At 37.0% G+C, this 72,089-nt stretch overlaps 4 protein-coding genes and 1 long non-coding RNA gene across 10 annotated transcripts; 2 read left to right on the forward strand and 3 right to left on the reverse strand.

Moving 5' to 3' along the window:
- Positions 1–13,858: 13,858 nt before the first annotated feature.
- On the reverse strand, positions 13,859–15,589 carry LOC116168920 (serine/threonine-protein kinase RIO1). The gene has a single exon (XM_031484934.1). It carries the CDS (start codon positions 15,503–15,505, stop codon positions 13,916–13,918), a length of 1,590 nt encoding a protein of 529 aa, XP_031340794.1. The 5' UTR covers positions 15,506–15,589; the 3' UTR covers positions 13,859–13,915.
- A 3,172-nt stretch (positions 15,590–18,761) lies between these two features.
- On the forward strand, positions 18,762–20,948 carry LOC116168921. Of its 2 annotated transcripts, XM_031484936.1 has the most exons (4): positions 18,762–18,903; positions 18,950–19,003; positions 19,107–20,288; positions 20,403–20,948. In XM_031484936.1, the coding sequence occupies exons 2-4, from the start codon at positions 18,992–18,994 to the stop codon at positions 20,514–20,516; spliced, it is 1,308 nt and encodes a 435-aa protein (XP_031340796.1). In that variant the 5' UTR covers positions 18,762–18,903; positions 18,950–18,991; the 3' UTR covers positions 20,517–20,948. The 2 variants fall into 2 exon arrangements, with proteins under 2 accessions (XP_031340796.1, XP_031340795.1); XM_031484935.1 differs by having other exon boundaries at positions 19,107–20,948.
- Positions 20,949–21,827: 879 nt separating this feature from the next.
- On the reverse strand, positions 21,828–26,393 carry LOC116169559 (protein SMG9). The gene is made up of 7 exons (XM_031485675.1): positions 26,254–26,393; positions 25,987–26,200; positions 25,558–25,940; positions 25,291–25,502; positions 22,569–22,713; positions 22,178–22,325; positions 21,828–22,126 (listed from the first exon to the last, which is right to left on the reverse strand). The coding sequence occupies exons 1-7, from the start codon at positions 26,305–26,307 to the stop codon at positions 21,939–21,941; spliced, it is 1,344 nt and encodes a 447-aa protein (XP_031341535.1). The 5' UTR covers positions 26,308–26,393; the 3' UTR covers positions 21,828–21,938.
- Positions 26,394–35,036: 8,643 nt separating this feature from the next.
- On the reverse strand, positions 35,037–36,080 carry LOC116168818. Of its 2 annotated transcripts, none has more exons than XR_004144851.1 (3): positions 35,929–36,080; positions 35,596–35,709; positions 35,037–35,548 (listed from the first exon to the last, which is right to left on the reverse strand). It is a non-coding gene; the product is annotated as an uncharacterized LOC116168818 (long non-coding RNA). The 2 variants fall into 2 exon arrangements; XR_004144850.1 differs by having other exon boundaries at positions 35,596–35,786.
- A 771-nt stretch (positions 36,081–36,851) lies between these two features.
- LOC116168817 (inositol-tetrakisphosphate 1-kinase-like) lies at positions 36,852–41,973 on the forward strand. Of its 4 annotated transcripts, none has more exons than XM_031484805.1 (4): positions 36,852–36,875; positions 37,230–37,346; positions 37,398–37,496; positions 40,937–41,973. In XM_031484805.1, exons 1-4 carry the CDS (start codon positions 36,867–36,869, stop codon positions 41,717–41,719), a joined length of 1,008 nt encoding a protein of 335 aa, XP_031340665.1. In that variant the 5' UTR covers positions 36,852–36,866; the 3' UTR covers positions 41,720–41,973. The 4 variants fall into 4 exon arrangements, with proteins under 4 accessions (XP_031340665.1, XP_031340666.1, XP_031340668.1 ...); XM_031484806.1 differs by lacking the exon at positions 36,852–36,875 and adding an exon at positions 37,045–37,175; XM_031484808.1 differs by lacking the exon at positions 36,852–36,875 and adding an exon at positions 37,057–37,192 and having other exon boundaries at positions 37,251–37,346.
- Positions 41,974–72,089: the final 30,116 nt, after the last annotated feature.

Raw genomic sequence — 72,089 nt, forward strand, 5'->3', positions numbered from 1 at the left:
GAGATACCTTAAAACATGCACAGAGGTCAAATGAGTCACAAAAAATGACCTTGGACTTGGCGCATGCCCATAAAGGTAGGACGAAGTGGTCCTATACCGGCCTCGCTTATCTACTCATCTTCTATTTAGGATTCGTGGAATGGAACCAAAAACTTTTGACGTTAAACCCTGGCCCGTAGCGAAGAGATCCCAAGGAATGCTCGAGGAATTCAAAACCGAGTTAAATCGAAACGTATTAATTGCACACAAAGTTGTTTTACAGCAGAAGGGTAACGATACCGTCGCTTAATTGAATAAGTCCTCCTTACAATAAATTGTAGTTGGTTTTTAATTCGCATCGAATTTCTTTGCGATCGTTCGTATTGCGCAATATTGTTCTTTTAAAAACTCACGAACCAACTTTGATAATATCCAATGAATTTGTTTCGTGTTAGGTACCTTAAAACTTTTTGTTATTGCTGACAATGACAGTTTCTCGTTGCAAACGCGAAAGTTCTCACTTTAATCAAAATGGTCACGGGTTCCACACATGAATTTTCCCAATGGCAAAACCGTTTAAGCGCCATTTGACCTTGAGATCTGTCCATGCGCCAAATTCAAGGTCATTCTATTCGGGTTCTATTGATTTTTTAAAAATAGGTCTGTTAAAAGAACCTGATTCTTTTAAACGGACCTATTTGTACTGAACAGAACTGTTTCGGTTTAACTGACCTGTTTCCGTCGACAACCGAACCGGATCGAAGGACCTGAAACTTGGGCCATGCGCACATCTCAAGGCGAAGGTACGCTGAACTCGGCCTTGCTTATCTGCTAAGATGGTCCAGTTTTAAACAAGGTTAAACTGCTCAAGGGGTAGATTTAGGGGGCGTATAAATAAGGTAAAGTGTACATTTTTGTATTTGAATTCAATACAGACTGCGTCCTTCTAGAAACTTGACGATTGACGTTTAAAACCTTAAAGTAGTTAGAGCGCCTAGGTTAAAGTAACAAGAAGTTGGTGAAAATTTGGTCACTTATTCTCTGAGAGACGCACTTTCTAATGGCCAAAAGAAAAAAGTGTTCCTATGTGCCGTTTCTGAGATATTTGACAGTAAAGACAGGGTATTTTAACATGGGCTCTTATGGACAGACTCAGTTTTTCTGAGCTAGCGAAGGCTTTTGTATCAAGACTTAAATGAGATGGGTCTCATTAGAAGCGAAATTTTGTGACGAATCTGAATATGCACGGAAAAGTACATGTTCATGATGAAATAAGGAAGATATTTACCGCCGAAGCGGCGTCTGCTCTGACGCGGCGGCACGCTATGCAGCACGCGTTTAAATCTGATGACTTTTCCACTAGGTCTAGTATATAGCTGAGCTAGGACAATCTTTTCCTTCTTCTGCTGAGCACTTTTCTGCACAAAAGGCATGGTGTCTTTCAGAAAGAACACCAAAACCAGCGATATTTATAAAGGCCTGCACACGTCTTGTTGACACACTGATCGGATCGAGATCAAGATAGCGGCTGGGGATCTCTGGCGCCAACATCGAAAAACCAAATCCACTACACCGACTTCACGTAAAACGCCAAATTATTTAGTTTCCCGGCTTTTACATACGTCTCGCATACGTTTTGATTAAAAAGAAATATATTCGTTTAGGATTTACCGCTTACACTGTGAATATTTAGTCGCGGTGTGTCGTCAACATTTAGTGTGCAAAGGTTTGAAACAGGGTCGAAAAGTAGGGAGACTATAGTAGTCAAGTTGACTACTGTATATGCCTTTTTAAAAATCATGTAAGACGTTTGCATTGTGCTGAGGTACAAAATACCACTCATACCGTATTTCTAATTATGTTTCCTTCATAACAACATTTTTTTGGGGACGTTTACCGTAAGTAATAGGTAGGTCGAGTACATCACTTGACTTCAGCCGAACGCGCTCTAACTACTTTAAATAGAAACATTCTTGAAAAACCTTCTCCAACCATTTTGTAACTGTGTGAAACGTTTAAAAGGAATTTTCAGTTGCTAATATTTATGTATGAAGTCGGTTAGATGAAGGTAAAAATATTCTCTATTTTAATCAGGGCCGGACTGGTTTGTAAATTCCTACCGGGAAATACTTTTAAAAGGGCCCTCCCCTAAGGGAAATCGTGTAAGAGGCAACTGTTACTATGCAGTTAGCTAGCAAACGAAACAATACGGATGCACATAACTGATAAAATAAAAACATTGGTTATTTCAAGGTAACATGTACATATTTTATTACACAAGTTTCTATTAAAACTAATTGTACGGTTGGTACTTTTCTTATTTCAAAATTATTTAGAAAAATCAAATGGGGGCTAAGTGAACCCCCAGTCCTCCAAGAATTGAACTTTTGTATGTTGAGACGACGGTAATGCGCGCTTAGATTGTGTTTAATTGCACTTTTGTGTCCTTTTGGTTTGAGAGATATTTGTTGGGGCTCAGTGAACTCTTAACCAATCGTAGGGGAGCCCAATAGGGTATTTTGGAATTTACTGAATCGGGTCAAATTAAAGTAAAGTGGGTTGACTACGTGTTGAAAAGTGTACATTTTGTAAACTGATCATTTAAGCGTGAGGTGGGGGGAGTGTGAAGGTCACAAACAAAAAAACCGTTACCTCTACGTCCTCGAGTGCGTTGGAATTTTTTTTGTTTCGAAGGAAATTATTCAAGAATAACAGGGGTAATATAATCTGCCTATTTCCAAACGCGAAAGTGAAACAAAACGTCTATAAAGTTTAGTGTGTTCAGCAGTTGAAGCATGTCAGTTGACTGATATCATAGGCGGCCGTGTCATAAATTAGGGTGCGTTTATGTTTGATCCGCGATAAGTGATAAGACCGTCGATACTAGCAAAGGGAATAAAAGTGTGTATATTAGCGCATGCGCACATCTGATTTTTACAATATGCGATATGCTTGTCTTTACTACAAGAATCTTTGGTTAGAGAAGAAAGATGGCATTGCGCAGTCTGCGCATATTATTTGTCAAGATTTTTCTTGGTCGAGGTGCCAGAAGTATAAGATACCGAACGCAAAAATAACGAACCAAATATTTTGAAATCTGGAAGAGTGTTAAGGCCGGCGAACGACGGACGGATATAGTGGCCATAATAGCGTCTTCCCCAAAAATTGTATAAGTTTTGAGTATGCACAGAGGTGCTAAGCGTTCACTTAGCCGTCATTTAATTTTTCTAAATATCTCCGAAACAGAGGGGCAGAGATTGTGAGAGTGGAAGCACAATAGAAGTGCGTATTATGCAGTGCCGTCGTCCCAGTGTGAAGGAGTTTAATTTTTATTTTTTAGGCAGAGTTTACATATATTAGTGTATTATCCTGCAAGGATTATTTATAGGTAAAGGTCCTAACCTAACAATATTTTATCGTGCCATAAAATTATTCGGAAGTTTACGTTTATCACAAAAGAAACATTGATAAATTCTTGTTTTGAAAAGTAGAGGAATGCTTTAAATCTCACCGTAAAACCTTTTCAAAATAATATCCGGATTAGCGGGTAATCCGTGTAACCAATGTCCAGTTAATCGAGTTTCTATTCTTTTATCTGTATTGTTACAGTCAATTGCCGTAAGTACTTTTTCGTACTTTTAAAAAAACAACTGAAATATATTTTTTTTTTACAAAATTCTTCTTTATTCTTCAACATAGTCTCCTTCTAGAGCGACACACCGTTCCCAATACTTCTCCAACATTTCTTCATCTCGTAGTCATATCTTTCTCATTGGGGCTTCTTTGGAGCTCTGAAAAAGTGAATCACATTTTAAACCAAAGGATTTTATTGATAAAATAGCGTACCCACTGTAGCAAAACTGACAATATAGTAATCGTACACCATGGCGTTTATATATGTGTAGTGAAAAGCCAAGTAAGTAGGTACTTTATTTTGGCATTCTATTTTGCGTGACTAATCGCGAAATGGTTTGCGAACACACAACAAATCAATACATTTTCGGATACTGTTTGAAAGACATTTGTCGTCATGGAAAGAAGTCGCCGGTTTCCAAGATACCCAATGCGGTTTTGTTGATATCAATTACGCACTTGACACATAAAATCCTTCCTATGTCAAGAATTTAATAACGATGTTAAATTAATGCACGATTTTCGAAAAAAATTGGGACGAAGAAAATTATACAGTAAATATTGTGGATAATGGCATACCATTTCAGCGCTAACCAGGTATAATTTCATTTTACTGTGTCTTGTGTTGATTGATTGGGACGCTTCGAGGTAAGCATTTTAATTGTATTTAGATTCGTAGTTCTGCACGTGTTAGAAATGCCCTATTTTAAGGTGTGAAGTACATATCTATTGACTTTTGGTAAATATTTACGTTCTATTTGTAAAAAATGAATTGTGTGTTGATCTATTATTGAGGAAATGGAATAAATAGCACGCCACCGCTATACTCAACTTCGAGTATTGATTAGAGAAGAGAAGATTCATTGTATTTTTCTTAGATTTGAAAGGTTCTACTATTGTAGAATTGATGCCTACTCTGTCTGCTGACTAGATGGATTCATATTGCGACTTACAACTTGCAGTTACATACGTACCATTGAATATCCAACTCTATTCAATGATACGTACCAACGCCCGTGGCGCAGTGACTTACATGCGCGGGTGCCATCTGGTATCTAGCGGTTTTCCATCCTGTTGCTCTTACTACATCTGAGTAAGGTGTTTCATCGTAGAATTATAATGCTAGCATTAGGTTGTAAACAATCCCTACATTTTCGTTTATTGGGTGAAGAGACTGAAAAGCCAGTAAATGACCGTTTTGGCGTGTAATTTTTCGCCCCTCGACGGATTTGCTTGAAAATTTGGATTTAGGTTCCTCTTACCCTGTGCTTCAAAGATGAACTTGATGAACAAGATGAGCCCAGGGTTGCTTTTACTTGGGGGGTGTATTCGAGTTATCTGCGAATGAAAATGTTCATTTTTCAACAAAAAAACCACGTTTTCAGACGGTTTTTCGCAAATAACTCTAAAAATAAGTATTGTATCGAAAAAAGTATTCTTAGCAAAAATATAGCTTATTAAAAAACAAACAAAATGGTCTTTATATGAAGTCTGTAGACCCAGTAGAAGCAAAGTTGTAGCTTATGAAAAGTAGGTTCTCATTCGTCAAATTCCAAATCGAGTACTTCAACGTGAAATAACCAAAAAAAGAAACACTTTTCGGGGAAAACTTATGAATACTTTTTCAAAGTGTTTGAAAAAACCGTTCTATTTGTTTTTAAGAAAAGTTTCTAGTATCAAAACTAAGTGAGTTACGCTCAAAATAAATTTCTTTTTTTTTGGTAAAAAAAATCAAGGAAATCACCCTCTAATTAGCACCCCAATTGTAATTAAGCGTTACTGCTTTACAGTTTACTTTATGTATGTATTGTTTGCATTATTATAGTGCTTATTTTGAAAAAATGTAGTTTCGAAGTACAAAAAATTTTGAAATTTTGAAAAATTGCCTTTTTTTCAAAATAACTTCAAAAGTATTAGTGATACAAAAAATTTACAATAATAAAAAAAATGTAGTTTTTGCTTTTCTGAACATTTTGCTTTTTTTTTGTTTTTCTGTAAAATAAAAATTGATTAAGATATGGCTGTTCAAAGTTTGCACACACTCGTCATTAGTGACTCATTCGAGCCCTTTCAACTACAACCCTTTCAAAAATAAGGGTTTAAAAAAAATTAATTTGAATAATCATATAGCTTTTTAAAAAACCTACAAAATATTTTTTTAAAGCACTTCGTAGCTTAAAAATTAACCGATTTATGAGTAGAAAACCAATCACATATTTAATACATCAAAATAATAATAAATCAAAATGTTTGAATTTACAATGATATGATTAATAGGGGTAGTTTCCACCCCTAAAAAATAAACAGCAACCAACGGCACAAGTCCAATTTTGAAGTGGAGGGTAAGAATAACCTAAATCCAAATTTCCATGCAAATCAGTGGAGTCAAAGTATTCTATGACATTGTTTTAATTTAGTTTAATGTCGAATTTTTTGTCGCCTATGGTTTAGTTACTATGTACGCTGCCTCCCGATCTACAAGTGTATCCTATGTAAAAAAATCCGCTGAATCGGAAAATCATTTTCCCCCTGCCCGGAAACTCCCGGAACATATTGTTATTACCAAAAAACGAAGAAAAATTGAGAAAATGTCGTGTTTTTTTTGCATTTGACTTCGAATATCTCGTTAACTATTGCTCTGAGGGAAAGAATGAATAGAAATGAACTTGTTTAGAATAAAATTTTCTATAAGATATAGTTGGTCCGGAAAGCACATTTTCAATTGTTATTGTTTTTTATGGAAAAATGTGAAAAATGAATCTCTAAAATTAACAGTTTGCAATTAGCAAGTAAAATTCATCCGATCTTTTTGAAAATCCGTATTTAGTAACTTCTTTTGATAACAAAACAATATGACAAACCCGATCGCCGTAGGTTTCGTAGTAATTGATTAATTAAATAAACAAGTAAAAAAAGTAATGCTTTGTCTTTCAAACTGGAGGACTACAAGAGCGTTCCCAATTTTTTTATACATAGTTTAACCCTAAAACAATCTTTTCCAATAATTGTCCCGATGGTTCTTGCAAATCGACGGACTGTAGAATTTTTTTTCGGAATTCTTAGTACTACGTACGCTCGAGATTGACGAATATTATGATAACGGAAACGTAGCGCAAAGAATGTAAAAACCTCGGAACAGTACGACGCAAGTGACTTTGCGCAGGTGTCGATCGGTACGCGAAATAGCAGAGTGCGACATCAACGAAAAAAGAGGTTTAACAAGTCCTATAATACGATCAGGCCCAATTGTGAATCTAAACCATTCGGGGACACAAACAGATACAAGAAAACTTCATCAAAATCCGCCCAGTCCTTTAGAAGGAGTCACAGACACACGTACAGAACAGTTTTACATATATAGAAAGAAGATAACGAACGAAAAAGCAATATCGCACCATTTTTCACTCCCGTTTATAAAGTGCAAGAGTAAAATATGTTCAGAACCGAGAACGAAACTATTTTTAAGCCATTATCGCGGTACCTTTGCGCCTTTTCAGTTTACAGTTTGAAAGAAAACGTGGGTGCAGAGTCAAGTTTGTGCAATAATATTTTTTCTATTTACATTTTCCCTACGGCTCTATCCAGCTCCTCTATTTGCATTTCGCGATTTCGGTATTGCCATACTCTACGCTTTATCGACTGGAGCATAGCCGTAAGTTTGTTCTCTAATTCTTCTCGCCCTTTCTTGTAACGGATGTTACAAATTTATCTCTTCCCTTACTTCCTCTGGTTAATTAAATTGGGGGTGGTTTTATTGTGCAAAGATATTGATATGCCTGGGCTGCTCGTCGGTTAAGAACCCTCTTAGGGCCTCATGCATGAATAACGGTCAAGGGATAAATAATAACTCAATAATCTTTATTCACTTTGAATTGGTTCTTTTTCTTAAAATATCGCCTTTTTTTGTAAGAGAACACATATTAATAAATGGGACTGAAGCGAAACGATCCTGTAAAGTAAATGGTTAACCCACATTCATTCGTAAAAATCATACTTCGTATTGGTAGGAAACTTGAAATCCGGCCTATTGAGGGCCCAGAACAATAGACAATAAATAAATAAAATAAATAAACGATTCGCTTGGAAAGGGACGGTTCGACTGCAAGACAATTAACGCAGATTCGGCGTCTAAGGTTGCCCGAACACGAATTCACTTATATGTATACCCCTTCTCTTAGTATTTACTGTAATTAAGTTCCGCCTATCTTACTACGACAAAGCGTTTATAGATCCTGCGCACATCTTTTACCAGCTTTTGTCAATTTGACTTTGATACTGAATGGACGAAGTAACACAAATCGTTATATTGCATGGAAAGCCTTGTTCATGTGGTCGGTTCGCTGCTCTATCCACTAACTTATTACCTTTAATTCCTGTGTGTGCAGGGATCCACATAAGAGATACTTTAGCGTTCTTATGTGTACTAAGGAATTTTGGATTGAGATGGTGATAGATGTTCTAATATTTGCGTTATCTGTCTATGGCTCATTGAGTTTGTTAATATTAGATTTATTTTAAGGCCATTCTTGTCACACCAATTGTCCACACTTTTTTGACATCTGTATGTGTGTTTATGATGTCGGAAAACACTGATGGAAATCCTTTTTATTCTGTAACGTAATTATGACCCCATAAATCAATTTTTATCTTTTTTTTGTATGAAATTCTATAGCAGCACGAACTCTTCAACATGCACATTTGATTTTACGTAAAGTTGAGGTAGTTGTTTTGTGACATTAGGTACCTACTTTAAAATGATGTCTTCATGATTTGAAGTAAATAAAGCAGCAAAACCGATTAAAATTAAACTAAAGTTAACAGGCAGGAACTTGCAAAAGTAGATAAGAAAATTAACTTCGGTGAAATAAAGTAATTTTCCCAAAGTAAATAATAAGAAAATCGCATGATCGCTCTGTCATAATCATACATTATAAAATGAATGTGCTGAACAAGGGTGGAGGATTAAATCGATTATATCCATATCAAAGTTGACTGTCTCTGAAAACTGGCATTAGTTGCTGTTAAAGACCAAAAGGAGTTATACAATACCACAAACCCACCGCTGTTTGTCAACTGCATTTTAATCAATCAACGTTTTGACTTTTAATAACTGTGAACCGTACAAGGAAGACATACGTAATGATGCGCTTTCAAAAGAGCCGGGATTGTTAAGTTTTATTCAAATTATTGTTATCGTCCAGTACTTTGAATTTCTAATTCGGAGGGTACGTATTTTTAATATTTCTCTTTCACACATTGACATGACACATCATCCAAATTTCATGCCGTAACAACTGCTACGAAATTTCTAAAAAATAACACGAGCGATTACTAAAAAGTTAAATCACTTATACGAAGAGAACACTTAACAAGGGATGGTACATAAGGACACCTGTTTCGCAAGGGGATGCGACTACAAATCATAGCGAGATAATCCCTTAAACGCCACTAGACACTTTTAACAATGCCGAGATGTCACATGGACAATTAGTAACAACCCCTAACTATGCATATACGCAACATACGCGACTCGTCATTAATTACCTACCGTCTCGAGCTCCTTTATTCAACAAACTTGCCAATAAACTAATATCGCGAAAACTATTTTTAGATTTCAGAAATCAATCGAAATTGATTATCTACTTCCGTTGCAGTATCTATTCAATTTCGTGCAAAGCTCCGATATATCTATAAGGGCAAAACTTTTTTTTATATAAAAAGGCAAACGGGCATGCATGCAATAAAACTGCAATTTCCTCTTAATTTCGTTTTCGGCTATCGCTAACTAAATCGTTAAACCCTTAATGCACGTAATGACACCCTTACACAATTGAATTTGCTACGCATTATTTTCATCCCCTATAAACACCCTTAAAAAAGTAGGTACGTGTAATCTCTTGTTTGTTATGTAGGAGTAAAACGGGCGGGTGACTTGGTGAAGGGTGTGCAATGTAAAATATGAGCGACATGACAGATTTGCAATATGTGTTTACGTTTTTTAATCTCGATATTTATTATTATTATTGTTTTACTAGTGCTTAGATTTCGTTTGTAACAAAGGACATTTTTAATGATGTGTGCACAGGTCTAGGCGGCAAATTTGCATTTAAAGGTGCCTACAAAGGCCTCAGCGTTTGCGCTTTTTTGCGAAACGGTTTACGTTGATAACAGAAAATTATCCCAAAAATGCATGAATTGGAAGCGTAGCATATTTGAGAATTTACAGACTTTTCTGGGGACTTAACAAATCTCGCCAAGAAATTTAAAAATCTATACCAGGAAATGTATACTTCTTTGTGGGAATTTGCAAACCTTTTTGAGAACTTACACATTTTTCTAGAAATTTACAGGTCATTGTATGAATTTGCAGATTTTTTCCATTTTTCCATAAATTATTTTGAAGTTCAATGTTGAGATAAACTAAGGTACATTCCGGCGACGTATAATAATCTCGACTCATTGTACATGAAGATTTTGTCTGGAACACTGAATATATCTTCAAAATGTTTGTAAAAAAGCTTTTTATGGTATCCTCAATGATAAAATATCTATCGAACAAATTTCCTAGAAAATCAAAAATTTGTCTGATATAGGTATTCTCTCACGATTAGGGCGTTGTGCGCAGATGCACCATCATGTTGAAACCAACAGTTTCCAACTTTTGTTTGTTTGGGTGTGCCGTACATACATCGTTGTATTCATAATAATATATAAAATGCTACTCAACCCAGTAGGTATGTACTTTTTTTACGAACTCATATAAAAAACTAAAGTTGATGATTTCTCCGAAACGAAATGTTGTATTGAAAATCTCTCAACGGTGTATTGTAGAGCTCAAAAAGTGGCAATAATATTACATTATAGTAGGTAATATTTTTTGTGTCTGTTCAAATAACAGAAAAAAATAAAAAGGAAATCGGCAAATTTCGGATTTTCTGGCGGAAATGATGGGAATTTTCAGATTTTCTTGAAAGCATTATAACAAATCTTTAATTGCGCATCTTTTTTTTTAATTTGACCATCGTCGTATCTTCTATGGTTTCCGAGATCCTCATAATAGACGTCCTTATTTTGGACACAGTTCAATAATAATGGCGATATCCTTTGCTCGTTCAAAATCGAAATTCTGATTGGTCCAACAAGCTGACCCAAATGAATGAGACAAGCAGTCGATATAAACAAGGTCTCGTATAATGAATGACTCCTTTGATTTACAGAAATTAATTACGATCACTTAAAAATTAGGTGATTAGACCGTAAATGTCAATATCATCATAGAAATATTATTGACGCACAATCTACCGTTTCAGACGGGCGAAGAATGCCACATAAAATTTTTGATAAGCCCATACGCCTCAAAATATTACGATGAATTGCAATAATTCCGCGCATTTAATTTTGCGCGGTTGTCCGTATTCGCAACAATATCCGCGATTTCGCAATTAAACTTTATTTACGATCACACAATCCACTATCGTTCTTATTTAACGCAATAGTTTCTAAACGATCAATTATCCCTTGTAAATGAGGGTCGCCAAAAAACTTTAAATCGCAATTTTACGCGTTTAAATTACATGCTCTTAAACTTCGCTACAATACACGCACGAAGTTTCTCCGCAAATAATACACGATCTCACCAATATATAAATTTACCCTTCGCTAAATTACAGGTGGTTAACTTAACCCTGTCTCACTAGGTTTACACAACCAATCAGATCGCTCCGTAAATCACCTCAACGTAGTTGTTTCTCACTGATGTAAATTCCACACGACGCAGCAATTACTGCCAAATAAAGAAAATCATCCTGTAATCCGAACCAGAAACGCAATGTCCCACGACTCACCGGCGCGTTAAATTTTCAAACGCGTTTAAGTAGTCAGGACCATATTTCAGGACACCTCCCCCACGGAACACATCCAAAAAATTTAGGAAATCCTATCTAGAACAATAACGAGAAATAAATCATAATCGGTAAAAATAGTCAAGACATTGTCATTCTACCCTTCACTCTCTAGTTTAGTCGCCTATATATAGGAGAATAGGATCCACAGTGCCCTTTGCGGTAGGTGATATCAGTCGCTTTCAGATTGAGGCAAGAACAACGCGATTAATTTTACATTACATATCTAAAGCTGAAACCCCCAAAGATCTACTTCTACGATATTCCGTTACAAAGATCTCGATCGATTTATAAAAAGCGCCAGAGCGAACGAATGATCGTCCGATCGACAATTAGTGAAACTATAATCTCCCTTTTGAAGATAAAAAAATCTGGTGGAAAAATCGTTATGTTTTTACAATTTTAAACCAATATCACCACATTTTGTCATCATTTTGAGTTCATTTGCAACTATTTTTATACAACAATTTTATTTAGAATGAAATTAAAAATTATAATTTCACTAGAGTACTATAAAAGCAAAAGAGCAGATTTATTCCCACCTACAGCACATCTGTATGTGATCTATGTGATGTAGCACATTAATACCTTTCAGACTAAGTAATGCAGGAATAACTTGATAGTACGAATCTTTTGCTGAAAACTCTAAGGTTCTACAATGTTCCGTTGCAGAGATACAGGTCTATATACAAAGTGAGTTTTTTCCGATGTAGTATATGGGGATCTCGTAAACTTAAATGAGCAAGCAATTGTAGAATTTTATGTAGATTAAGATTTCCTTTCAAAGTTTCTTCTAACTGTACAAGTAACGAAGTTATGGTCAAAAAACCGAAAAAGTTCATTTCCGAAAATGCGCTATAGCGTTAATTTATTTTCAAAGATATCAAAAAATAATGTTCAGAAACCCGTAGTAATTTTTTCTCAGCTTTCTGCTAGTGCTAAAGGAAAATTTTTATCACTTGTGAGTTTCGAGTAAATCACAACTTTTTTATTTCTTATGGACGCCATATTGGATTTTTATCTTACTTTAAAAAAAACGGCTTAGCCACAAGCGTATACGGGGTTGAGTATTACAAAATATACAGGGTGGTCTTATTAGAGCACAGGTTTCTTCAAAATATTGTTATACAAAATTTTGGGCTAATGGTTCCTGGAGACGGGACTGACTAGTATTTGCGTGTGAAAGCTTGGAGGAGACAGGAAGTCGCGACTAAGGCGGAATTAAGTACGATGACTCATGATGTTAATTGGTAATTCATATTTTCTGATGACCCAAACTTCCCACGCAACAACATTAAGTTAAAAGTTGTTCTTCACTTTCTTAAGGCTGGACAGTACACCTCTTCCGTTGCCCGAAAACGCTTGATTTCTTTCCACGATTTCTGAGTGAAGATGAAGAAGGGGTCGAATATTCCTGTCAAAGGTGAATGCTTTAGCTAGACAATAACGCCGGGGTTTACTAAAATGTTTTAAAATAATCTTTTTTTTTAAGGGTAACGTCGAGGACTGTTAGGGTGCCATATTTTGGAAAAGAAAAAAGGAAATAAATTTTCCCGCCATTATTGCCTAGGTATTAAGTTTACAAACTTATCTCAATTTTGGAAATTGTTCCAGCTTCATTTATAGATAAGTTATCTTGGAAAAACAACTTAAAAGTTTTTCTCAAAAGCACGAAAAGATAGCTTTCGCCGTGCCGCTTGGTTTATACAGATAGAAAATGTGCATTATAAATATAATAAATTGGTCTAAGTTTATATTTCTATCATCGAACACGATACATTGAATTTATAACAATTCAATGCACGATATTATAAATAATCAACTTTGGGGATTGACAATAGGCAACTTTACACACTCCGTTCTGCATGTACTGTCCAGCCTCAAGGCGGTTCTAAACAGAAAGTCGGCAACACATCATACACCCATAAGGACATGTCAAATTATTTCTCAGAAAAAAAATTATTTGAAATGGTGAGGAAACGGACAAAACGTTTTGTTGTATACATATATCTGAATGTTACAATAGAACGATTTTTTTAATGAATCGTGTGAATGGATATTATTTTTTCCAGGAATTCGTATTTCCATTATAACCACTGGCTGAGTCTTAAATAATCTTCTATTATAACACAGCTCCTTCAGTGTAGAAGAGTTTAAACCGCTGACAACCTCATGACCTCAATGGCAGGTGCAGGGATACATTCTCATGTCTATGGTACCTGTGTGTATTTTGGGCAATTTGTAATGTGTGTTGCATATAGTAAGGCGCAAATTAAAATTTTATAGCTACTTAGAAGCGCCTTAAAACCTGTAATCTAAAGCTGCACATACATAAAACAATACCATTCCCTAGGGAAAATGTAACAAAAGCATTTATTTTTCATAAACAGAAATACAATAACTTATTTCTTTTTCCCTAATCTTTCTTTCCTTTTTTTCACATGCTTCTTAATCTTCTGTTTTCTTTTCTCGGATTGTACCTCTTTAACCGCCTTTTTCCTAAGCTTCTTTTCATCTACCGTTTCATGTTTGGGTCGTGACGAATCGACAAACTTACTACTTTCATCTTCTGAGTCTTCCTCTGTACCAGCAGAATTCGAACTCTCCTCCTCACTTCCCTCGTCTTCATTGACATCATCTAAAATTTCGGGTTTTTGTACGGTCCCACTTAAATCGCCTTTTAAACCGACCAAAGTTTTGTACACCAAATCGTTGGCCATACCGGACTTCGCCTGCGTGATGTCTCTTTCAAAATCGATTACTTCCGTTAACCGTTTTGGTATGTAAGCGTTTTTAAATACTTCCTCGTCGATCTTTTCTTCTGATGTGATTTCTGGTCTTAAAGCTGCGTTTTCCGATAATTTATCGAGGCACTCTTCGATATTGTCGTCTGTTACTGTGGGGTCGGTGATAAAGTCAAATAACTCCTTGATACCCATCGTTGCAACTTCCTTTTTCCGGAAGAATTCTGTGACGTTAGTGCAATCCTTACGTAAGAAGTCCAATGCGCGAGGGTGGTCATGCTCTACTGATTGAGAAACATCAATAATGAAAGTCTCTCCGTTTTTGTACAACATATTAAATTCGGACAAGTCGGCGTGTACCAATTTACATTTGTTATACATTTTCCACATTAAAAGGACAACTTCTCTGTACACTTTGCGAGCCTTTGACGTGTTTAGCTCTACATCTTTAAGTTTGGGAGCCGGCCACCCATTTTCCCCAATAAATCCCATTAAAAGTACATGAGAACGTAGTAAAATTGGTTCGGGTACTTTTAAACCATTATTAAACATTCTTGTCAAGTTCCTCATTTCTTTTTCAGCCCAAGTGCGTACCATCTTTCTGGGATTGTGCCGACAGTAACCATTTCGGAAGCGAAATTCACCACTCACATACTTATCGCGATCTTTAAACACTAATATCGAAGTTTTATAGATCTTAATGGCGCAATCGATCCCATTTTTTAAAGTCGCATGGTAGACATTCGCTTCTTTTCCTGTTGATATACAGCCGTTAATTTCAGTTATCATATTCCTGCTGAGCAATTTGAATAGGATCATTCGAGTGCGCGGATCCATGACTTGTTCGGCGGTGGCGCGATCATGCTTGTCCTTTAATCGAATTCGTTCGTTTTCGTTTTGGCGCTGCTTTTCGATTAGCCGGTTCGCGGCGTGGTTGGGCAAAGCGGGTCCTTCGTACTTCTCGACATTGATCTTGTTCGTGAATTTACGAAGCAGATTGTTGGTAGGTTGGTAACTTTCGATTTTACTCGATGCCGATTGAGAATTCTGGCTGATGTGGCGTGTCGCATTTGTGGGCCCATAATTTTCATCTTCGAAGTAGTCATCGTAGTAGTCCTCTGAATCTTCACTATATAATTCATCTTCATTTCCAAGAGCTACTTCATTTAAAGTTAAATTATCTACGTTCAAATCCTCAACATCGCAGTAAAGCTCGTCTTCAGTCAATATTATGCCAGTCTCTACCATTTTCACAAATGCAAAGAGAACAATTAAAAATTACTCACAAAACTACATGTGATATTTTTAGGTTATGTATCATACAAAATCAAATAAACTACTACGCGTCATCCGCACTACTGCAAATTACCATTTTAATATACAGGGTCTTCGAATAACTCGATTCTTTTTTGCATTGAGACTATTTACTAATACCAATTTGGTGCACTTACTTACGATTCCACTACTAACACGGCGATCGATAATTTGAAAAAGCTAATATTACGCATACTCGGGCCACAGCGCTTTTATAGATATTTTTATTTAACTGTTGCGAAATATAGTTTTTTTTACAAAAAGGCAGGAGTCTAAATTTACGACTATGATTTTTAAGAAGAGTATTTATTAATAAAAAAAAGGAGTAATGTAGGTATACTGTGCACTTATTTATTAATTCTCCCGTCACCACACAAGTCGCACCCTTCCCCAAACCGCGGTAATTGGTAAAATACACTTTATTGTTCTCAGATGCAAAAACATGGCAATTATTCTCGATTCAAAACTGAGGAAACTCACTTAAAAGACTTAAAACCCACCACAACCTTTAAATTCATTAAACCTATCTCATATAAATTTATACTTTTTTTTGTGTATGGCATATTCACGTTTTCGGCTTAGCTGCAAGTTGAGCTAAAAAAATTGTTCGTCCGAAAAAATGCCTTACTGCATTTGTGCTAACCATGCTAACCTTGTCTAGAATTTGTTCTGCCGCTGTCACTTTATTTTTAAAAACATAAAACCAGTTAAAAATTTGCACTTTTCCTAAACAGTTTCTGGCAACTTTGTCCAAACTTGCGCCAGATATGACACTAGCTATGGTATTCAGTAAAGCTTCCTTCTTGTCTTTGGGAAACCCTTGGGAGATTTGATCCTTTTTGGGAATTTTATATTCCTTCTTTGTCAAACCCCTTTTTCATCATAAGGTCCAATTCTTTTTCCAGGGAGGTTTATTCAAAACGGTTTTGAATTTAAAAGTCTCATCTATATTATGCAAAAAAAACCTGACGATGAGGTTTTCTGTATGGCACCTTTTTGCATGTCACTGGATACCTACCACCAGTTTCTGGACCCAAGTTTATGTATTTGGTTTTTTTGATAACACCCTCTCTTGCTTCTCCTGCAGGATCAATGCTTTATAAACGGCACAGTTCTCACCAATAACTTATATTGTGTCCATGTATTTTTCTCAACGTTTTCAAATTTAGCAAAGGAAATGATAATTTTTTTACCACCTGCACGACAGTAAGGGAGGTATTGCATTGGGGTGAAAAAGGTTCCCCACTTTTTTGATGGACATACACGTTTTCAGTTTTCTGTTCTTAGGCACCTGCACAGAACGATTTCCGTATTTCGTATTTTTCACACACTCTGATTCATTTATGTGTTAGAAATTCTACTGGCTACTCCGAATTAGGTTTTCCTAATTCGTAAGGTAAATACCGGGAGTAGTATGACCTTCTTCTGCAGAGGCACCTATAAATAGCATTATGCGGGCCACTCTGTAATTGGGCGCATGCCTGTTGAGGGCCCAGAACAAGAGATAAATAACATCTAGATGGCTGCTACTTTCTTGTTTTGTATGGACGCCATATTGGATTTTCATGGTAGATAGGGAACAAAGAAGAAATTCATTTGAATGCATCGCCATCATAGCCATGTTGATTCAGCAACATCTCGTGGATGTTTTTGTTAAGAAATGAATGTAAAACATTTGATTTTGAAATTATTCTTGTAAATTTATGTAAAAGTATAGAGTGTGACACGTCATTATTTGAATGTAATGTCAGTTCATAACTGTTGAGAATAATCTAAACTAAATGCATATTAATGTATTACGTAACGTACCTACGTCACTGGCTATTGTCCCATACGTGGTCCTGAAGACAAAAGCGTGCGGTCACATTTTAACAGAAGGTGAAATTAACTTCGTGGCCCTTAAACGACAATAGTTAAGAAGCAACTGACGGTGACAGTAACATGCTTCAAAATATTTTCTTTCCGGATTAAATCAAATCGAATCATTTATCTATTTGACGCTATACGGGTGATGCGATTCGTCGTAAATAAGTTACCCATATAAAAAATTCCATGGAAATTAATAGAGAAAACAATTTGGAATTCCCGAAAAAATTCCCGATCGTATAGATTTATTCAAGGAGAGTTCATAAATACTGTCACCGTAACGTGTATTGTAAAAATACCCGAAAACTATAACAGGTGGTCGCTTTAGCCGTTTTCAAAAATTTGGTTTTGAGTTTGTATTTTAGTAAACGTAGGGAAATTTACACATGTACCGCTTCATAGCAAACATGAACGAAAGTACCTCTGAAAATTTCATTTTGAGTGGAAAATCGTCGCTGCTATTTTTCAATCGCATTGTTAAGAAACTCATTGCGATAAATTGACGGCAAAGTGTCGGTTAGCCTAATTTCTAAAGAGACCGTTCGATTATGAGTGATAAAATTTACGTGAGGGAACATTTTCGAATTGGAGATGCGCTATTCAAATAGAAACGGGATTGAATAAATTAAATTTATTAACTCATTGTGATGAACACTCTACAGTCAACACTTACACACGACGTATAAAGAAACCAATCAAAATGACCACACAACATGTAGCAACGTAAAAGTTTATGTTAGTATATCCCCCTAAAATATTTCACCGTTGCGTCTGTTTTGGGAGATTACAATTAACTGTGGATGGGTGGATAGGTAAATCCATCTGGGAATAGCTCGTATATGGCACAAATACATTCTCTTAAAAATGTTTTCATCGCATCGCTTGTCCACAAAACTTCTTAAATTACTAGATAGATACCTACAAAACACAGTAAAACACATCCAGATTACAACGGCTATCAATTTTGAATGTACAATCAAATATAAAACAAATGTATTTTTAGTTTGAAGGACCGTTCAAACCGACCAGATTACGAAACTGGGAGGTGCCGCATTGGTATCCCAAACGACCTTGTGCTAACCACGGTCGCACAGTTATAAATTCTAACGACCGTGGAAATTTATTGCCGGGAGTACCAAGAAGCAAAGTTAATCAGTGGGGAAATTACATAGGCACATGGCATTATCCACGCAAAATTACACGAAAAATAGGTAAAAGCCGTTACTTTTATCGAATGTACCTAGATATAATAACTGATATGCTTTGCAGCCGATGAAATATCCGCGCCCCGCCAAGATAAAATTTTAGCATGGAAACGTCACTGCCAAAAGTCCCAAAAGAATCAATCGGGTGAAAGTAATCGGGTATCGACTGAAGAAACAGTGCAAGTTCAGGATGCCCCAGTAGTAGCGCAGGAAGAAATTAAACTAACAGACGAGTTGCCGAAAGATGAAAAGCATCCTGTGGTAAGTAAGAGTTCCCTGTATTAGTCTACTTTCAGTACAATTTCAGAATCCATTGTGCCCGATACACGATATGTAAATCTCCTCCAATATGCATCTTTGGGTAGTCACATTAAATTACTAATAAAAATTATTGCAATTGCGGTACTGTAAAATTAACTTTGTCTTTCAATTTTTAAACATGTCTGTGCATTATGGAAACTTAGGACTCGAAAAGGAATGCGGTAGCTCCTTACGTTCCTGGAGATTTGACGGAGGAGAAACATCGCGACCTCGATTATGGTATTCTTAACAAGTATAGGTATGATCTCGGAGGAATACGCGAGAATTCTGCGCCCCTGCAGGGGTATCCAGGCACCAGAGAAGATTTTTATAGATCACCTCCTAAGGAAGCGGAGGACGTAAGGAAGTCTGCGGATGAATTTTACCAAAAGCATAAGGAAATGTTAACGGAGGAGTATAATGGCGATTGGTGCTATGGGTGCCGAAAGGATAAGAGAGTGAATTCGCCAATAATAGCTGCTATAAGAAACTTCGATTTGGCTAAAAAGTTGCACAAGGAGAATTTGGAACATCAGCCATTACCAGATACGGTTAGCGATGCGTTCTATAGGAAGCTCCAAATGCAAAGGCATAGAGAGCCTGGTCTCGCATTAAAAGAAGGTAATTACGCTTCCGGGGTTGCTTGGAAAGCCTACGCAGGTTATGGCCCAACTCGATGTACAAAGCTCAAGGTGTTTAGGCCTAAAACCAGTATATGTAACAAAATTAAGGATTCTGCCAACGATAGACCGAGTAGTGTCAGCAGCTTTGATAAAAAATGGAGATTTATTAGGCAATCGAAGGTAACACCAATACAATTAGCGGTGTGCTGGGATCTAACTCCCGAAAATCCCACAGATGAACCTAAGCGAACACCGCACATTGACGGATCAAACGGTTCCATGGCACCTGCAGTATTTTCACTGGTGCATACGCCTGATGGCGGACGAGGTATCGATGAGGAGGAACAAGAACAAATTTGCGATGGATTACATAATTACAGTAACAACGCACTGCCTTACATGTACGACCCTCAGGCGTACAGAGCTAAAACTGCCAAAAGTATTAGCAGTTCCAGTACGTCCAAAGCAAGCAAACGAATCCAAAGCGCGGCACCGCACCCTCAAAATCCCGATCCAATTTTCACCAGACTGCATTCAAACTCCCCCGAGGTAACGTCAAAAATTACCGCTTACAAATTCTGCAGCAGAGACTGCTATCAGCGCAGTAAAAAGACGCCGAAGAAGCGCTTATGCGTGGCGTGCGAAATGAGGAACGTAAACATTAAGGACAGCAGGCCAAAAACAGAGTACAAAATGGCGTTCAAAGCCGGCATACCGCAAAAAGTAAGTACAGATTATATGAACCTATCAGACACCTTGCGAATACCTAAGATGAAAGATCCATATAAAGAGAGGAATTATACGATTAACAGTTTGGCCCCTCCTTTCTCTTTGCAGAACTTTAAGAGGCAAGATTATCCCGAACACTGGCGATTAGCTACGATTTATCAACACTCTTATAAACCTATGCAAGCACGAAAGCGACCTCTACTTGCTACCGTGTTTAAGTAGGTAGTTGCTTACTATAGCATTTATTGACATTTTATATCCGTATTATTAATTTTATTCATAGTAGTAGGTAAGTAAAATGGTAGGCTAGAGTTCTGGAAAAGGTGTACTGTATACTAATTGCTCAGATACTGTTTACCACGGTTGTTTGATATACGATAGTTGAGCATCTTTACACAGTATAAGGCTATGTAAGCTCGTCTTATCAATGTTACATGCACTGATAAATGAAATAAAAGAATGTTCATCAATCATTTCATTTACTTTGCTGCATCAATTTTGGAAAAAAAATGACATCAAAATGCATAATCTGAAATATTAAAACAAAAAGATTCAGCTTGTAACAGTTAGTTACAAAATTCACACTGACGATGCCTGCTCAAACCAATTTTCAAAACTGTTGAACTTCATGCCGATGGCTAGCTCAGTGATTATCGGTCTTTAGTGTAAATAAACAAATAAAAACAATAAATTGTTAAACTTGTCGCGCCTTTCATTGGAAGCCACCTGGTTGTAAATAACGAATCCAACATTTCTAAATGCAGAATTCTGTGCCCAAGAAATGACAAGAACAAATAAATATTTGACGCATACAACAAAGGCAGAGAAACCTTCTTTGGGACAAAAACCTCGGCATAACCGACAGAAATACATGAAATAAATCTACTATGGCAGCAAAATGCAAGAGAAAATCCACAAATAAAACATCTCAAACTGTACGATACAAATCTGGTAATCGAATCAAATGCAGTTAAACAAAGTCAAAAAAACAAACACAAGAGACATTATAAATGCATGTGGAAAGCACTATAAATCAAATCAGGTAAAATGGTCAATTACAAGTACAAAAAAAGATCGCGTCAAGCATAGCTGCAGCATTGACTTCAATTAATTTAACACGGAAAGGTACAAGTGACAAACGCCAGCAGTATTCAGGTTAAACTCCATTATCGCACAAGCAAATCACATAAATAGGAGAAATGTTAATAAGAGGACCCCTCTCTCTCGTATAGTTTTACGCAACGTCCGGCAATGGGCCACGAACAACATATGTAGCGAATCATCAGATTATATCAGTTACTCCCTTCGCGGAACATTGTTAAACTACTCGTACGGAGACGCATCCAATTATGGGACCCCCTTCTCGTATATGCTAAGACACAAGAGCGCAATCCGCACGAGATGAGTAAGCAACAGATACAGCAAAGAATCAAAGGACTGTATGAGGTACTCACTCCACGGAATAGTGGAATCGAAGCATACAGAGCATCAACACCAACACCAGAAATTTAACAAAACAAAGCAAACTAAAAATTGCAACAAGTGTTTTTTTTACTAAACATATAACAGTCAGGAAATGAACCACTTAATAAATCCGTCCGATGCCTAGTGACAATTTTCAATTATACAACAAATAAGTTACAATTATGGCATTAACTTTGTGTACTCGACAAAAAAATTACTCTTCTTCACATGATCCCACACTTTCGAGCAATAAACGAGCCAATGCTTCTCACTTGTATTGTTCAAATGGTATTTAGTGGCGCCGAGTATATTCGAACGCAACTTCTTGACGAGATCTTCAAGCGACGGGTGGCCTTTATACACTTCATCTGGAACACACTAAAGGTAGGAACATGTACGCCGTTAATTTCCAGACTTACCTGTCTTTTCGTTATACTCTGGTATGAGGAACAAATTAATCGGATCACCACAATTATTTGGAGATAAACTGTTCATAATTCTGCCAGATCCAAGACCCATGCCGGATTCTAAATGCATTTTTGATTTGTTAAATAGCGTTCTATACATCTAAAATGAAAAAATAAGCGGTCAGCACTAGTATTGCTGAATTGCTGCATGAATATAGGCGCAATAATGCGAACAGATCCCTTTCTTAAAAAAGATATGTTTAGAACCTTTGTATCACACTTTAGTTTTGCGAACAACAGTACAGACTGACCACATGCAGCCTCTAGTTCGTAACATATTTCTACCTCGTTTTCCCATAATTTCGAAATAGTTGAACAAATCAGTTATGAAATGATAAATTACCTGCTGCATTTGCTTGAACTTTTTTGGAGAAAAATCTTCCATTTGAGCCTTATTTTGGATGATTATTAAATGAGGAAAATGATCCACAAGTTCGTCCTCTGGATTTGATATAGTCGGCTTCAACATTTCTGCTGTTTGTAGAAACCTATATTAACAAAATGTATCAAGTCAACTGGGTCAATGTTTCAGTCGGTTAAGAAAAATATAGACCAAGTCTCACATTTTATTTGAAAGGCACTTAATGCACCTGCCCTCGCACCTGCCACAGAGTGACACATCCTTTAGTAGGCCATAATATTCTCTGTACAAAAATGCCACAAAATCAAATTTGTACAGCCTGGTCAAGACGTAATTAAAACAGACCATCAAAAATAAAACAGCAATAAATTATACTGTTTACAACCTTATAATACTAAATGCTCCATTAGTGCCCATTCACTAATACAGTATATGCTCAAATTGTTCAGGAACATTAAAGGGGCCACTAAAGCATATGTGATGGAGCCCCATATAGCTGAGCATGAAATTGCCAAGAGCTCGGGGTGTGCCACAAGCAAATAAAACGTACACCTACTGTAATTACATTAAATTACTCATATAATTTCAGATAATTTTTGTAATTTTGTGATTACACTACGTAATTTTTGTAATTTTCGGCTTGTATTAAGTAATTTTTGGAATTTTCGAATTGTAATAGTAGTTTTTCTGTAATTTTTGATATGCATTGCGTAATGTTTGTAATTCCAGAATTACAAACGGTAATTTCTGTAATTTCAGTAAACTTCTAAATGTGAAACTGATTATGTAATAGTTGTCAAGATTGCTGTATCTAAACAAATTCGTGTCAACCACAACGATATCAGTTATTACGTTGAAATTTATTCACTTGCAACGCAACCTGAGGCGCAACCCACGGACTAATGGGACTAATCAAAACCACAAAACTGTAGCAAATTTTTGAGGTATAAACGGATGACAACATTATATTCTTTTTGAAACTCTTGAAATATGTCACCACCTAAATCACCTGATTCCCTTTGATTAATAGTACTGTCTTCCATCTGAAAAAAGACGTGGCTACTTATTGTAATAAATTAAACAAATATAGCAAACGAGCTCCTGGGTATGGCTATAGCATGTGCAAAACCAAATTTTAAACCTGATGTTAGTTTTGCTTTTATTTTAAGTATATATGTATGAAATTTCATTTAATTGCTTCCATAAATAAGAAAGTTCGCACTGCACATCCTACACAATACCAAATTTGGAAAATGGCGCTACATTTGCTTTCATTCCAAGTGGCTATGTATCAAATTTCATTTGAATGCCTTCATAAATAAGCAAGTTGGCACTGCGCATGCGCAAAACCAAATTTTGAAACAGGAGTTATATTTGGTTTTATTCCAAGTGTCTATGTATCAAATTTTATTTAAATCCCTCCATAAATAAGGAAGTTGGCACTGCGCATGCGCAAAATAAAATTTTGAAACTGGTGTTAAATTTGGTTTTATTCCAAGTGATTATGTATCAAATTTCATTTAAATATACCTTCATAAATAAGAAAGTTTGCAATTCGGTCTGTAAATGGTCAAGATGCGCAAAGGGCACTGTGAATGCTGATCAATTAGGCTCAACTTTTGGAATTGTGTTTTATATGGCTAAAGCTATGCGCATATTGAATTTCATGCAATTCGGTTCATAAATATAACGGAGATGTCAAAAGGGCCTACTTTATTTTTCGGTCTACATTGTCAATTCACGAACTCCGATCTACAAATTTGATAAAGAATCCATCTGCAAAATTTCATCGTTATCGGTCCATTCGTTTATCAGTTATCGTGCTGACGGACGGACGGACGGACAGACACCGCAAAATGATAAACTCGCTAGGAGCTCGTTAATAAAGCAGAATAATCGTATTAATCAATAAACTGCTAAATTAGCGGAATTTTAATACTTTAGAGTGGGGACGACAATAATTTTTCTACTTACAATGTAATGCTTGTAATTCTTTATGTAATTTCATAGTAATTTTGGAGAATAAGTAATTTTTGTAATTAATCTACTCTAATAAGTAATTTAAGTAATTTTATAGAATTTCAAGTAATTTAAAATTACATACATCTCATTTGTACACCAAAAATTACTCGTGTCACACCCCTCGGCCAAGAGCATAGCTCCATTTTCATTTACTTGGTTGGCCAAAGAATGTGTCATATGTAGCTTATTCGTGCCGCCTTACTAGTGGATAAAACGGAATTTTCTGTTCCTTCTTTCCTTTGTATACCTGACTATAATAGTTACTGACTGTTATATAATACAGTTCATAAAAAATAGCCTAAACATTTGAATCAAAAATCCCATTACAGTATCCCTTTTTACTTTCAGACCACAAAGTATGTATAAAGGAAAGTATTGTTTTGTTTCCAATAGGTGCTGTAACTACCATATATGGCACACATACAGTCAGATCAGTTTAAGAACAATTGCGAGTCATGAATTAGATGACATCACATTGGCGCATGCTTGCTAAACTTTTGAAGGTGTTGCTCAACTAACAACAATTATTATTAATAAATGAGCTAAATGCAGTGTCAAGTGTCAGATATCAACGAAAAAGGGTTTTGCACATGGAACTTTTTGTTAAATTGGAATGGCATGTTTTTCTGTTGATGACATGCAACCATTCTAACTGTACTTTTTTACATCTAAATTTACTTACCGGATAACATTACTATCAAAAAACCAGTCTTGAGCCAAAATTAAAACATGGCAAATAGACATAAGTAAAGCAGTCATCTGCAATCCCTGAATTTCACCACTATTTTCCAAAGGTAAAAAGTCATTAACCATACTCGACACCTTTGCCTCACTACGTATAAAATCATCCAGCACTGCCACGGAACTGAAAGGTTGACAGTCCAAAAAAATAATCTACGTATAAAGAATCATTAACAATTTATCGACAATACTCAAAAGGTCTACTTACTCTATTCTGAGTAATAAAAAAATCAATTCCACTTGTACCATTAGAATTGCTAGCGATGTCGGCAGCACCTTGTGGTTTAAATATCACATTGTCCACCTTGATTTTGCAATCCGATTCGTTTACAGTCACGTCAAATTCAGGTACATTTTCTTTCGAGTCCTCTGAATATTTGAATATCGACCTTTTCAAGTCGTTACTAATGGAATTATGAGCGAGGAGATTTAAAATAGTTGATTTTCCGACACCTTGCATACCTACGATTCCAACAACAAGATAATCGTCGTTTTCTTGCAAGTAATCTTGGACATTTTCCGGGCAAATAACGCCATCGTCCAGTAGCTTCACACACTTTACGATTTTTTTGGCTAAATGTTGTTTGGATGCTGCAACGGTAGAGTAAATTATCAGTATGTTAGTCAGTAGTCTTACATTCGGAATGTAGAGATGCGGAAATGGCGATCGATGGTGTGGAGTCGCTTTCACGTATGACTGGCTTTGGCGAGACCGAACGCTCTTCTGCATGGTGTTCACGAGCCAAAATCGTAGTTTTCTTAATACTTTTAGGTTTGTCGTCAACCTTATCTGATTCTTTTGTGGTGGAAGTCTTGCTGTTGAAAAATCGGCTTCCAAAATTGTTACTTTCCTGTAAATGATAATGTAAGTACCTTGAAACGAAGTCGTCATTTCAAAAATTACTCGATTCGGAAATTTTTTCTTCCCATAAAATTTTGATCTGTCGTAATCAGACATTATTTAAATTTCTCATAAGTATGTCATTTTAGGGTTATGTTTACAATCTGTACCATGTGTCTCTGCTCTATCCGCTATTCGGCCGCTGGAAGTGGCTAAGCGAGCACCTGAAATCTGACAAAAACAGATTCTGTAAACTTTAACCGTCATTCATCGTCGCCCGTATTGAGCAAGAGCTCGTGACTGGCAGACGATGCAATTTTTATTGCAATTTTTGCAGCAATTCATTGCCGCAAGAAATTGCACGAAAAATTGCTCCGTGTATGTTAAAATTGCACGTGCAATTTCTTGCGCCAAATATTGCAGCAAGACATTCTGCAATTTTCTGGTTATAGAACTTGTGCTATTTTTCTTGCAATTTTTCTTGCAATTTAGTAACTATTTTAGTAACATTTAATTTATAAAAAAAATAAAGTGGTATGCACTGGAGAACATTACCTCCTTATGCTATATACAGGTTTGTTATTTAAAGTTAAAACTGAAATAACCTATTTACGAGGAATTCAAAAATGGATATTGCTGCCGCATCTTTAGTTATTGCGTCTGCTGTTGCTCTTTTAAAAAAAAGAAACAAAGAAGACGACGACATTTTTGGACCAGGCAGTGGCTTGCCAATAACGATTTCACAAAGGGAAACTTAAACCTACTCAATGAATTTAACGAACCTGATGGCCGTTTGCACCGACATATTTAAGTCGAGCTTAGCTTAAGCGTAGCTTAAAATCCATGGCAACAATTGTCTCAATAATCGTTGTCGTTGCCATGGATTTTAAGCTACGCTTCAGCTAAGCTCCACTTAATTTTGTCGGTGCAAACGGCCATGAGTGTGAATAAGTGCGTGCAAATATAAATAATAAATTGCACGGCCTTCAACAAAGGAAACGTCACAAAACACACGTTTCCTGGTCTACAACAGACGTGAAGTTGCTTTCAAGTATTTCCCAGTGATGCCAATTCCACTTTCATTGGCACCAATACATGATTAGAATTGGGTATAAAAAAATTTCCAAATAAATTGCATAGTGTAATCATTGCATCTTTTTGCAATAATTGCTGCAATAATAGCAGCAATAGTTGCTGCAAGGATTGCAATAAAAATTGCATCGTCTAATACGGCCTTTATTATTTTATAAACCTGGGCATCGATTCCCGAAGTTAGTCGATATGCTCCGTGATGTGCATGTGATGTGCCCGGCTGCGATGCCGTCATGATCGTATACGATAGGGATAAGTTCAAGTTCAGCCGCATTCCCGAATCGTGGACAAACTTTATGCGCTAACCAATCACAGACAAGAATTGAACTGTCATTTGTCAGTTTTGTATTTTGTTTTGTTTTTGCATTATGGATACTGCTATTAATAACCAGAAAATCCTCGAACAATTCCATGTTTTATTTCACAGAAAATATGTGAATTTATAGGTTAGGGCACTGAATAACCTCTATAGCAAAACAGCTGCAAGATCCGTCCTGTAGCTACAACTGCGCATGACTTTCACGCAACGAGTGGTCTAGACCAGTCGTTGCGTGAAAGTCATGCAGCTACAGGACGGATCTTGCAGCTGTTTTGCTAGGGGTTATTCAGTGCCCTAACCCTATACCCTCTCTTATCTCCTGCCCGCTGTCGGCCAGTGCGTAAGCCAAGCGAGAAGGGGGGTGCTCTAATTTGATGTTTCTCTGTATGGCCGTTTAATTATTGCGCTGCTGGACGGTGCGTGAGCGAGAAAGGGGTCCTCTAATTAATATTTCTTCTATTCATATGCGGTTTTGCTTGTGTGTTAGTGGACTATAACGAATACTTACCACTGGCATTCTCACACTTTTGGTGTATAAATTAATTGGAAATAGATGGTGGAGTAGAGCTATGCGTTTGATGTTCATTTTTTGTACATGCAGTTTAACATTTTATGAGTTGTTTTATCTAAATTGAACGGTAGATATGCCGGCAATGTAAACCGGTTTGAGGGTAGTTGCACCCATTTATCTTGCGAAAACACGTAGTTATGGCGTTAAGGCAATTATACTCAGTTTTTACGTGTCAGTCATCGGTGTGAAAAGAGGAATAATATAATCGGTTGTGATGGAGATCTCTATATCACAATTGTACCTACGAGCATATCGGAAAGCATTGTGAAATTGGGGTTAATGCTGCCCATCAGCACGGTGTGGGAGAGAAGAGGTGAAGGTTAAGCAGTTTGGCGGAAATCGGTTGACCAAAGAAGAAGGAAGTGGGGACCCTAAAAAAGTGGATGGTGGTAGCTAAGCTACGCACTCGAGGTGCCGTTGATTTGGGGTTAAGGGAATGGGGTGGAAGGTATAAAGCCTGTGTACTGGGATAGCGGTTCCTCTGGCTGATACAAGGGAGGAGTGGTGGTTGGTAATGAAAAAGGGATCGCGAACGGAAAGTTTGGTTTTTGTATTCAAAGGAGTACGTCGGATAGAAGGACCAGAGCAGTTGTTACATATGGGTTCGATTTTGTTTAACCTTGGCCGATTAATGGATGCTATTTACCAAAGAGGCTGCCTTTTTTATTCTTTCTTTTTTATTAACGAGCTCCTAGCGAGTTTATAATTTTGCGGTGTCCGTCCGTTAGCACGATATCTCGATAACGAATGTGCCGATTACGATAAAATTTAGTAGATGGATTCTTTATGAAATTTGTAGATCGGAGTTCGTGAATTGGCAATGTAGCCCAAAAAATAAAGAAGGCCCTTTTGACATCTCCGTGAGTTATGAACCGAATTGCATGAAATTCAATATGCGTATAGGTTTAGCTATATAAAACGCAATTCCAAAAATTGAGCCTAATCGATTAACATTCACAGTGATCTTTTCGCATCTCGACCATTTATAAACCGAATTGCAAACTTTTTTATTTACGAAGGTATTTAAATGAAATTGGATACATAGCCACTTGGAATAAAACCAAATTTAACGCCAGTTTCAAAATTTTCTTTACGCATGCGCAGTGCCAACCTTTCTTATTTATGGAGGCATTTAAATAAAATTTGATACATAACCACTTGGAATAAAAGCAAATATAACGCCAGTTTTAAAATTTGGTTTTGCGCATGCGCAGTGCCAACTTTCTTATTTATGGAGGGATTTAAATGAAATTTGATGCAATTACCACTTGGAATAAAAACAAATTTAACACCAGTTACAAAATTTGGTTTTGCCCATGCGCAATGCCAACTTTCTTATTTATGGAGGCATTCAAATGAAATTTGATACATATAGTCACTTGGAATAAAAGGAAATGTAGCGCCATTTTCCAAATTTGGTTTTGTGTAGGATGTGCAGTGCCAGCATTCTTATTTATGGAAGCAATTAAATGAAATTTCATACATATACACTTTAAATAAAAGCAAAACTAACATCAGGTTTACAATTTGGTTTTGTACATGCTATAGCCATACCCAGGAGCTCGTTTTCTATATTTGTTTCGTTTATTATTTTCTACCATAAGACAGCCGGCATCCCCAATTTACCCGATAGACCGTGAAACAAAAGTCACGCCTCCACCTGATTTGATTTATCAACTTGGCATATATGAATCTCCAAATCCATAAACTTCCGTATTAGTTATCGGACACAGTAATCACCTAATGGCTAATCACCATTAACTCTGATATAGCTTTATAGGAAAAATATGTTTTATGCGTTGTTAATACGGAACGATAATTTTTTTGTTTACTGCACTAATGGGACTATATTTGCGAATTTCATATCTCTTTTTATGATTCACCGAGGTAGAAATGCTATGTGCAACTTGGATCAGAAGGATACGGTTCTCAATATACACTCTACCTTGCACACCTTTCTGCTCTCTAATGCTCGCAAGCTGTGCTGAGTGATTGGAAATCTTGGAAACTATACTGTCGAATTTCAAACACAAATGAACATTGCTCATTTATCACTCAGATCCTCAAAATATTATTAATTTGCGTTAAATTAGAACTTCCGCAGCTACCTACATTTTTATCAATTGTTTAGAGCGTATCACAATGATTATAACGACTCAGTACAGTTTGTGGACGGGCAGTGATTAAACAAATGGAGAAGTACTGTATTAAACAATTGCGGAGGATGAGAGAGTTCATTAATCATTTTCAATTTAATATGAATATGGTAAGTAAAGTAAATCGCTCAAAACACACCAAAAATTCATCAGCCATCACCCACTTATGAACTTAAGTTCAATGTGTGGCCCATAGGCGCAACTAGACTTCAACTTTTGGGGGGGCTACAGCCCGGTGTAAATTATAAAGCCCATTCCAAAAAACTATCCAATTTTTATCTCTTTTCTTAAGAGCATTCCCATTCTACTAAGTTGAAAATTTTCTGAATTCTGAACATCACATTCACTTTATTAAAGACATTACCAAATGTAAATTTATCAAATTATTTTATTATTATTATTTTGCGGTGCCTGTCCGTGTGTCTGTCCGTTTGTCCGTCCGTTAGCACGATATCTCGTAAACGAATGGACCGATTACGCTGAAATTTTGCAGGTGGATTCTTTATCATATTTGTAGATCGAAGTTCGTGAATTGCTAACTTTCTTATTTATGATGGTATTTAAATGAAATTTGATACATAACCACTTGGAATAAAAGCAAATTTAACGCCAGTTTCAAAATTTGGTTTTCCACATGCTATAGCAATACCCAGGAGCTCGTTTTCTATATTTTTTACACGTTTATTATTATAAAAAAAACAAGAAGTAAATTTTATTGATGTTACTACAGGCCTATTTTTCTAGTTTTTTTTGCAAATTTATTAACAATTTGTTCGGAATCGACGGAAACGCCTCTTTCTATATATCAAAGAGAAATATTAGAGAAACGGTCTTGAGCCATTGTTGTTCTTAACCAGCTCATAAATTTCGCATAGCCGAAAATGACCTTTCACAGGTTGCTGAAGAAACTGGCAATATGATTGCAGCTTGAGAGATGACTCAATAGTTCACCGACCGACCGACGCCGACGCCTACAATATTCCGCTCGGGTAGCAAGCGAGTTCAAAAATTTTCAGGGCAAATAAGTAAAGCTGCATACGATATACAAATTATGATTTGTCGCACGGCTTAGGGGGGCTGATTTCGGTTTTGGGGGGCTTAGCCCCCCCTAGTTGCGCCTATGGTGTGGCCCTTCTTTAAAATTGAATACCTGCAATTGATTTTGCTGATTTAATTAATTCTTACCCTCCTCATTGAATAAAAAATTATGTTTTTATTCAATGAATGGCTATTAATGGCTGTCAATTCCGTTTTCAATTGAAATATAAATTTTAGAGTATTATCATTAATAGAAATGTGTTTATAGATCGCCTATATCTACATATGACCCACAAACCTCTTTACCGCATTCCCTTTAGTTCCATTTTTTATAATTAGGACTAGATTTACCATAGTTCAAGCAGATATTAGCAATGTCCACTAGAAATAAAAGGGAAAAGACAATTTTAGACATTTTGGAATCGCAGTTCTCAACAAAACATCCTCGACTGTCCGTTGGGAAGAAATACTTTTAGAATTATATAATTTAAGATGTCTGAAAGAGCCTTCATGCTTTATACGCTAATAGATTTCCCTCTTCTCCTAAAAAGTTGTGTTTGTGTGTCTGTAGGCGGCTTTAGTTAATGAATCCCCGGTCCACCCAACCTTTCATACCATAATGCAACCCGTACACACATGTCAGCCTTTATTCTGTAAAAACGATTTTTATAAAAATAAACCGATACAACGAAATATCGAAGGATCCTCAGTATTACAATCACTTTTAACGACAATTTATTTTAATCTTACAAAATACATTTTATAGTTAACAAAAATGCATCAAATTCATGTCTTGGGCTTTGAGATAATGCTCTTGGTTTTTTTCCCAACGATCTTGGTGCATAAATAACGATTTTGACATGTTTTGATCAAAATCCATGTGGTCCATAAAAATAGATCAAATTCATGTTTAGATCATTAAGATAATGCTCTTGATCTTTTTCCCAACGATCTTGGTGCATAAATAACGATTTTGACATGTTTTGATCAAAATCCACGTTTTCGCCAAAAATTCATCAAATTCATGTCTTGGGCATTGAGATAATGCGCTTAGTCTTTTTCCCAACGCTCTTGGTGCATAAATAACGATTTTGACATGTTTTGATCAAAATCCACGTGGTCGCCAAAAATGCATCAAATTCATGTCTTGGGCATTGAGATAATGCGCCTAGTCTTTTCCCAACGATCTTGGTGCATAAATAACGATTTTGACATGTTTTGATCAAAATCCACGTGGTCGCCAAAAATGCATCAAATTCATGTCTTGGGCATTGAGATAATGCGCGTAGTCTTTTTCCCAACGATCTTGGTGCATAATTAACGATTTTGACATATTTTGATCAAAATCCATGTGGCATCAGAAAAATAATTTAACATTTTTGAATCACACACATGCGGTTATCAAACGTGCACGTTATCAACTCTTTCAGCATCAAGATAATGCGTTTGAAAGCTTTTACAACTCTAAATTCATGTGTAAAGAATAATTTTGGGTACATTTTGCTCTAAAACTTTTGACCGAGACCACAGAGAAGAGTTATATTGAATTGTTACACATCTAAGAGTCATAGGGAATAATCTAGCGAAAGTCCGAACTCGATACATGACCTAGGGAATGAAATATGTTAATTTTTATTATATTGAGTTCGCAGTTTTTCCTGTTCCCGATTCACTCGAAGTCGTATAACTTTTGTTCCTGTTAAACCAGCTTCCTGAAAATCAATAGCGTCCGTTCTTAATGTCCAACGTACCCGTATACCAAATTTCAACACAGTCGGCCACTTTTAAAAAGAGTTAGAGCGCACACGGACGGACGGACGGACGGACGGACGACAATACAAAACTATAAAGGATCTGAGGATCCTTAATAAAATAAGAAACGCAAATTGTGGTTTATTGGGAAAGCCTTGATTAGTTGTTATTTTACATTAACCTTTTTTTACATTTCTACAATTTCTGGAGGCTCATTCATTCATTAGATCGGTTTCAAATATCCCCGATTCTCCTGAGTCCTTTTCTTTGAATTCTCTTTCAGATTCTACAGACTAATATTTCGACTCAGATTTGATATATTTGAGTTCTTTGCATTGGATTCTTCGAATGCTTTGGACTCTTTAGATCCATCAGGTCCTTCACATCCTTAAGATTTTTCGAATTCTTTCGTTCTTTTGGATGTTCTTTAGGTACAGTTGTCACATTCTTGAACGGATTCTTATGCTTTTTTGGATTCTTCAAATTCTTTCGATACTTCATATATTCATCAATTTAGCTAACTTTCAATGGAACAGATCGAATATTTTGGAAGCTTCGTATTGTTCAAGATGTTTCTAATGCTTCAGATTCCTCAGATTCAACTAATTCTTTATTAGGTATGTTTGACATTTTTTAGTTTTTCAAGCTCTTCGATTTCTTAAGACCTATCGGAACTTCCACGTTATTATAATTTTTCCGATTCTTCTGTTTTTCGGATTCTACGGACTATTTGAATTCTTGGTCTTTGTCTTTGAATTCCTCCGACTTTTTGGACACTTTGGATACCATTTATATATGCACCAAATGTCTGATATGCTTTAGTTAGCACAATATAGATAGAAAGACTGTGTGCACTAGGAACGACGTTTATTAAAGTCCCAATTTTTATAATTTGTTACTTAATTTTAATTTTCTACATCTCGTGACGTTAATTAGTTTTCAAAGATATCATTTAATAAGACAAAATTAGACAGACTTTTATATATGACAAATATTACCACACAATAACACATTTGCATTTTCAGGAATTCCCTTTATTATATTTACTAAATAAAATAAAATAAAATTACTAATTACTAATTACCTTCAAGGTCGTTTTGATCACGGTGGCTAAATTGTGATATTTTGCACTAAAGTGACTGATATTACCAGGACAGTACCTACTGGTTTTTCAAAACCCGATGCTGGTAAAAGTCACAAAATGCACCTATCGTTTAAATTGCATGCATTTATTAACGAGCTTCCTGCGAGTTTATAATTTTGCGATGTTTGTCCGTCTGTCCGTCCGTTAGCACGATATCTCGATAACGAGTGGACCGATTACGATAAATTTTGTAGATGGATTCATTATTAAATTTGTAGATCGCAGTTCGTGAATTGGCAATGTAGCCCAAAAAATAAGGAAGGCCCTTTTGACATCTCCGTGAGTTATGAACCGAATTGCATGAAATTCAATATGCGTATACCTTTAGCCACATAAAACGCAATGCCAAACTATGAGCCTAATCGATCAACATTCACAGTGCCCTTTTCGCATCGCGACCATTTATAAACCGAATTGCAAACTTTTTTATTTATGAAAGTATTTAAATGAAATTTGATTGGAATAAAAGCAAATTTAACGCCAGTTTAAAAATTTGGTTTTGCGCATGCGCAGTGCCAACTTTCTTATTTATGGAAGCAATTAATGAAATTTCATACATATACACTTTAAATAAAATCAAAACTAACATCAGGTTTAAAATTTGGTTTTGCACATGCTGTAGCCATACCCAGAAGCATGTTTTCTATATTTGTTTAGTTTATTAATTTTTGAAGTGACTATACTTCTTATCGCAAGGTATGCACTATAATGTTTTGAATGGGAGCAGAATCAATGCGAAACGTCACAGAATATAGACTACGCTTGTATATCCTATGGTCATTACGCGTAGCACTCTGCAGCCGAAGACGATTCCGGCATAGCTTGTCTGACAATTGTTTAAAGCACATTTGAATAGAAATTTACCATTGAAATAGATTTTTTTTCTTTAATTATAAGTGCCATAGGGATTTATTCATTTGTAAATTTGTATTAATTTTGTTCACATTGTTCTGTGCATCATCTTCTTGTGAAAAAACGAACCGAAAACAATGGCAATGCATGGGTACCGGATTTTGGTTCATTTTTATACACGTTATCTATTTTCAAAAATGTTGTTTTTTTATTTGTATCTATTTACACAACACCTGTAAAAAATATAAACAAAATCGGTAAATTTCGATTTTTCTGGCATATTTTCGGAAGTAATCGGAATGTTCTGATTTTCTTTGCACTTTGCAGCCTGATAATAACTCTTGAATTGCGCAATTTTTCCCTAATATTGGACTGACGTCGTATCTTCCTTGGTTAGGAGATCCCCATCGACTTGACAAAGGCAGCGAACTTAGCTGAAAACACAATACTTAGCTGAAATAAAAAAGCTACATTAATATACCAAGCCCGGGTTCGCTATATTATCTGCTGACGTTCAGGAGCAAGCCGGTGATTCACCAAGCAACAAAAGATTTTGATGGGTTTCCAGTGTTTACTGCCGATCAATCCCCAAAGTCTAATTAATAAAACCTTAGAAGTATTGAAGTCTCTGCTCTTATTTTATAAGGGTGAATAGATGAGCTAACAGCAGAACTGAAATTATGGGTACAGACTGATTGTTAAGTTGGGCAAGCAGGAATGGCCTAAAGATGCCTTGAGTGCAATCAAATATTGCGCTGATTACGTTTTTCGATACATATAAACATTAATGCGTAAGTATATTAACGGTACTTACTGCTTGTTTTCATCGCGGAAATGAATGACCTTTTTTGATATTACGCCACTACTTGAAAAATACTACATCAGGACATCATGAACTAACGCTCTTGACAGAGATTGGAGTGATATACCTAGTGATATATGAAATCCACAAACATTTGGACTTTTATGACATCATACTTATTGACTATCCCACTATCCGTACTTACATACCTATAAAATGTTGGTATAACTGAAAACTCCCCCCCCCCCCTCCCGAATTCCTGGATGCGCCACTGTCTCACACGGCACAAACACGAGGGTATTGATCTTAAACTGAATTCTCACTTTGGGGCTATCATACAGATGACTTATAAGGAATAACACAAGCTATCCTCTGGTATTGTACATTAACCTATCATTCATTGAACCACACAATCCCCACAACCACGTCAACGAAAAGCACTGAGAAGAAAAAGCTCTTTCCTTGTCTAAGAGAAAAAGTAACCTTGACATTTTTGTCATTATTTCACCTATTTCTATAATTCTCTGGATTTGAACAGTTTCGCAATAATCAGAATCTCGTAAACATTCCTAAGTTAATATTTAGTTTAGAAAGATATCAATTTCCCAATCAATAAAATGATAGCTGATATATCTGAAACGTAGGTATACTGGTTTTCCACTTGATTAAATAGTCACGTCATGTTTGTCTTTCATATACTCCTCTGCGAATTAAGAATTAAAACCGGGAGTCTCTATACTATATAGGAAAATGGCTCCTGGACAAAGAAACTTGAACCATTCCTTGATGTTAATGCACTTTCTGTTTTCGTTGTTCATGACTAAGGTGTCGATAAGAAATAAAATTGGGTTGTAAGTAACTTAATTGTTAGGAAATTATCAGACAAGTATTCTTATCATCTACTATGTAATTGCCGATTTAGAACATTAGTCAACACGATAAGGTGTAACATGCTTCAGGTACGTTCATTTGCATATATGCCTACTAAGGTCGCGTTCAAATAAAACAATGTACTTTGAAAATGCAAATATTGTCTTATTTACCTTGATGACTAAGATTTACCACCCAGTCCCACCCTGCACGTTTTTAACAAGAAGGTACTAGAGACATACCTTAAACTACCAGTAGACGGTGCGGAGACACCGCCACTTGTAAGTTATTTAAATGTCAATACACGCTTTATAAAAACACAAAAGTATACGTGCGAAATTAGTTTGTGTAACTACCCACAAATACCTACTTATTCCAATCCAATATCAGTTAAATGACCCCAAACGTAAGTTCAAAATGAATGCAAATTAAATTATTAATAGGAGACAATGTTCGGGAAGAAGCGAATAGCGTACTGGGTATCGGAAAAGAAAATGAAGAAGCTTAACTGGTTCGAATTTGAAGGAGTTTGTAATAATTTTGGATACGAATTGTTTAAGGTAAGCACATCGTGAGTCCCGTGATTGTAATAAAGTTCTCTCTTTCTTTAGTTGGACCTAGAAAGCGACCTGGAGAGTCAAGGCGGTTTTAATGTCCTTTTACATAAACTTACGGATACAATTGCTTTAGCTAATAATGGAGATGAGAAGGTAAGCATAATTGTTATTGATGAATGAAGGATTTGGGAAGAGGCACAATTAGATGTAGTCTATGAACATCAATTAAGGAACAATTGACACAGAATTTAGTGCTTTTCAATTCTCTTTTTGCATTTTTCACTTATTACTGATTTTAAGGTTGCATTTGGTACCCATGCAGAATTAAGTAGGTCCACACAAACAAGAGAGAACAGAAGGCGAATTTGATTCTTGCATTAGTATCCAGGTTTTAAGTAAATTGGTGGGGTCTAGAAATAAGTATAGTACAATCTTGATAATCCGACATAGTGGTATTGAAAATAGTTACATAAAAGTTAGGAAAATGACAATACTGGCGAGGAAATATTGAAGTAAGAGGCCCCCCTCCCGGGCCAAGTACTTTAATTTCCAAGTCGAGTAGTGTTGTTTTCTTGAGGAGTTTTTAATATAAAATTTCGATTTATATAGAACATTTCATTAACGTTAATCTGTCTGATGACAGCAGTCATTATAGACATCTAGCAATGTGACAGGCAGGACCGGACTGGACCAACGAAACAGCCCGGGAGATTTTGTTAAACCGGCCCACTACCTTACCAGACCTTCCCGATTGTGACACGGTCGGCTTTGTTAAAGCTCAAGACCGCGGTCCTGGGCCTTGAGCACCAGCCCATCGGGAAATGGTCCAGGGCCGGCTCTGGTGACAGGGGCAGTCGGAAAAGTGACATGTGCGGCCGGAAAAGTGACATGTGCAGCTGGTAAAGTAGTCTGGTAATTTCCTGACATAAAGTAGGCATGAAAATGAAACTTTCATTTTGGGTAAAAAATTATTGTAGGTTTGACTTACAAGCTAGAAAGAAACCCAATAGACATTCTATGAGTGTGAGAGAGACATAACTTTACCAATGTTGACATTGACAGTGGCAATTACCTACATGTGTCTATTATACTCGCCTATACTCCAAGACATGTATGGCATCAGCGCTTTTAGTTTGTTGTGTGTTCCATCTTACTTCATACTCATGTAATGCTTACTTTGGTATCTTTCTAGCTTATTATAAATCAGACCTGCAATAATTTTTTTCCATACTTGTATATGGGGTCACACAACCGCCGGATTATTGAAGAATCAGGATTATTGAGACTAATAGAAAAAAAGACCAATTTTACTATGAGTGTACATGTAGTCAAAATGCTTGCATATTATACAAAGAAATACATTCAAATTATATAGAAACATATTATAGTTTTACATACTAGGAAAAATAATCATCAATTGTTTTTTCTTTCTTTGTTCTAAACATTTTATCAAAATGGTTTCTTGTATTCGCTTAGCACCAACAAAGCATAACCTAAGACGCCATTCTCTTCAGCCCATTTGGTGCACACATTAAGAGTGTTGAAAGCTGTTGAAGACAGTTCACCAAGTCGAAACCCAAAAAGTCTATCAGATTCGTCTTCCAGGGATCGAATTTGGTTGAAAATTTCTTTGTCAACAGTGAGCGAAAATTTTCCCCATTGTTCCTTGAAGCCAATTTGCCATATCACACAGAAAAAACCTACAAATACCTTGTTCATTGTTTCGTTTTGAAGATTTACTTTTGCACTATACGACCTCCCCATGTAATGCAACATGCACCGTGCATCCTGACGGCACACGGCATGCTAGATTCAGACATTTTTTAAATATTGACTGACGAATTTCTCTTCTTTTTTGTATATCAACCATATGCATATTTCATGTTGTACAGAAAATTGATTGCTCTTTTCAAATATCTTAAAACACAGGCATTGCATTTGAAAAACCAAAGGTGTATCGATTTCCAGTTAAGCCAAAAGTCTAAATATGCCGATAGATATAAAATTATATTTAACAAATTGTTCGTATCTCGTTAAATAAAAGAGATATTGAGGTGACCCCGAGCGTGACCCTATTATCTGCAACGTACTGTATATGTCGAAATCCTAGAAGAGCTCGAAGTTGTCTATTACTCTCTGAGGCGACGTGGAGCAATTTACAGACAAACGGAAAAGTGAGGACATAAGACTTCCAAAAATAAACAAAGTGGTTTATTGGTTACATTTTCATTTTCCATAATATCATGGTAAAACTGGTCATTTTTTCCATTGGTCTGTAGGAAATGCTTTTTACAGCAAAACTAAAAATGCTAGACACTATTGTTTTTGAAACATGACAAGTGACCGTATAGATTATGAAAGAGATGTAGAAACTTATTGAACACAATGTAACTTATTCCCTTAATATGGAAACGTTTTGAACGCATTTTGAATGGGGGTTTTCAGTATAGTTGAATTCCGCAGTTCTAATTTAATAAACGTGTACCTGAAACCATAAAACATTTTTTTGGACAGTAAAAGTTTATTTAAAAATAGAGGCTGATTAGCAAAAAAATAATGAACATGTGCGGTTTTAAGTGTTTATTCAAAATGATATGATTGTGGCGGGCTCTGTGACGTAATAAGCCCGACCAATCAGCTCCTAGAACCACCCAGATGACATAACGACTTGGCAATATTGCAGGAAATGTCATTTGTAACTTGCGTCACCTGTCACAGGCACTTGTCACTTGTCGTTCACTTTCGCGTTAGATGCAGTTAAACATGCCTCTTAAAACGTCAAATCCGACAAACGTCAGACCCTCGCACAAGGTTGCCGGCTCACTTCTACGTGATTGGTTGTAGGTTTGTGACGTATTTAGACTGAAGCGTTTCAAATTCGGACTAAAAACACAGCTTTTCAATAATTTATTTTGGGTTTATTTTACTTGCAAATAAAAATTGAGGACACACGGGTCTTTTTATTTGTATTGTACTTTGTAGATCAGAAATAAAAAATAAAGCCGAGATGCCCCCATTGCAACGTACGGTTTTTTAAGTCGCTTGTCAATACAGGCTTTGACAAATAAATATGTCGAAATAAATTGGTGGGGGGAGGGGCCATTTTTGCAAATAAGCTAACGGGACAAATGCTTCGTTTGGGAGCTGGAGATCGAACTTTTTTTGGTTCGCCCGTTTACAAAACGAAGATGAGCATACCCAAACACAAAACCCTTTACGTGCCCTGACTGCAGGGGAATAAATTAAAGAAGAATGCTAATTTTAGGAGTTTTCAAGTTGTAGTTCCTAGGAGATATATTTTTGAATCCTTGAGTTTATTCGAAAAGGTTTTTCTTTGGTCCCATCCAACTTCTTTTACATTCTTGTCATATCCTGTATTTTTGTGACGCATATACAGGGTGTTTCTAAGTCTTGTAAATACGGAAAGGGCTAATTCTTTGACTTATTTTATCACTAATCTAAACGCTTCGTTATTAAGGTATTTGACGGTAGGTAGTGAGCTATGGTTACAATTTTTACCTCAGATGCACCTCTTCCCAAATCGATCACATAACGTTACCACAGAAATGTGATTTGATACTCATCCATTTTAGTGCTCAAACACCATCCGGTTAATAGAAACGTACATATCTAGGCATCCGGAACTGGTAGTGATCGATCCCATTCCAAATGTTCGTCAATTGTTAGATAGGTATATGGCTTACAGTATTATCGCCGCAACGGACTTATACAAATACGACGTTTTTACACCTACCTTTTGCGAAATTGTGACAAATAGTAAAGAAGAGACTGAAGTACAGTTAAAGAATCACAACGTTAGGTTTCCATTTATTTGTAAACACGTCTTAGGGCACGGATCGAAACAAGCTCACGAAATGGTAATTGTATTTAATAAAGATAGTTTAGATGCATGTAAGTCTCCTTGTGTAGTACAAACGTTTATAAACCATAACGCAACTTTATACAAAATCTTTATAGTAGGGGAACAATATTACTATATTGAAAGGCCGTCGTTGAAAAATTTTTATCCGTGTAACGAGAAGCCGATATTTTTTTATAGTAGCGACGTGTCCAAAGCAGACTCTACAAGTTCCTTGTCCGTGCTAGACAAAGAAGATGAGGTCATAAGACGATCATCGCCCGACCCGAATATAATGGGTAAAATTGCGTCGACCATCAGGAAAGCGTTCAATATGGATTTGTTGGGGATTGACGTGGTGATCGAAAATTTCACCGGAAAGTATGCGATAATCGATGTAAATGCCTATCCCGGGTATGACGGATTCCCGAATTTTTTTTACGCATTGTTAGAGCTCATCAAGGAAAAAGAAGCCAAACGAGATTTAAAGATTAAGAGTGTAATTGATCGGAACTGAGCCGTACGCGTTAAGATGATACTACCAAGAGTATGTTCCGTCTTTTGTTACATATTTGTATGTTACCAATGCAGAAGTATTAAATAAGTTATTTATTTTAAATTTTTGTTAGATGTATAATAGCAATAATGCACCTAATTAAGTTTTCATAAATTGTTTCATTTGTTGTTAATGTTTTAAGTGAAAACATATTTTATATACTTTATATACTGTAGATGTCATATGTACAAATAATTACATGGCATATGTTAATATACGAATTGTTTTCATTCCGGTATATCACAGTTAACAAAGGTTGGCTTCACACAGTTCACCAGTTGTACCATAAGGGTTCTTCACCAAATAAATTCTTACTGTTGTATATACTAGAATGGTATGCAAGGATTTTATTTGGCAAATTAATTTATGAGGAGGTGGATATTTTCGCACTGAGCGTCAAAAGTAAGTAACATCACTTGGATAACTCAACTGTAGCACAGGTGACTGATATGCCAGAGTGACTTCGGCTTCATTTCTATATGATACAGAGAGCACTAATTTAGAATAGTTGAAACAAGTCGGCAAGAGACATTACTTTTGACCATGATTGCCCATCATATGTCATGGTTCGCGCGTATAGTTGAACTGTATTAGTCATCTCAAGTATACGCGGTCCGATTTGTAACTGCCTACATATTTCAAGAGATGTATGAGGTTTTGGCTATTAAATAACACGATTGACGCTCCAGAGTTTCAAATGGCGATTTCTTCAGAGCAGATTAATTGTTGGTAATGGGACAGTGGGCCAAATCGAGAAAGTAGGTACAGGATGCAGTACAGTAATCAGAATTCTAGCCTCTTCATCGAATCTCTTTCGCGTAGGATCGATGTGACGCCTGAAATGTCTCTGAAAACGACCCTGAACGAAGAGCAGTCCTCAAATGCAACCACTAACGCTTGGCCATGAAAAGTTCACGTCTCGTCGCAATCATTTTTAAGCGCGTTTTACATGCTTAAAAGTTTTTGTGAAAGTTGAAATTCTCTTAGCCGAGGGCATGCGCAATAGGTGCTTTTCTTGAAAGTGAAATACCTTCCAACTTTTCGGTTCGAACGCGAAATATTTCACTTTCATCCGAAATTTTAGAGCTGGCAACTCTAAAATTGGAAATTTCAAATGAATATGTTATGTTTCGTATCATTTGATGTTTATTTTTTTGACCACTGAATTATAATTAAACTGGAATGCGCACTGCCGATATCTGCCATAGAAACGTAGCGCGCCGAGAGAAATAGTGCAAGGGGGATTCTGTCACTCATTGGGAAACTGATCAAAACATATCAAATAGACATGCGCGAGAGTAGGACAGAGATCCCATTTGTGGCCCTCTCTCTCGGATCGCGCTGGGCGACGGAGCGCGCGTTCCAGTATAATTATAGTTCAATGGTATTGACGGGCGTAAAGGCAGATTATTAAGCGGAAATTACAATTGCACAGAAATAAAAAAGAAACAAGTCGATCTAACCCATATTTTTTAGGTTGGTATTAACAAAAATTTTCACTTGAAAGCTTTTCGGGTTCTTTTTTGGTCATCACTTAGAAGCTTTGTGTGCACACTTTCTTCGTATGTAAATTTTCAGTTGAAATTTGTTGAACTCTATAATCAAAGGTTGAACTGTACATCAATGGACGCGTTCACCAGAGGAAGCGCTACCTAAAGGTTCGGCATACTCTAGCAATTAGGTTTCTCGCGCGAGTTGCTTTCTGATAGCACTGTCGAGGACTACATATACAGTGATATTCATGTAAAAGTAGACATAGGGATTCCTATGTCTACTTTTACATGATAAAAAGTCTAGTGAAAGACGCCTAATTTTATGCAATCAAAATAACTTCTTGAAACAAATAAAGATCTGGCTCATATTAATTATTAATTTGAATATTGTTGCTTGCTCTCTTAAGCTCCTTTAACTGTAAATAAGTTATCGGCACTATACCAATTGGAAATATCAACTTTTTCTTTAGTTGAATACGTCGCACACGATTAGTAACGGCGAAATGGAAATGGAAAACGTTGTGGAATCTCGTTATTGATTCTCTTGAATAACTCCTTCCCTTTCCCGACTCGGACATTTTTGCGTACGCGGATGATATTGCTATCGACGTTATCGTAGTACTTATCTGCTCATGAAAGGAATGATCTGGAGGCCACAGCATCCGGTCTGGTGTGCCTACAGCTACCGTCGAGTCTTCTGTGTCAACGACTCATAAACTGGGCGGATACCAGTTCAAAAAGAAGGATATGCGAATGTATCCTTCATAGATGAAGTGGCATCTATCAGCATACTGTAAAATTTATCGAAAGGGAGACTTTAGGGAGAAATGGAAAGAAAATGAATTTTAATAAATAAAAGACAGAGGGCAATACAGCTATTGAAATGAAAGTAATGAAAGTTGGCACTTTTTCTAGACTATAAATAGCACAGATTAACATAGCAACGGTATTCGTGTAAAGATAGCCACACAAATAGGCAACAAATAAGTTTACATTTTTTAAGCGAGGGCAGCAACTACAGTTATTACATAATTTTAGATTTACATTCTTGGAGGTAAATTCTTGATATTGCTCCCCATTGAACAATTTCCATGTTAACGTACACCATCGTTATGCCTACAGTATTGAATTTTTTTGAGCTGCGTATGAGCACCTAATTACTGAAAAGTAAATGGAACTTTAATTGTGGTTTTATTGTAATAACTCGATGCTTCTAATAAAAATGTTGCCTACGAGTAATAAAATAATGTTAACGTGGAGAAAACGTACATATCTACACCCTTTAATATAGATGTATTTTATATATAATCAAAGTCTACATGCTATTTTCGCACACTTATTATTATACCTACAATATACAGGTTGTCTACATTAAAATGTGCACCCTATAAATTGTAATTTAAATCTTGTTTACATAGTATCTGCAATCGATAGAGTAGAATAAATATGTAGGAAACCATACTAGCAGCGCTAAATTGTGCGTGATATAAACGAATATAGGTCAATACAATGGTGATATACCCATTATACCAACGATCCTCTACAGTCTATCAATCACAATGCAGCGCTGTTGGTATAACCACAGACAAAATACTACAGACGGCTCATGAGATATACGAAATGTTTGCGCTGAAAAAACATCCGTCTGCTAGCGCTACTGCCGTAAAATGTTCAAATGCTTAGCTCGTAAATGCACTTTTTTCATCGCAAACGAATGGTTGAAAACTGTACTGTAATAGGTACTGTTAAATAAATATGAGAAGGCATGCGTAATTTAAATGATTTAAAGAAAAGAATATCATATTTCCTTAAGTCAAAACACTTTATCTGTAGGTCAGGATATCCCATCTCAGGTGCATATTATAATTACGAAAGTTAGGACATTTGCAAATAAATTTTCTCGTATTTTTTTACGGATACGGATTACAACGGAATGACACCATTTATTCAAAAATACATTTCATGAGGTGGGCCATTTTCGCTGAGACGGAGCTCCTCCGTTTTTGCATTGTGTAACCATTTATTGTGGGATGCCGAATATGAACTTTGAATTAAGGTTTAAAGGGAATCGCATTACTTAACCGTTAAGGGATATAAAAAAAGACACGGTGTTTAAGCTTAACACTTGAACAGTTCATATACACCTTTTCTTTTCATAAAGACGTATTTTTGTGTTTTAAATAGTCTATTATTACAATTATTGTTTTAAATACCTAGATACTTGTTAATTATAAAAATGGCCAAAGCAGGAAATGTTTGTCAATACTTTCAATGTGGTGTTTCAAAACGAGTGGAACCCAATCTAAAAATGTATGGATTTCCTTTTATGGATGAAAACCTGTGCCGCGTTTGGGTTAATAATGCTGGTTAGTCCTTCTTGTTTCATTGATAGTATGAACTATTACCAATTAATGCTGCTATGAAGTTGGCCGTGAAAAATTGGTGGTTCGAAAATGAACGAATGGTATCTAATCCTTAATTCAAACGAATTGTTGTGTCGCAACTACTCTACGTGGTGAGATATACGAGAATCGAATGTTATATTATTGAAAATACTATACGCAGTTTAAGTAAACGGCATCAAAAATTCGCTATGTGTAATGTGTGTATCAATTTCGTTTGCAGAACCGAAGATAACTTTGTCATTTGTTAATGTTTGTTGAGGTTGAGGTTTTCAGGTTTCACTTTCTCATTACTGGGTGACTTATTTCCTACTTTTAAATGTTGCACATATAAAAGCTTGCCGACATTGTTCTTAAATGTCATCGATTTCGATGCAAACAATCTAATTTTGAGCTTTGCTGGTTTGTGATACCTACATTCAATTTAGAAGAAGGGTATATTAATCGCCGGAGGTTTTCCGAAATCATTTCGGTATACTATGATGAAGTTGACCGGCTGTGATTTTCTGGAACCGGATTTTCCAGAAACGGGAGAGATACCTTGAATCATCCAAACAAGTTTTGCTACACTGAATTCTGAAGAAGGTAATTCATTTATCTTTGGGGATTTATGCAGAATTTGTTTGGGGCTCTCAGCTCTCATCAAGTTGAACAGGTAGGTGCCTTATACATTTTCGAATCGCCCATTTTTGGTGACCAACTTCACGGCGGCCCAATTATATACAATCATCAAATAAATCTTCCCTATAGATAAAAAAGCACGTCTTTACAGGGGCTACACATCTGATTCCACTGTCACCGAATTCATAAAAAAAAAAATCTGTGAAAAACATTTCCGATTGGAAGACTTCACAAAATCTTCCAAAGAAAGGCTCATTAAAGGCGCAGTGGTAGAATCCAAATTAACCGGATAAAATCGTAAATTGGTAAATACATCAATATGAAAGGAACGGTATTTTGTGAATTTTATCACCTTTTTGTGAAATTGATATCGGTTGTTGTAAAATAAGTATTTTCAAATGACTTTGGACACATTTAATTATATTGAGAATCAAATAAACAAATATAGAAAACGAGCTCCTGGGTATGGCTGTAGCATGTGCAAAACCAAATTTTAATCCTGATGTTAGTTTTGCTTTTATTTAAACTGTATATGTATGACATTTCATTTAATTGCTTCCATAAATATGACAGTTGGCACTGCGCATGCGCAAAACCAAATTTTGAAACTGGCGTTAAATTTGCTTTTATTCCAAGTGCCCATGTATCAAATTTCATTTAAATACCTTCATAAATAAAAAGTTTGCAATTCAGTTTATAAATGGTCGAGATGCGAAAAGGGCATTGTGAATGTTGATCGATTAGGCTCAATTTTTGGAATTGCGTTTTATATAGCTAAATCTATATGCATATTGAATTTCATGCAATTCGGTTCATAACTCACAGAGATGTCAAAAGGGGCATTTTTTGGGCTACATTGCCAATTCACGAACTCCGATCTACAAATTTGATAAAGAATCCATGTACTAAATTTTACTGTCATCGGTCCATTCGTTATCCAGATATCGTGCTAACGGACGAACTAGGGAATGCAATACCGGGATCCCGCGGGATGTGCGAGACTGAGGAATTTGTCGACCAAGGGGCGACTCTTGTTTACTTTGTTAATGAAACTCATAACGGAGAAGTTATTTTTTAAATAATTGTTAAACTTTTTTCGTTAAAAATGTACCTACTATGATTTTTGAGGCACTTTAGTTCACCTTTTGTGCTTTAAAGGTGAGGTTTTTTTGAGCTCTAAGTTAGGCTGAAGGTAATTTTTTGTTAAATATTGTGATAATTAGCGATTTGTTTTAATACAGACCGCACAGAATTGCTTATTTGCCAATTTATTTAAAATTTTGCGGAATCCCGTAAATACCGGGATCCCGCGGGATTAACTTCTAACAATCCCGCAAATACCGGGATGGAGATTTTGCTGCGGGATTGCATTCCCTAGGACGGACAGACAGCAAAATTATAAACTCGCTAGGGCTCGTTAATAAAGCCATACTTCGCTTGCGATGGCTGGTGATCAATCAAACTTGCTTGAATTTCAAACCATCGCCCAAAGTAGCATCGCATCGCATAAAATAAACGGAGGTTTGAATTTATCGCATCGCACAGCATTTCATCGCCCATCGCGCGATAGCCAGCTGTCTGAACGTATATTAAAACGATCGTACGCCAGTATGGATTTTTTGAAATAACAAGCATTTACCGTACTTATTTTTCAAAACATTAAACCCATATTAAATAACAATTAGGTACCTATAGTAAATAATAGGTATTATTTCATCCTATATAGATATCAGATATTAACTCATTGAGGACATTAGGAATAACCAGCCGCTATGTTTAACAATTTTCTACTAGTTACAACCTTTGCAAATGAATAAACAAAGCTACAACTTGTTTGTGAGATTGTCGTACTATAAAGTGGAGTTCATTCACTACAAAGAATAAATGATAAACATTTTATCGCAGACGGTGTAACACTATACCTTTAGGTATTACCTATGTTATATAAATAAAAGATTTTTTTTCTCTCTTCTGCTATAGGAACGTTGCAGAAATCTTTCTAACTAAGAATGAACTTTAATTTTAATGTTTGGGTTTGAAACTGTACTAGAAAGTTAATTTGGATTTAACACACTTGGCGGTGAAATCCAAATTTCGCGCAGCATATTTTTACATGGCGTGATATATCTGGAGTATTTTAATCTGTGGTATAACTCTCGTCAGGAAAGATTGCCGGTCACAGAACACTTGATCCCGATCTACAATCTCTGTTTTTCGTAAGATGCTAGCGACTTCCGGGATAGTATCGTGTCAATGTTGAACGAAAAGACTTTTTGTTCAATATTAGCACGGTCCTATTCCAGAAGTTGCTCGCATCTTAATAAAAACAAAGATTGTAAATCGACACAAGGTGTGCTGTGACCGGCAATCCTTCCTGGCGAGAGTTATATGGTTTCTTACATACTTATTCTGTTCTATCGTTTGCAGATACTATGTAAACATATCTAATTCAGATATATTCCATCGATGAAATGCGTGCAAACTTAGGATTAGCAAAATCGCTATTCCATTTTCATCTATTTAGATAGTGCGGCCACCAAATAAAAAACTTCTGTTGCCGCTAAAGAAGCGGAGTGTTTTTAAAAATTCTAATAAGTGTGTTACTGTTGGGTTCGAACGTATCCAGCAAACTAACTGAACCCCATGGTACATGATCGTTTAGACCAGCGGTTGCCAACCTTTTTTTTATATCCCGTACCCCTTGAATAAGTTTTCCCCTAACAAGAACCCCCCCCCCCTCCTTCTTGCCAACCTTCCCTCACCAATCATTTACATACAGACTTTTTATTAACTTTAATATCACTTTAGTGTTAAAAGGTACAAAAAAATCCCCCAACATCTTATGAAATATATAATTTTTATTTTACTACGCAAAATTTGATTTAAATTACCAAATTTAACAATGAAACGGGGAAGGATAGAAGTATACTTATAAATGTGTCTTGTTGGTGGTCTAACTAACTGCAATAACATTGAAATGCAAATTGATTATAGAGCGTAGCAAGTTACCTAAATCATTATATCCAATACGGATGAAATAAGTACCGTAATTTTTAAATTGCATGGTCTTACTATACATGCACATTGCACATACTCGAATTAACATTTATTTTTACGGTAGACTTCTTACAATCTTACGTCCATGTAGTCGGTCCACTGAGTCGTAACTTATTCCGGTCATGCTTGGAACTAACTTCAAATACATATCAATTTTCTCGAGCCAGCTAAATAGTGCAAGAAATCCATGGACCTTTAGTTGTTAGCGGTTTAACAATCTCTTTCCTTTTATTTATCTAGTGTACTTACCTATATGCAATGTGTCGAAAGTAAAAAAGCGGTGCGACGTACAATGGATGGTAATTAATGCTATTTATACCTATGTATAAAGATAACGAGAAAAAAATTCCGGTATACTTCACCACCTACATAAGATAGAATTTTTATTTGAGTCTGTGGAGGGTAAGTGCCATATGCTAGTGCTTGAATTGTTTACGAATTTAACAGGAGCTTTGAATATATACTTAAATACAGAAGGTAAAGGTAGAGTAGAGCATGCATAAAGGTAGGTTCACATATAATTTTGTTTGGAGATTAAAATTAGAGTAACACTTTTAATAAGGGTGGTTACTAGTTACCCACTAAAATTTGGGCGACTGGACTACCCTATTCTCCACCAATAACATCACTGTTTTGAGTTTGGTATCTGGGCCGAATACCTGTACTCCCTTCACAAAGAAATCATTTCGTTAATTTTTTTTAGTGAAACATGACTTGTAACCAATGTGAATTGGTAACCCTCTGTTTGACCTATCTTTGATTCTTCTACTAACAAACGAATAAATACTAGAGTCTAGACTACGATTGTCTAAATCGCCACAATTAAAGAATGCCATAATCGGTAAAAATAGAAATCGAAATCTTGTGAATTCCTTCCCCCTCCAAACTCCAGCGCATCTGCACCTAGCTAGTGAGTCATTTATGCTTTTAGTGTCAACACTTTGGTGTCAACAGTTTTGTATTTGGTCTTTGAACACAACAATAATATATAAAAAATAAAAGTTAGTCTTGTCTTGATATTTCCGCAACCATCCTCTAAACCTCAGCACCATGGTTGCAGCCGATTAGTTGTAGCCTGGGTCGCCTCTTACGATTCGCAGTGCCCTCTGCGGTATTGTTATTCTTCAACCCCCTACATGGCTACAGATATACAGAATCGAAAGAAATAAAGACCATAATGTTACGAGTGCGTACCGTTACAAGTAAGATATTTTAACAAAATATTGTAATTAATTCAATCGCACACATAAAATATATACACATACGCTCGTTTGGGAAGGTTTTGAAAGAGAAGTTGTAAAAAAAGAGTTTCTCAGGATTTTACAAAAAAATTCTTCGTAACGAGGATAACCTTAATTAGTTTAAACCATAGAGGAAATACAATATTGTACTATATTTCCTCTATGTTTAAACTTTAGAATTGTTCACTCAGGATCCATTGATATAAGAAATTACTTCTTAATAATATGGTCGACAATAAAACCCAAAATTTACTAAATGCTTGAATATAAATATTACATTTAAAAAAATAAGTTCGTCTTGTTTTCTACCTATACCAAAATATTCATCACTTTTTGTAATTTGAAGTAATACACCATCAAACGACAAGTTTCATTTCATGAATTCGGCTGGATTGTTAAAAATAGATCGATAAGTGATCACTTTCACAACTAATGTTACTTTCGCGTTATAATCATCTTAGCTGAACCGTGTTAAAAAATTACAATCTTATTTTCTAAGGTGCTGACTTTTTTTGTACTTAAATAGGAGAAGCTTCAAAGACTGTAAATTATGTAAAGTAAAATTTTCAACTCGTCGACCAAAACACACAAGAAAGATGGAACTTATTTTCTCATTGAAATTAACAACATTACAGTGATAAATTAGTGGTACTTTCTTTTAAATTTAACCTACTTAGGGCCAAATGTATGCACATATTGAGTTCAGTGGCTGTTCAGTCGAACTCAGCTGGTTCTCGGGGTAACAACAATCTTTTCCTACACTGAACCCGATATGTACAATTGGCCCTTAATTGGTTGCTATATGGTGTTTTTTTAGAATTTTAACCATCACCGCAGGGATATTGTCCGGACTCGGTGCTTTATTTGCCGACAATTCGTTTGCAGTATCTACTATTTCCTTAACCTGCACTAGCTGTTCGGTTCCTACCCTTGGTTGCTCACCATCAAGCGGTCTCAAACGGCCGTAGTTCCCTAATCCCTTATCGTAACGTCGAAAGTTGCGTTATTCCATCCCACCACCGCCGTTCTTGCCCTGACGTTACTGGTACGCCTTCTCCCAGATGTCTTTGTCTAGTCCGTCGCCCAATCCTTTCCAACACCCACTCTTGTTGGCGCTGATCAAGTACTTCAACCTGGTCTCTTTCTCTTTTCAGAGCCGTCTTCTGCTCTGCCGCACACATCCTGTTCGTAACTTGTGTTGGAATCTCCTCCTTGCCGCGATACAAGCCTTAATGACTGACGAACCACGGACGTAAAAATCCGTACACGAGAGGCATATTTGTAGGTAAATAGCAGACGCGTTATCCCTTCAGAAAAGTCTGTTGCATTTTTGTACAACTTTGGTTTTCAAAAAAATGCGAGAACACAATTTTAAAGCTAAAATAACCTAATGTTCAACTCCGCTGAATTGGAATTAGCGGGACATTGAGTGATAGGCGGTACAAAGTTCGTCGGGACTGCTAGGAAGAAATGTTTTAAATATTAACCTTTATACAGGCTGTTAATTAATGTCATGCAGATATTTCAGGAGGTGATAGCCAAAATAAGAAAAAAATACATACTATATGCATGGTCGTCGTTTTCGTTATAGAGGGCGGCAAAGAAAATGCAATATCCTATATACCGCGACCGAGACCGCGACTAATTATTTTGGTATTGTAGAGATTCTAAAAAATAATTGATGTACCTATCAAATTTGAAACAATTATCTCAGAACATATAAGAGAGACAACGCAAAATACGAGAGAAAAATTGAAACTTTGCCGCCTTGTAACTTTGCTACCCTGTATAACGAAAATGACGCCCTTTACACCACACACATATTTGCATTTTTTCTTATTTTGACGAGTGCTATTAACCCTTGAAATATCTGCATGACATTAAGACCCTGTAATTTTAAAAACATGCTTGCCAAAAGTTCCCATTAGAGCGGCGCAAATTTTAGTGCTCGCTTACATGTAACTTTTTCCTTGTGCCGTCCCTGCCATCCTCTATTTTATGTTCGGTGTCTGTATCGGTATCCCCGGCCGATAATCACAACCTTGTTAAACTTCTTAGCATGTACCTTGTTTTCTCAGTTTTTCGTGCCAGTCTGCCAGTTCCCTCGCCGTCTTTGTACGTCACCTTTCTGACATGTTGACATGTGGGCTGGCTCCGTAGTCCCGCTCCCGATACTCAAGTGCGGAGTCACATGAGGACCTATATCGCGTTTAAGCATCTTTGCAAATGGAGTACCTTTTTCCTTATACTCTTCCTCGTCGTTAGTGACCAGTAGCATAGCGTAAATAGAATTGTATTTCCTCTATGCAAGTAGTCTTTTATTTCGCGGTGTTAACTTCGCACTTCTTCCGGACCCCCCCCCCCCCCCCCCCGGTTATCGGCGTCAATCTCGCACTTACTCCTCACCATAACCATTATACACCATTATACAACTGTAAACAACTATACCCCTAACTCGTTACTACTCCGCCTGTACTATTTCCACTCTATTTGCAATTTTTTTCAGTTTCATGAAAACCACCCTCCCGATCCGTAACTCGCCTCAAACGTCTTACAATTCACGTGCAGCCCGCACAAAAGTTCAAATTTACTGAGTTTTGCTGATCTCCAAAGCAAAATAAAGTACACTCTCCAAGATTAAAGCGGTTGATTCTTCTTCTCCGCACTATATAACGAAGTTCATTAAAAATTGACTTTGGCCAGGCGCGAAATTTATCTCTCCGCTAGGAAAAATTTTGACTCTTGACGGTCAAATTATTAGACGACCTCAATGGTATAGCTGATGCTGGTCTTTCCCATTTTTTCCTTTTTTCCAGAACGCTCGCTAGAAAAACCCAAACGGAACCACAAACTCATTTGTGCGCGCCCAAACTCGGGACTTCGTCGCGTTCTCTTAACCCATCGACATATACAGTGCGATCAATAATGAGCTGCTGCGCCGCTTCAATGAATTATGACGTTAGTAATCATTTGCCGCAACAGGTGTGATGCACCAATACTAAAACATAACCTTAAAATTCAAAACAACTTTTGACGTTTGACCATATTTAATTTAACCACCTTGTGAATTTCCAAATTATGTGAAACTACACGAATAGCAAAAATGGAAACGATTTTATTTCTTTTACAACTCGTTGATATTGAAGTAATTGGGTAAATTACATGCACACTATAACAACTGTTCGAAGTGCTCGCCACCATTATTAAGAGGAGTTCCACTCTTTTCTTCAGGTTTTTGAAGATGGCATGTACCTAACTGCTGTTGCGTAATGTTTCAAACGGCAGCTTCTATACCTGCTCGTAATTGGGCAATGGTGTGTAAACGGTTTCGAATACGTTGCCATCTTGCATTAAACCAATTGCATGCAATAATTTACACGGTTTTGCAAGTCTAGACGATGAGTTCTTGTTACTTTAAAAAATAAAAGTGTCACACGTTCTGTATGAGATGCCCGTTTGTTGGGCCAATTGTCGCAGCGGATTTTTCGGATTTAGGTCAAGACGAGCAAGAACATCTTCTACACCCTCCTTATTGGCTATTACAAGCTACAACAAAAAAAAGTTTGTTTATAATTTATAAGTAATTTACCGACCGAAAGAAACTGGTAGTAGTAAAAAAGGCCGTTTTGAAAATGGCGAACTTAATTAGAATTATAGGTTATGTTTGGTATTGGTGCACATATACCTGGTAAATGATTACTAATGTGATGTTTTTAAGAGCGGCGCAGCATAGGATTATTGATCTCCCTGTACTACCCCAATCTGGAAACTATGCCGGCTAGTAAATACGAAACGGAACCAACGCAATTAATCCAGGAAATGAAGGTTATGCCCTGGCAATTTTTTCAAAATGAATCGATTAACTTGAAATGTTGACAGTAGGTAGGGAATAGCCTAAGGATCAAAATCTATATCATTCCAAAGGGCGCTTTCGCCCTGGGGGTGGTTGCCACCCCACTTCAGGGGTGGTAATTTTTTATTGTAATTTTTAGACAGAAACAGATAGAAGAAGTAATTCTAAGCAAAAAGTGTTCTATACATTAGAAAGCTAATACTTTTCCACAAAGAAAATGTTTTTTTAAATAATTGATGTGTGACCAATACGAACCGAGTTTTGGCTTGTTCAAGGTTAGCTTTTGTTCGTCAAACGCTAAATTAGAGAGTTTCACAGTCAAATAACGGCAAAACTATGCATTTTTCAAGAAAAACTTGTAGAATATTCTTTAAAGTATTTAAAAAAAACCTTTCTTCTTTTTTTAAAAACAAACTTTAGCATAAAGTTTAAGTGAGTTATGATGTAAATAAGGTAGATCCGTACTTTTTCAGCGAAAAAATCAGCGCAGGCAACCCCCTAATTACCACCCTCATTAAAATGAGTCCTTCCCCTTTTCCAGTTTTCTCTAATTACGTATTATTAATACAGTGCGATCAATATTGAGTTGCTGCGCCGCTTCAATAAATTATGACGTTAGTAATCATTTGCCGCACCAGGCCTGGTGCACCAATACTAAAACATAACCTTAAAGTAAACTTTTGACGTTTAACCATATTTAACCTAAATCAACGATTTAACCACCTTGTAAGTTTCCAAATTATGTGGAACTACACGAATAGCAAATTACTACAAAAATTGAAACGATTTTATTTCTTTTACAATTCGTTAATATTGAAGTAATTGGATAAATTACATGCACACTATAACAACTGTTCGAAGTGCTCGCCACCATTATTAAGACAGGGATTCACTCTTTTCTTCATGTTTTCGAAGCCGGCATGTAAGTGCTGTTGCGTAATGTTTCAAACGGCAGCTTCTATACCTGCTCGGAATTCGGCAATGGTGTGTAAACGATTTCGAATACGTTGCCATCTCGTAAATTTGCATGCAATAATTTAGACGGCTTTGCAAGTCTGGACGATGAGTTCTTGTAACACGGTTACTTTAAAGGATAGAAGTACAATTTTCTCCAGGCAATAGCGTCACACGTTCCGTATGAGATGCCCGTTAGTGGGACAAATTGTCGCAGCTGCTTTTTCCGACTTTGCTCAAGACGAGCAAGAACATCTTTTACAACCTCCTTATTAGCAATCACTAAGCGGCCAGGTGACTTCCCAGAAGCAAGACTTCCTGTATGTTAAACCGCTCAAGTAGACGATGAGCATTTCGGCGTATATTGTTGTAATCCTCGTCATGGTTGACAATCGTTTATCGAAACTCCTGTATACACAAACGTATCGAGTACTCCCAAACTCCACTTTCGTCTTTAGTCCCATTACGGAAACAGGACAGCAAACGCATCTTATTCTCTTCTAAAGTAAAAGGCTTGTCGGAGTAAACCTATTGCCTCTTACACGCTACAACTAAAAAAACGTTTGTTTGTAATTTACAAGTAATTTACCCACCTTGTAAATATTCGAAAGAACCTGGTAGTCTTGAAAAAAGCCGTTTTGAAAGGGACGAAAGTGTTCGAATAAGAATCACAAATCATGGTTTTGGTTTGTAAAATTATAGGTTATGTTTTGTATTGGTACACATATACCTGGTTGCGGCAAATGATGACTAATGTGATATTTTATAAGAGCGGCGCAGCATATGATTATTGATCTCCCTGTATATTCTAGAAGTGGGACCAGTTTAGAAGACTTAATTTTCAAATAATTAAAGCTAAAATTGAAAAACGAATTTTTTGCAATTTTGTGAATAACGTCCTTCTCTTCAAAATAACTACAACACAACTGGAGATACGTATAAAATTCTAGAACATCCAACCTACAAAATGGTTTTTAATGCACTTTATGTTATGTTATGATTATAAATAAACGAATCGCAATTTTATTCGAAAAATTCTGCAAGCCCAAATCGGAGAATGATGATCTACATGACCGGTATATATTTCGTATACTATACACATTAGAAACTTAGATACACACTTACATCCATTCCATACACCCGCACACTATGTAATGCACATACAGGGCAATTCAAAAAGAATATCACCACTTTGAAATCTGATAATGAAAGAAACAAAATAGAACCATGGGTTATAACAAAATTAAGAGCATTAAAGTAAGTTTTTCTACTAGAAAATAGGTTCACAAGTGTTGAATATTATATGTACCTACGTGCGCGACTGCCCGGAACTTTTACCTTTGCACAAATACACAAACACCCTTTCTCTATGAAATGTTTAATGTTTATATCAACGTTTGATACCCCATCTATCAGGAGGTCGAGCACCATACTTTGTCCGAAATGCACACTGAACAATTGTCGTCAATAATAAATGATTCACTTTTTGAGGGAAACAGTTTTTTTTTTATTAAACCGCAGTAAGGGTTAATTTTTAAGAGTGGAAATATTCTGAAAAAATGTTCCAAATCCTCTAACAATCATTACTCAACTCACCTGAATCAAATTTTACTCACTTTAAGCTTTAATATGTAGTTTTATGGGTTTGGCAAAGAGGGGTAGTTAGTAATAAAGTTAAAAAAATCAAAAAACACATTACGTAATACCTTTTTGGAAGAGTTCAGAATCCAATATCCAAAGCACTTTAAAATTTGTTCCACAAATATCGTGGTTCTGAAATATAGGGCAACTTACAAAATGCAGTGTACAATCCTGTCTGTCAATTAATTAGACTAATTGATTTGATGCGGCAGTGATCTTACACCACAACTGGCATAAGTTCTCGTTTCGTTCAACCAGCTAATTGAATTGAACGTAGCATTTAATTGACATCTCTTTGCCTAAACTGTTTGCACACGCCATCGACAATTTTCGGATCTAACATTGCCGCAAGCGTTACGTAATTAAATAAATCAAACCGAAACCTAGATACACGTGAAGGTAAGAGACGTGCAACTCATAGCTGATTACGCCTCATCCAATCCAAAATGTTGAACTTGCGGTCATAATTGGGTCGATTGGCGGTCACAAAACTTGTAGGACATTTTCCTTCGGGCGCTAGCGGGTCACTTTCTTATTACTAGCTAGTATAGGTAGGTACCTCGCTAAATTGGCTTATTTGTTTTTCATTAGTATTTAGTGGTACTATACGCGAAAGCACATTGTTAAGAATCGTGAGAAAAGTACGACAAGTGCCTTTATTAAATAATATGGCCAATAAAACCGCAATTCGTTTTCCAAAAGATAATCATAGCCTTGTGTAGGCCGTCAGGATAACTCGCATTCCCCAGTCCTATACACTTGATAGAAACCAATTTTATAGAGTAGGTACTTTTATCTTAATTGTTCAATAGAAAAATGCGGAATAATGGTTTGTTGGTGGTAATGCCGTTCGGTGGGAATCAGGCGAAGAAGTAAATTAGAAACAGTCTTGAGATTCAGTTATATCGCGATCTCATTGAAGGTTGGTTTCGTTACGTAATAACCACCGTCGAGATCTTAATCGGATCGTGTACCTACATCTTATATGTATAAAATTGATTGACCAACAACAAAATGTGATCCGCAATAATTTTCGTAATTGCGGCGTTGCGTGCAGGTCGTTCGAAATCGTGCAATCAGGATTCGCGCCGAATTTACCTGAATGTGTTTATTCACGTGGTTAGTTGGCCTTGCGGGTTTATTCATTGCGCCTTCAATTTCTATTATGAATCGGTGTAAAGATTTCGCGATTTTTACGTGGGTGCTCTTGCGACGTTAATTTCATCGTTCTATTGTAATCGAATTTAGTGATCGTTCGTCCGAAATTTTCGCCCGTTGTGGATCTTTTCGCGTCCGAGGGTGAAAGTGGTGGGTGCACTTTCTTGAGGAATTTGTGATCTTTGTGGATTGCAGTTTGCGGAGTTTTTCCCAAAAGGTATGATGTCCGATTTTTGTTGTTTGTGGATGCAGTGACTTTTTGAAGACCTCAAAGAACCTTTATTTACTAACTGTGCCTCAGTCAATACTTGTTTGTATCTCTGCACGTGGAAATTCCATCTCCAATAGTAGTTAACTCTGAGTGAATGAATGCTAATTCTTTAAAAAATCAGAGCATTCATTCACCATTTGATCTGGGTAGTTCAATTCGTCACGTCGCTCGGTGGCACAATAGAAATGCCACTTAACGATCAGGAAGAAAAACTCCCCGTAATTTTAAATGATGCGGATATGTTTGTTCCCATTAGTTCTAATTGCCATTGCGGGACGTAGAATGACCGTATAGTTATGCAATCGGACATCTGGGCATATAATTTTTAAATTTACGTATAATTAATGAAGAATATCTTACGTTATCGTTTTTGTAATCGCGTGAAAGCACCTTCAGGGGTTTGACCTTTGACCATAATCCATAATCACTAATAAGTAAGGTAGCATTTTTCCTATAATAATTAAAAAATAAGTAAAAAATCGCAAAGAAGTGCATTAAGTTGTTCCCCAAAATTCAAGAATCGAAAAATTCCTAGTCAAATTAATTTGCGCTCGTTTTATGATGATTAATTATGCGCCAACCTCCATGTTTTGTGTGTCATTTTGTCAATATTAATTTGTGAATTTTAATTGGGGGCAACCGATCTAGAAATGTGGTGAATATCAATGAAAAACATAAAGCATATCTGTGGATAATGTGTGGAAATGCAGAAAATTTATACAACGATTAGCAAATCTCATGGAATAGCAGAAAAGTTTGGGAAATATGAGTGCAAATGTGGGTATTGTTGCACAAAATTTTGCCGAACTGCATATTCTCATTGAAAATTTCTTCCGTACGTTATCACCTTATAATATCACTAAGGCGGCTTTTCTAGTAGATTTGTTTTACGATGACAGTTCGAATGGAGTTTTAACAAGGGTCCTTACGTCCTCTTATTACCACCTGTACGTTAGTAAGGGAGGGCATTGGGGTAAAAATGAACTCCCATCTTTTTTGACGGAAATACACGTTTTGAGGCACCAGGAATCCGAATCAAACAAAATCTCGACAATGTCGGTCTGTCGATCCGTCTGTACACTCATTTCCGGATAAACGGCTGAACCGATTGCAACCAAATTTGGTACACATATTCTTAGAGAAACGGATGAAAAGCAGAATGCACATGCGCAGCTGGGCTTACGAGCTCTACCGGGGCTCGACCCGTAACGACCTCTTTAAAATTTACCTTACCGCGTCTCTACCCTTTTTTTAATTTTCTAACACTCCTACAAAATGGTGCTAATAGGTTGCAGCGGCCATCTTCAATCTTTGGTTCGTTTGTTTTCTTAAACCAATCAAGTGCGAATAAAGGTCATTTATTATAAATCACTAGGTTTCAAGATTGATGAGTTCGCGTTTCTCACGCTGCATCGTGGCATCATTGTAAATGTAATGTATTGGCACACGCGTTCAAGGGTTTGTAGATCTAAGTAAAACAAAACAATGACTGGCTCTACTTTAGACCATACAGTTTGCTTTTTTTGCCAAATCTAGGTGATGAATTAATGGACGTTAATTTAATTTAATTTAAAAGTTGACAGTCTCAAATATAATGTCTCATCGTACAACGTTGAACAGACTCTTTCATCCTGAAACTCAAATAGCCAGCCGATGTTCTTGGCCATATTGTATTTGCTATTAGTCTTAGATTATTCCATAGATATAGCGTTCAGCCATTAAATCAGTGCCAACATATCTGATAGAGAGATAGCTATACAGTAGAATACAGAGCATGCGCACTGAGTTGTCTGTCCAACACGACCGAGAACACGACATTTCATTGGCATGTTATTTTCGTAGAACATAAAGGGTTTTACGGTGTTATTAGACTAGAAAATGCGAGTAGTACGAAAGTAATAATTAAAATCGTGCGTTTAATTTGGAGTGAACATAATAATACAGAAAGTGCAATTTCATTCTATGCGTAAGCTACAAAATGTATGTTTCGTAACTTAATATGAAGTGACCCATTTTTGCGACGCCTATGGTTATCAGCCAGGGGATGGGGCCGGCGGGATACCGCCAACTTTCCCGGTGGGCGAGCGTTTTGCGGCTGGCAGCATCACTCAAATGAAAACACAAAACAGAGATAGAGCCAGGCTGCGCCGCCACTTGCAAGGAATTAATTTAATTACTATTCTAAGGTGACGGTGCAAATAAAAAATTATCAAAGTCCTCGTGTCCATCAGTAACATCTTGTTGAAGGCTACCACATTCCCTTTGTCGGTACTCAACTCCGACGGCCCGTTCACCCGCAATTCGTATTTTGGTGGATTTTGCTAAAAACGTTCCACAAAATAGTACTCAATTTCGTTTCTCCTGTAATTTGATTTATACCTAACGGTAACAAAACGGAACAGTACGCAACAAATTTAAAGAATGCCGTTTGGGCCGCTAAACGCCCCTCGTGTCTTCTAGAAACTGCATTCGCTCAGTATTCACAAACACATCACAGCAGCAATGAACCGGTTGCCCATCCGAAAGTGCAGATTCGTAGATTTAAGAAATCCAAGGACACAAACATCCAAAATACCAAATTCAAAGAAAAAGAAGAAGAAGAAATACACACAAACGAAAACCTAAAGATATGAAGATTCAAAGATACGTAGAGGCGAAAACAGGCATGACAATTCGGAGACACGCGGCGTTCTTATTTTAATACAAGCGGAGCAATATAAGAAAACCGTTCGCAATGAGAAGTCAGCATTTCTTGTCGAAAAGTTCCTCCCATAGCTTTTCGAAAGAAGGATTGACATTGTCAACGACAGGAAGTACTTCCGGTAGCAGAAAAAGCGGAAGATCGAATTTAATACACCGTAAACCACCGACCGATCACAGTGCGTCAGAGTTTGACTTTTTCAAAGACATTCATTAAGTTTCGATATCTAATGCCGGAACTGATCTCGAATGTCAACTGAAGGCTCGGATATCCCGAACGAGGGGCGAGTTACATGTCTCTGGGGTGAGATTCTGCTAACAACTTATCGGTTTAGAATCTTTTTTGCAACCTGCTACCCTCAACTTATTGTAACGGAAATGCTCCAGACATGACGTCGCCTTTGGCGCTCTGGAATTTTCTACGCGTATTCGAGAATGTTCGGACTTACATTGCTTGCGTGTATAAATGGTTGCGGACCGAACATCGCGGCAGTCTACTATCGAACGGGATCGAGTGCGAACGAAACATAGAGCGCCAAAAGCTGATATAAATTTCGAAGTGTGTGATATAAATAATCGATATAAATTGTACGGATTTTATAGTGTTTTAGTTTTGTTTAATAAATATTGATATAAATCGAACCCGAATTTTATAAATAACGTTACATTGGTGTCAGAAGTGGGATTAATTAAATTAATTAAAAGTAAGTTTAAATTAAGTGCTTGTGCTTGTGTATGCCTGTAACAAGATCTGCTGCCGCTAAAATGGAAGAAACGATGCTCAATTTGCTCCAGCAAATCCAAAATGGCCAACAGGTGTTGCAACAAGAAATGAAAAGCACCCAAGAAAATTCTAGAAATATTCACGAGAAGTTGGAAGAAAATTCTAGAAATTTTGAAGAGAAGTTCGAGAAAATGGAAGAAAATTCTAGAAAGATTAATGAAGAAAATTCTAGAAATATTCAAGAGAAGTTCGAGAAGTTGGAAGAAAATTCTAGAAATTTTGAAGAAAAAGTTGAAGATAGAATTACGGAAGTTTCCAAAACATTTAAAGCAACATTCGTTGAGATTGAGCACAAGTATGAAGAGCTGCGCGAGCAATTCTTGCGACTGACTACGGAAGAGCGTACTAGTAGTGCCCCAGATGAATTACTGATGGACCGTCTTCTTGAGGTGCCACAGTCTACTCATTACAAGAAGGTCGACCCAGAAACAAATACAAGAGTAGAAGGCGACGTTCAGCAAGCCCGAGTAAAGCCACCTACTTTTGATGGTAAGATTCCTTGGACCACGTACGTTCGACAGTTTGAAGCAGCGGCTGCGGCAAATAAATGGACTCTTCAAGACAAAACTACAGCCCTGATTCTTGCTCTGAGAGGAGATGCTCTGGATGTGTTGCGGACCATCCCCGAGGATCAACAGAACTTCCAACAAATAGTAGCGCGACTCGAAATGCGATATGGCGATAAACACCTTCAGCAAGTTTACTATGCCCAAGTCAAGAACCGAATGCAGAAATCTGGAGAAAGTTTGCAGGAACTTGAAGCGGACATCGCTAGACTGATTCGATTGGCATACCCTACGGCACCGGAGAGCTTTCTTGATCAACTGGCTGTACAAAAATTTATCGATGCCGTTCGTGATGGAGATGCCCAGCAGGCTTTGAGACTGGCTAGGCACGACAAAATTGAGAAAGCTTTGGCCCATGCGTTAGAATTCGAAGCCGCCAAGAAAGCTAGTCATGGAAGTGCGCGAGTACGTATGGTGGAACCTCGCAGTGAGAGCCGGGTAAGAACCATCGAAGAGGAAGGTGGCTCTGAAAGTTTTGAAGAAAAGGTCAGTAAAGTAGTGGAAGAAAAGGTCAGTAAAGGTCAATAAAGCAATACAGTCACTGGCAAAGAAACGTGAACCACGATGTTGGAATTGCGGCGAGATTGGACACGTTCGCCGCAACTGCCAAAAACCATTACAGCAGTCGGAAAACTAAGAAAGGTCGACAGAAAGGGGCTATCGTCGACCTGCAGAAACAAAGCCCCGATCTTCACTGTAAACATTACGTCGTCTGGAAAAGTTCTGAGTCTGTACATCGACGGCCGAGTTAATGGAGAAGACAGATCCTTGCTAGTAGACACAGGTGCAACAAGAACTATTGCAAGACCAGAGTTATTGAAGAATCATTCTCGGATCTCATCTTCGACCGTGCAGTTAAAAACAGCAACTGGTGAAAGAATAAAAACGCACGGAGAAATACAAATGTCTGTCACCACCGGAAAGACCACCATCAATCACCAGGTGCTAATTGCTGATATTTCTGATCAATTCATCTTGGGGATGGATCTTCTTAAGAAACTCGGAGCTGTGTTAGACGTGAAAAAGGGCGTGTTAAAGGTCGGCGATGAAGAACTCTCTTTCTATGAAGACAAAGAAGATGTCATCCGCCTGTTAACCACTCATGACGTCATTATACCCGGACTTAGTGAAAAAATTATAATGACCACTTTAGATGGATATTGTCACCAGGGAAGCCTACGGATAGTCGAAGCACTAAACGAAAAGGAATTTCTAGTGGCTAGGGCTCTGGTAAAAGTTCAAAATGGCGTTCCGATTCGAATTATGAATTTGAAAGATAGTCCTGTTAAGCTAAGCAAACGAACTGTAGTTGGACAGTGTGTGCCCATCTCGGCTATTCGCTCTGTGAAATCGGAAAATCTATCTAAAGGAAAGTATCCAAGAGAGCTGATAGATATGGTCATTAAGAACACTCCAGATTTGGACAATAGACAACGACAAAAGGTGAAAAATATGCTTGTGGAATTCCGAGATGTGTTCGCGGTAAACGACCAGGACAAGGGCAAGACAAGCATAGTCACCCATAAAATAAATACTGGCAATTCCCAACCGATTAGACAACAGCCAAGGCGACTCCCCTTAGCTAAACGCGACGAAGCTGAGGAGATTATTAGAGACATGAGAAAACAAGGTGTCATCGAGCCATCGAATAGTCCTTGGTCATCACCGATAGTGCTTGTAAAGAAGAAGGATGGCTCCACAAGATTTTGCGTTGACTACCGTCTATTAAATTCGGTCACCAAGAAAGATAGCTATCCACTGCCAAGAATAGACGACACCTTGGACACTCTATCTGGAGCCCAATGGTTTTCCACACTCGACCTAAAGAGTGGTTATTGGCAAGTGGGGATGGAATCGACAGACCGAGAGAAGACCGCGTTTTCTATAGGCTCTGGACTTTGGCAATTCACAGTAATGCCTTTCGGATTGTGTAATGCCCCCGCGACGTTTGAGAGACTTATGGAAGCAGTTCTAAGGGGACTAACGTGGCAGACATGTCTGGTATATTTGGATGATGTAATTGTCGTAGGAAAAACTTTTGAAGAACACCTAAAGAACCTGAGAGAGGTGTTTGGACGATTACGAGAGGCCAATTTAAAACTAAGTCCCAAGAAATGCTTTATGTTCCAAAAAGAAGTTAAATATTTGGGGCACATCGTATCTCGTGATGGTGTTACAGCTGACCCAGAGAAGATTATAGCGATTCAAGAGTGGCCGATTCCTGAGAACAAGCACGAGATTCGAAGTTTCCTCGGTTTGTGCACCTATTATAGACGATTCGTGAAAGGATTTGCCAACATTGCCAAACCATTAATAAAGTTGACAGAAGAGGGCAATGAGTACGAATGGAGTGAAGACTGTCAAAGAGCTTTCGAACATCTCCGGCAAGCTCTTACTAGCGCACCTATCCTTGGCTACCCCAGAAATGAAGGAAAGTTTGTGCTAGATACCGATGCCAGTAACACCGCCATTGGAGCTGTTCTCTCTCAATTGCAAGACGGACAGGAAAGAGTCATTGCCTATTTCAGCAAAGTACTGTCGAAACCTGAGAGGAATTATTGTGTGACTAGGCGAGAGCTCCTGGGTGTGGTAAAGGCATGCGAACATTTCCATAAGTACCTTTACGGCCGCAAGTTCCTGATAAGGACAGATCATGCAGCGCTAAAGTGGCTCTTGCAGTTCCGAAACCCAGAAGGACAGGTGGCAAGATGGTTAGAACGTCTTCAGGAATATGACTACGACATTGAACACAGGGCTGGAAAAGTTCACAATAATGCAGACGCTTTGTCAAGAAGACCGTGCAAGGACAACTGCACACATTGTTCTAAAATAGAAGACAAGATTGGCCATCTGCGGCGAACAACTGTAGAGAGTGAGGAATGGAAGCCAAGCGAAATCAAAACGGCCCAAGAAAACGACCCAAGTTTAAAAACTGTTCTGAATTGGATGCGCCACGGACAAAGACCAGACTGGCAAGACATTAGTGCCACAAGTCCTGAAGTAAAGAGTTATTGGGGCCAATGGAATAGCCTGACTCTGAAAGACAACCTGTTGTATAGGACCCTTGAAAGTGAAGATGGCACCGAATCGACGCTGCAATTAGTAGTACCTAGAAGCAAAGTGTCGGAAGTATTGCGAAAATTGCATGACGGCGCTTCCGGAGGACACTTTGGTATTACGAAAACGTTGCAAAGGGTACGTGAGCGATTCTATTGGGTCAACCGTAAAGAAGATGTCCGGCGATGGTGTCAAAAATGTGAGTTATGTGCTACTGGAAACGGACCAGTTTCCAAGAAGAAGGCACCCATGAGGCAGTATAACGTTGGTAGTCCGATGGAACGAGTTGCTATCGATATCGCAGGACCGTTTCCCGAGACAGATGGCGGAAATAAATATATCCTAGTGGCTATGGATTATTTCACAAAGTGGACTGAAGCTTACGCCATTCCAAACCAAGAGGCAGCAACAGTTGCAGAAGTGTTGGTAAAGGAGTTCTTTACACGTTTTGGTGTTCCTATAGAAATCCATTCAGACCAAGGAAGGAACTTTGAATCGGCTTTGTTCCAAGATGTTTGTCGATTGGTAGGAGCCAATAAAACCAGAACAACACCTTTGCATCCTCAGTCAGATGGAATGGTTGAGAGAATGAATCGAACGATGGGTAAATATCTTTCAAAAGTCGTGGCAGAACATCAGAAAAATTGGGACCAGTACCTCCACCTGTTCCTTATGGCATATCGATCAGCCGTCAACGAGACCACGGGTCAGACCCCTGCCTGCCTTATGTTGGGTCGTGAACTACGCCTTCCATGTGATCTCGAGTTTGGGCGTAAACCCCATGAAGAATATGTCGCAGGTGAAAATTATGTTGACCAACTAAGGGTGAAGATGAACGACATTCACGACTTGGCTAGAAGTCATATTCAGATTGCCAGCGATCGCATGAAAAATCAATACAACCTCCGCTCGGCCAATGAAACTTTTGAAACTGGAGATCTAGTATGGCTGCACAATCCACAGAGACGAAGAGGTCTTTCTCCCAAGCTACAAAGACAATGGGAAGGTCCGTATGAGGTGATCAAGAAAATAAATGACGTGATATATCGTATCAGAATGAACCACCGGAAACCGAAAGTTGTCCACATTAATCGACTCGCACGATATGCCGGATCCAACAACAACGAAGAAGTTAGAGGTATTCGAGAAGAGGAACGCAGCTTTGGGATCGAGCCAAACTTTAACGATTTTATGTCAAATTACGCCCAGCGGAAGAAAGCTCGATTTGGCGTTACTCAGGAAATTTATCAAAATATTTTTGAGCTTCCGGTTAACGTTTCCATCGCCCATTGTGTCGCCGAAGACCTTCGCATGAGTAGAGGTATAGCTTCCGTATTCCGGAAAAGATTTGGAAGAATCGACGAGTTGTTAAAGCAAAGACCACGAGTGGGTAAAGTACTGCGCTTGGAAGATAGTCAACGCTCTTTGTTCTACTTGGTTTCAAAGAAAACGTCAGAAGGCAAACCCACCTATGAAAACCTCTGGTCTGCTTTAAAAAGCTTAAGGAAACTCATGGCATACTATGACATAAATAGCTTGGCGATCCCGAAGATTGGATGTGGTTTAGATGGGTTGGACTGGAAGATAGTGCGAACCATGATCGAAGTGATTTTTAGAAATACTAGCGTTCGAATTACAGTATGCTGCTTCAACCCACAGGGGACGACCCTCCGCAAAACTGTGGACTGTTACTTTTTCAAGAAAGGTGTTTGTCGAGCAGGCTCTGACTGCAGATTCCGACACGAGGCATTAAAAAGTAATACTAACGCAGTTTCTGAACGAGACGTCCAGAATTAAGAAGGGGGCAGTGTAACGGAAATGCTCCAGACATGACGTCGCCTTTAGCGCTCTGGAATTTTCTACGCGTATTCGAGAATGTTCGGGACTTACATTGCTTGCGTGTATAAATGGTTGCGGACCGAACATCGCGGCAGTCTACTATCGAACGAGATCGAGTGCGAACGAAACATAGAGCGCGAAAAGCTCATATAAATTTATAAATTTCGAAGTGTGTGATATAAATAATCGATATAAATTGTACGGATTTTATAGTGTTTTAGTTTTGTTTAATAAATATTGATATAAATCGAACCCGAATTTATAAATAACGTTACATTATTTTTAACCTAGACTTGAACCGGATAATAATGAACATTTTTATTTAACAGGGTGACCTAGTTTGAATACGTTACATACCTAATGTTCGAGTGTGAATCGGTACGTACGTGTGTTTGTGACTGAACTCCTCTTACGCTGGACGCTTCTATTGGCGACACGACAAAGAGTGACCGCGATTAGAGCTCTAAAAAGCTTTTGGGCGCCCAAACTCGACTATACCTCAAAGGCGTGGCCCTACAAAACAATCGGACCAAAACTGTAGAAGAAGATAGGAAATCGCTTCGGGATGGCTCCCAGATGTCGCTGACCGCATCATGTAGTCCCATCCCTAAAACACGACGCCGGTAGGTAAATGTACACTCCTTGTCTTCCTCCAAGCGTTTTTCTATAGACTCAGATTTGTTGCAAGTCAGCTAGCTAGCCGGCTCAAGTGAGATTAAAAGCTACCTTTGACACATAAATTTGCAAAGATGCGGTAAAAATGAAATAACTAATAAAGATATTTAAATGAGTAAATTGGAAGAAGATAACCTCGAAGATAACTGATTATTGTTCATGTTCAGATTCTTAAAATCAACGCATTGAATCGATTAATGGTAGGTAGACTTTCACAAAGTATACAGATTTATGTATGGATCTTTCCTTTTTAAATTCACATAATTTCCCTGATATTAAAAATGAAGTATTACCCAATAATCTACTCGAAAAACGTTGGGAAAAAATGCCAGAACTGCAACCACAATTGAGATTTCTTGAAAAAAAAATGCATAAAAACTGTCAACCGTCCACCGCATTGCTTCCGAACGATGCAGATAAAAAACAAAACGTAGATGATTTCTCTAAAAACGTTTGTGGTAGTTGTCAAAACTGTTCTAGATGTTGTTATATTGCGATTACCAGTAGAATTTAATCAAGAAACATTGTAGCGAATATTCCAGAAATCCCAAAGCGCCATAAAAGAAAAAGAAGCGGCGATAAAGAGATGTAACGCAATCTTTCCGGGAAATACGACGTGTTTGTTAGAGAACATTCTAGAATACTCGGGAGCCTTCGGGAAAGAGCGGCGTTTGCTATATAAGTAAATCGAATTGCGTTTCGGTCAGTTCCAATTTCAACGCCGAAATAATGAATAGTTCGCGCTTATAATTACTGTTACAAATTAATCCATTTTAAAACTTATAAATTAATTAATTGATTAAATAATTAATTGTGAATAAATAAATTACGTACTTAAATGTACGTTTCAATATTCGGCATTCGCAAATGCATATCAGTACCTGTTAACTTATTCTTTCGCAATTCTGAAATGTATAATTCCGATTAAGGAACAGATTGTGTAACAATAATCTAGAACCATTTATGTTGTTGGGAAATAATTATAAACGATCAGTGTTAGAAAAAGAATAAATGTTTTAAAGTGGTTAAAGCGCATTGAGTACCCCCTCCCCCAACCGCTAAGTGGGTCGATAGGTAGGTATATTTCCCGGTTTCCCGGTTTATGGTTCTCCATCCACCCTTGTATCAGCTATTTACATTCAGATGCTACTGCGCATGTGCGGTGTTCTACTACGGTGCAAAATATAGATGCTTCTTATTGAAAGTAAATAGGAGGCCATATCTATGTATATATGAACTATACAATTAGCAGTCCATGAACTGTGTGGTCTAAGGGCTCTACAGAGAGATTTCCTGGGCAAGTAAAAATATTGGAGCTATTGGAATAATAAAAAAGTTGTCACATAAAGTTTGCTTAAACTTGTATTATTTCTTTGTAATAGGTACACAAACAGAATAGTGGCGTCAGAAGTGGGATACATAAAAAAGCCGTTATCGTTAACGCAAGTTAGTGTAGTGCACGACGAAGATCGACATGGCACAAGAGCTATCAGCGGAACTTTTTCAAACATTTTCGGGAATGATCGCTGACGCTATCCGTGATTCTATAGGGCATCTTCCTACCATGAATCAAGGAACATTATTTCATTGACCCAGGCGACCACAGTTCGCGATGCAACCGTGTCCAACACTTAGTAACCGAGTGAATTTTAATTCTAAACCATTTATTGGAAAAACCACCCTCAAAAATCGTTCCATCCACCAAAATATGATAAAAACGCGCCTACAATTATTTGTCCTAATTATGATATAAAAATGAAAAATGTAAACCCTCTAGCGGGCTCCCGTTACACAAGTAACAAGTTTTTGAATATGGTTGGCTGAATGTCTGAACCACTGAGCCGGCAGGTCTCTTTGCAACTAAATTCCATTCCTTGCCAGTGTAAGGAATACCACCTAATGGATACTAGTACGTTTCCGAATCACATGCAGCCTACCATATCTTCATTTCATACTTGTCAGACTTGGTGGACACAATCTTCCAACTACGCGCTAATGGCCCACCCTGTATAAAAATAAAGAAACCATACTATAATAATCCTTTATTTATTTTGCTCAACAGAAAGACAAACTTTCCAGAGCAAAAACAGCATTTTATAACCTGCAAGAGTAGAATAGAGTTAAAATAAATCAAAAATAAAAATATATATAGTAACATTGATAACAGTACCTACGTAGAACTACCGAAACCAATAACAAAAAACAAAACAAACAAACAAATTATCTATCAGCCCTCTTGAATAAATACGGTGACTAATAATATCAAAAGTTTAATAATTATAATTGATTGCACTATTAAAACTTAAACTACTGTTAATGTTAATAACCGAGCGTAACATTTCCGGTAAAGAACTGTGATGAAGATTTTGTGAAATTAAATTAAAATTATGAGAGATTATAAATACTGCAAATAAAAAAAATAATTTTGAACCCCTTAAATTTGATAAAATTTTGACCACCGAAAAAGAATATCTTACCGTATTCATTACTTACACAAAATCTATCTGCTAGTCTTTTTTCTAGTCTAGAGTCTAGGGATCCTTAGGACCTAGGTGTACAGAAGAGATGTTATGTAGGCTAATATATCCAGTACCTTATGAAATATTAAAATTAATAACCACGTAACTATATTGCAAACAAAGTGACTAAGGAATTCATGCAGTATAATATATGCAAATACCTATCAAGAGGTTCCTCCGTAAAAATGTAAAGCTACACTGTCCAAATTAATTCATCAAACCAAATGTGTAAATTTCCTAATTTAAATGGTAAACGATGCATAAAATTTAAATGAAGATTTTATTAGGTAATAATGTGATTCTTCTACCTGCATTCTGCTAGGATTTGCATAAGTGTTTACAAATATTTTGATTTCTTCCTTTTAAATATGCAATATAGTAAAATTATTAATTTGTGTATTTTTATGTTCCTAAATAACGTAGTATTTGTGTTAAGTGTGGCACAATAAAAATGTTTTCTTTGCAATGCTGTCATGTCCAAGCGAAGGTTGCGATGTTATTTGTCAATGAAGTGCAACTTTCTACTTTCCTAAAGCGGTGTTATTATACACTAAAACGATTTTTCGTCGCCTACTTAAGATGTAAGGTTAAATGCAAAAGAAGAACTTTTCTAAATATGCATATCTGATTTGATGCCAATATTTTAAAAGGTATAGGTTCTTCGTCACGTAATTCCAAATGTCATTCATTGTTGTTAGGGTCCTAACCTCTAGGAAGTGGAACTCTTCTGATAGTAGTGCATTTTTCGGTTTGCTTTTTGATGACACCAGTTATGGACCTCCCATTTTCGTTGCCACCATGAGCTTGAAACGGTTCTCTAAGAGTCTGCTAAGATTTATACAATTCGACGAAAAGGATAATAAATCTCAAAAGATGGCAATCTGATAGTTGGCCTATACGCGAGATATGAGATGGCATCAATAGAAATTTTGGAAAATCAATAAAAATTATAAACACCAATTCAAATTATACAAAACAAAATAAAAACTCTTTCATGTTTTTCATAGCTCGTTTTAAAAGAGATCCTTTTTTTGATTTTGATAAAGAATTGAAGGAACTGAGAGGGTAGCACATAGGCAACAATATTGTGGGCACTTGAATAGTCAAAATCAATGATATTAAAACAGATATACTCGTAATAATCGGTTTCAAAATATTACAAATAGCAGTTGAAATATATTGCTGTGATCCTAATCATTCGGGCACCTAAAAAATAATGCAATGCTCTACGTTGGGCGCCAAAATTAATGCTGTGTGCACCTACCTAGCTAGCTTAAAATTACCATTATTCTCAATTATAATAACTAATAACTTTCAACACCAAACTCAGGGTACCTACAGTTGGATCCCGAAACAAAAAGAAATCCTGACATTGACTTTACCCGCTCAAAATAAAATAAAATGCGGCAATCTAATTCTGTAAATTCTAACGGAAACGCTACATAAATTTTGAAGCAGATTAGAAATCCCATTCGGGTACTATAAACTTAAAAGAGAAAT

This window comes from Photinus pyralis, unplaced genomic scaffold (assembly GCF_008802855.1).
Source record: "Photinus pyralis isolate 1611_PpyrPB1 unplaced genomic scaffold, Ppyr1.3 Ppyr1.4_LG4, whole genome shotgun sequence".
Classification (NCBI taxonomy): Eukaryota; Metazoa; Arthropoda; class Insecta; order Coleoptera; family Lampyridae; genus Photinus; species Photinus pyralis.

Bases quoted from the DNA above. Each gene is read 5' to 3' on its own strand.
- LOC116168920 (XM_031484934.1), bottom strand. From the start codon at position 15,505: ATGGTAGAGACTGGCATAATATTGACTGAAGACGAGCTTTACTGCGAT.
- LOC116169559 (XM_031485675.1), bottom strand. From the start codon at position 26,307: ATGTCTGATTACGACAGATCAAAATTTTATGGGAAGAAAAAATTTCCG. The intron at 22,714-25,290 runs GTAAGTAAATTT...TTGTTAATATAG, and splicing joins TTTGATAGTAATGTTATCCG to GTTTCTACAAACAGCAGAAA. The intron at 22,127-22,177 runs GTAAGTCTGGAA...AGTGTGTTCCAG, and splicing joins AGAGTATAACGAAAAGACAG to ATGAAGTGTATAAAGGCCAC.
- LOC116168817 (XM_031484805.1), top strand. The intron at 37,347-37,397 runs GTAAGCACATCG...CTCTTTCTTTAG, and splicing joins TTGGATACGAATTGTTTAAG to TTGGACCTAGAAAGCGACCT. The intron at 37,497-40,936 runs GTAAGCATAATT...CATCCATTTTAG, and splicing joins CTAATAATGGAGATGAGAAG to TGCTCAAACACCATCCGGTT.